Below are 70235 nucleotides of genomic sequence, written 5' to 3' on the forward strand. Positions count from 1 at the left end.
TTTCTGTTTCCATTGAACTTATAATAGTCCCAGAATTATATCCAATAAAGTTTTTTGCATACATATCAAGCGGAACGTTATAGCAAACGCAGTAATGCTCCATATGTGAAAGTAAATCTGTTGGACTCTCTTTGGCATTAAAACAGCAATTCTTAGTGCTAACTAGCCAGACAGGACACATAAAAAGGGGGAAAAAAGAAAAAGAGGCTATCTAGAAATGCATATCTGCATTTTTCACTTTGGAATTAGAAAAATAAATCTTCCAGTTTACAACTATGCACAAATCTGTGCATGAAATATGCACACACACACACACACACACACACACACACACACACACACACACACACACACACACAATGATGCTTACTTTTGCATGGTTGGTGGAAACCATAAAGCTTTTAATCAAGCTCTAATGAATGGTCCAACCTATGGAGAACAAACATAAAGTCCACTGTTTTTTGTTGTGGCACCATGCTGGGGTTTCAGTTTGTCCTGTGGATTACGGGCATGTGCCCATCCAAACGTTCATTAAATCATGTCCACACCATTGCATTCTTATCAAACCACACTATTTAGGTTGCTGCTGGGACCTGTTTTACTTAGTATTAGGAGCATCAGGGTACCTAATTGGGTTGTGACAGGCAGGGCTTGTAGTCTGTGTGAAACTTCAGACTACAGTGTAGGTCAGACTGTTAGAATTGTTTTAATGGAACTTTAAACATTTATTTTCTGAAGACCCATCAGAAAGTCGATGCAACATAACAGGAAATAGCTTTGTTCTGTCACCCCTCTGACCCCCTCACCACCACACCAACAAACCAAAATAGCTCCAACAGACACACAATGTGGGAATGTCATTCACCCATGCTAGACCTTTCAGGAGCTTCCAAAGCAACACCATGTGTCAGCGTTATTTGTGCCCTTTCCCCAGCAGCAAACCAGGGAGCCCTGGATCTGTTTACACCTCCGTCGGTACCAACGCTGAGCTGCTCCGAGGGGTTCTGCCGGTTCTGGGATTTGATTTCTGGAGATTTGTTGAGCCAAAGTGTAGAATCCCGGCTTTACGGAAGATCATTCTGTGAGGAATTTGTTTCTGGACAGGATTGTCAAGGTGATGATGATGATCTTCTGTTATAGAGTCCAGTTGTTTGTACATATTAATGAAAAGTTAGATTCTGTTTAATGTTGTGGTTTTGTCTTGAGTTTGATCATGCAGAAAAAGTTATTTTTTTCAGTTTCTCTTTAGTTTCTTATAATTCTTTTAACTAACATCTGGTTTCAGGTGAAGGTTAAAAAGGAACATTTCATCAGATACACAATGCTTTGCAAAACTATTCATATCCCTGGAACATTTTCCCCATTTTGTTGCATCACATCAACAAACCTCACCAACTGTCTTTTTGGAAGGACCTTGTGTGACAGGCCAACAAAGATTTGTGCAAAACTGTAAATTGGGTTGGAAGACTGCTGTTATCTTCAATCTAATGTACCTAAATAAAATTCAGTGCATGAAATTGCCTTCAGAAATCACCTAAGTTGATTTCTGAAATGTGGGTGTGCAGATCCACAGCTCAGGTGGAGGTCTGTGGACACAATGACACCAGAATTATTCGTTTTCCCATTTAAATGGGACATATTATGCTTTTCAGTTCTTCCTTTTCGCATTCAAATCATTCATTTGTGGTCTATATAAAGTGGAACCGCAATGCTGTGGTCTGAATTCCTCATTAATTTACCCCCAAGTTCCCCCTTTTTACTCTGAGGTGTGTCTGAGACCAACTTATTTTGGTGCCGTCTCTTTAAATGAGGCTAAAGGAGGCACTTTACCCCCCCCCCCCCTTCAGGTGGCAGAGGGAGTCCACCCAGTTTGCCTATTTTTGTAGTATCCTGGGGGACAGTGTAGTAGTGAACAACTGACGACTTATCCACTTGTAGCTTCGACATCCTTCAACTTGGACTACAAAATCGTTCTGAAAAGTAAAAATGGCGGACTCTTTGTTCAGCAGCTCCGCAGCAGATACTGTGACGTAATTGACCAAAAAAGAGTATAAATATATCTACGCAGTTCCTGGACAGACTACTTTAACATTTTCTGCCTCCTAGAGACTACAAGTCCACGACAAAATGTATTGAAGAGCTAAAAACATGGATTTTGCATGATACACATGGAAAAGGGTGTAACATTTTGGCCATCATGCACCAATCTTTTAGCCTTGTGAGACCATCTTGATCTTGCAAGCTTTCAAGGTTTCACTCGCAGATCAGTCTGGCTACTTTCCGTTAAAGAAAATTTGGAGCCGTTCACCAAACGAACGTCCAATCAGCGTTGGCTTTGAGGCGGGTTGAGGTGTGACACAACGAGAAGCGCGACAGTTCAGTCCAAAGAACATGGTGGCTTCAGCTGATGAAACTAGCGTTAGCGTGGCTATCGAGCAAGTTTTATCGGAATTACAGAGTATTTCTTCACTGAAAGAAGAGCAAAACACTGCTCTGGAGGCTTTTCTCAGAGGAAAAGATGTTTTTGCTCTTCTCCCGACTGGTTTCGGCAAGAGCTTGTGGTTGTGTTTTCGTCGTCGCTGTTAGTACGTCATATGCTTCGTTGATCTGATTGGTTCATTTGGCCCGTCTATCACCAACATAGACCAATCAGCTAACCAGTATTTTCGCCCCTTCCCAAAATGACTTCAACGGAAGGTTTCCAGATGGATATGCGAAGCAAATCCATCTGGCGGAGTCAGGTTACCAATCTTTCCAGCAGCCACAGCAGCAGCAGTATCACGATGTGGGGATAGATGGCGCTAAAGACGACAGTCCTGGAAGAAAACTTGTCAGAGGCAGCAGGAGCTTTGAGACTTGGGCAGAGATTCATCCTGCAGCATGATAATGACCAGAAGCATACGGACAGAGCTATAATGGAATGGCTTATTGAGGCTGCACACTATGTTGAATCCTAATTGTAACTTGTTGGCTGAAATATTTGGTCAATTATATCATTTCAGGTACCATGCATTAAAACTCTAACTGTCACTTTCACTGTTATTTGTGATCTGATTTAGACCATGGTGATCAGAAACCTCACTCTTTTCAGATTTTCAGAAACATCATTCTGAAATCCATATATCTTCTAGCGTTGACTTCACAATTATGCATTAGTTTGAATTGGCCCATCTTCTAAAATCCCAATAAATTACATTATTATTTGTGGGTGTAATGCAACAAAATATGAATAATTTAAAAAATGTATGGATATGCTTACAATCCATAGTATCTGAGAGTTGAAAGCTGTAAGAAGAACATTGATGATCTGAATTCCATTTATCTGCATGTAACTGGGTTTAAGCATGCAGCTGATTGCAGGGAAACTTGTTGCTCTTATGCCTCTGCCAGGTGAAAGATGTCGTTAAAGAGCCGGCTGGTTTCCATGTTCTTGTGCTGTGTTTACTGCGTGGCCTCGCTCTTCTGCCTCCATCCGAACCGCAGCAACGTCATCTCAGTGGGAGCGAGGTAAGTAAGTCAGCTTGTCAGATCATTTATAGAATCCTTCTGTTGAATTTAATTAAAAAAAAAAGAAAACAGAAAAAAGGCAAATGTTATTGCTGTTGCAACATCTGCGGTTGGTATTGTAAACCTCAGGTACGTCAAAAATGAAAATGGTGGCTAATTGTAAATGAAACGATCAGGTTTATAAGTCTGCATTTTTCTCTAATGGATTTGTTTTTTTGTTTTTTGTTTTTCATAAAAAAAGGACTATGGGGAACATCAATGCCCAGACGGGTTGCAAATAAGATGCATTAACACTTTACAATAAGTTAAGCATGGATTGGAGATAATATGATACTTTGTTCATTTAGTTCCCTAACCATTTAAAGCCTGACACAAAAGATAATATTCAGATATATATTAATATTTTATTTTATTAAATGTTTTTTCTAAAACAATAAAAATAAACATTACCAGACTTTCTGGTTTTTAGAGGGGAATTTATTTTAGCCGTTCATGGTTAGGAACAACATTCAACACTTTTACCTCATTTGCAGCAATTTCACTATAAAATTGTTTCGCAGATCTTGCATTTTTACACAGAATGTGTAAAAATACACAGAATGTGTAAAAATATTAACTTTGCATCAAAGAACAAATTAAAATTATGTTATCCTTTCTCAAATCTGCATAGTTGTTTTGTTTTTGGTAGAGAAAGTTTTTTTATGTTGACTTTTCAAAAAAGCCCAAGAAGCAGATTTTGCCTTTGTTTCATCAGATGTTTACTTTGCATTTTTCATGCAGTCGACATGTGAGGCTCACTGGTTGGGTAGCACTTGCATCTGGTAGTGCTTCCCCATGTTGGCAAATTAAAATGCTGTATTTTCTCATCTTAAGAGGCACCTAAGCTAGAAGACTACCATGGCTGTGTACCAGAATTTGTGGTATTCTGGTCTCCCTTTGTGTTGGATCCATGCATCTATCGCTGCCACAACAATGATGTTCCATGTCTGCAATTTAAAGCTGTCAACATGTTAACACCTCTCATTAATTTGTTGTAAGACTCAATAATGACACCATTTGGCATTTGTGTGCATTTTTTTTATTTTCATTTACTTTCTTATTGTTTTATTTTTTGGGCTTTTGTTTCATTCTTCCTTTTTTTTTGTCCTATAAAAGCTGAAAACTGTGCTTCTTGGAAGGTGGCCACAGCCTTCTTGGACTCTTGAATATAATTAGCAGTTGTGGTACTTAGATCAACCACCAGAGGAAATAAAACAATATTAGGATTTGACACAGCTGCATTTTTAATAAGATAATGGGCTGTATGAGGAAGAGGGCTCTGAAAAATGTCCTACTAACCCCCTGTATAGTGAATGATTACCTAACAAAAGTTAATAGTTAGTTAGTTTTGAGAATATCCACTGTGTGGTCTGGCCTCCCCTCTAAAGAGTAAAAAAACAGCAGATGTTCTTGTAACTTTTATTACTATGACAGTCTGACACCAGAGAAACTTAAAGTCCCTTAAATGATAATTTTATTAAAGGAACCTTAGAAAAACCTGACCTTACAGGTCAACTTGTGAATCTTTCAGTTAGTTCAAATTTTAACCTTCATCTATGATTATGAGTAGTAGGTTGTGAGCATACACCAAACAATAACGCATTCATGGAGCGAAAATTCCCTGTTTGTGTGAACACATTTAAAAAAAAAAAGAAGCTGATTCTGATAAATTCAAGAATTCAAGTTTTCTGCAAAGGTTGGTGGGTTGATCCTGAACGGGTAGGATGAGGAATTAAAACTGAGCTGTTTATAAAAGACTCAAACTTAAATTATTGCTCTGAAGCCAGCCAAAGTGTGCTCTTCCAGGAAGGCTTGTTTTTCCTGACATGTTCCAATGGAAGGACGACTCAGGATCTTGCTGATATACACCTTGCTTTGGGTATATTTTGTAGTGTTAGAGAAAGGTGAAGCTCTGCTGGCACCATGACACAGTCTGGGTAAGACGTGGAGAGAGAATGGATGGATGGATGGATGGATGGATGGATGGATGGATGGATGGATGGATGGATGGATGGATGGATGGATGGATGGATGGATGGATGGATGGATGGATGGATGGATGGATGGATTTGTGTCCAGACAGTGCTATCAAATGCTAACCTTTATTTGAATCAAAGTGTCAGTGTGTGTGATTTTTTTATATATATATAATATATTCCCACGCATTTAAAATTCAAATGAGTGACATACAGAAAAATTAGGCTTGTAAGGATGTATCTTTATTGAGTCATTATACTAGTTGCAAGGTCAAGTAAAATTCTTTACCCTCTTTAAACTACAGGTCTACAAAACCAACCTGCAGGTATTTCTCTGATTTCTATTAAAGCCACGTCTGAGAGCTGTTTCTCCTTCTCTCTAAGGAGTCTGGCGTCCGTCGTCCAGCAGCTTTACCAGCGTGTCGTTCGGATGCTGAGAACCACGCTGTGACTTCACACCACTTCCTGTGTTTGAAAGAGCCTCCTCTGTCACTGTGACCGTGACCGAGCATGCCTCCCAACAGAGCGAGAGCAAACGAATAAAAGAAGAGGAAAGAACGGAGGAATAATGTGTGGGCCTGCAGAGTTTGCATCAACACATATGAATACAGACTTATTTTTCTTCAAATGAAGGCGGACAACGTTGACATTTGCTGTATGAGATATTAGTCGGATGTGTCTCTGGTTGGGTAGACTAAGTAAAAAATTATGGAATGGTAATTTGGTTTAAATACAAAAAGAAAAACGAACCTAGTGTTTTATGTATTTGGCAAAATCAGTTGTAGTGAGTGAGTGTGGTTTAGCAGAGAAACGTTAACTTATCAGTTGTCTTGACAATTTTAAAGATTACCAAAAGTAATTCTAAGTCAAAACATGCAGATTTAATGGATGAAAAGGGGAAAAAAAATAATGAAAGGCAATTTCACTTAAAAACACGTTAAAATATCCTGCAAAAGTATCCATACCTCATCAGCTTTTGCTAAAAAAAAAGCAACCAACAGTATTTCATTGATGTGTAAAGAACTTTTGTCTCCTTCTCTCACAAATTTGGAGTCTGTCGTCCAACTTTTTCCCAGCAGAAGCGTTATTATGACCTGAATGAATCTTTGAAAACTCAACAACTGGCTGCTCTAAGAGCTAAAATAGAGTGTGTTGCTTGGAGTTTGCATCACATTCGTAGTTTCCTGATTGGTTCTAAGTTATTTCCCCTCACCCTGTTAGTCCCACCTTTGAAATTGGGCTCTACCGGCTGCTTTTCAGACTGATGTGCCGTGTTTACGGCGTAAGCCAGTGTGGCTGGCCAGGTCAGTGCTATACAACATTTCACAAATGACTGTTCAGTCCATCATCTGAAAATGGAAAGAGCATGGAACAACTGCAAACCTGCCAAGATATGGCTGATCAAATAAACCGACAGCATTAATCAGAGAAGCAGCCAGGCAGCTCATGGGAACTCTGGAGGAGCTGCAGAGATTCACAGCCCAGGAGGGAGACTTTTTTTTTTTACATGATAGCTAACTGCACACTCTACAAATGTGGTCTAATTGAAGAAAAAAAAGAGTCATTGCTAAAAGAAAGCTATAGGAAATCCAGGACCAAAGCTTAACCTTTTTTTTTTTTTTTTTTGCATGGCAAAACACTGAGTCTGCATATTCTGTGGTGAAACACAGTGGTGGCAACATTATGCTGTGGGGCTTATTTTCTTAGCCAGGGACAGGGAAGCTGATCAGACTTGATGAGAAGATAGATAGAAATAACAATAGGGAAATATTGGACCTATTATAGGCTCACAAAGGATTTGAGAAAAGGCCATAGCAGCTGGAGCCCATTTCAGCCACAGGGTGTCACAGTAAAACACACAATTCCCTTTTTTTTTTTTTTCTATAAAATGTGGGAGAAAATTAGAATTAATAAACAGTTCGGCCTCCACCCCCAAGGAAAGCCCTGCTAATAAGGTCTTAAATGTGTATTTGAACATTCAGTATAAATTGCTAATATCAGCTCAGTAAATATTGTGCTTTTAACCACAAATTCATCCCTGGTGCCGACCGTGACGTCTCATCTCTTGTGGACAGTGGCATAATTGTTTGATGCGTTAAATCGCGGGTTTGAACCTTTTAATAGATCTATTTAAACACTGTACAGCTTCATTTGGTAGGAAAATAACCTCCGGGGTGGTGTTTATAACAATGCAAAAGAGTTTTCCTGCAACAGAAAACAGCGGGGCACATGCGTGTTTGTTTGTTTCTTCGTGCATTAAGCGGCTCTGAAAAGTCTCATTTTGCCTCATTTACTTTGAGCACGAGAGGTGCAACTCAAACTGTCTAAATTGCCTGGCGCCAATGAGTGTTCAGATTTTTTGGGGGGGGCTGAGCTGTTTTAGTCTTATTCTTTGAGTTTTGTTGGCACATTTTTAGCTTGTCTGTTGTCTCATCATAAAGAGGATGCTGCAGCGGGCTCTGCATCTTCCAGCTGGACAACGACCACTTGCAGCCAAAGCCAGAATGGTTCAGTCAAAGACCAGACATATCCAACTGAGAATATGTGGCATGATTTAAAAATAGTTGTAAACAACTACTGTCAGTCCATTCTAAGTGAGATTAAACTTCTTTTTTTTAAAAGAAAGACACAAAATCAATGTCCAGAAGTACAAAGCTGGTAGAGACACAACCCAACAGACTTGCAGCTGTAATTGCAGCTCAAGAAGGTGGAATATTAATGTGTGCCACTCTTATAACGTTTTCAGTTGTAACAAAACATGTTTTTTCCCCCCTTTAACTTCACAATTATGCAACATTTTGTGTTGGTGTATGAAAGGAAATTCCAGTGAAACACATTAAAGCTCGTGGGTTTAACATTAGAAAATGTAACAAAATACTCTGGGAGGTATGGTTACTTTTGCAAAACAAGAGAAAAGAAACACAAAGATCTGATGTGTGCAAGCATAAAATATAATTTAAGACTTCAGTAGGACACATGTTTCTTACATCAGGCACACTTTGTTTGCAAAGGGGATGTGTTTTTCTTGTCAATAATCCAGAAATGATGAGCTACAGTGTCATTGCATTCAGTTTTTTGGGTTTTTTTTTGCATTGTATAGTGTTCTTCCGACTCTAAATATGTATTTTTATTTTTTATTTTTATTATGAAACATATATCATATTTTTTATTTACAATATTTATCAATTTGTTTTTGTTTTTTGATTGTCAAATTGTAAACGGAATAGTTACAACAAATGAAAAAAAAATGTGGTGAAGTTACTTTGAAAATTAGATGTCTGGAGGAGAATCTAACTGCATGTGCGACCGGCCTTTTCACTTAAATCTAAATCAAGTATTGTTATTTAACAATAAACCATAAAAAACAGGGGACATTGTGTCTGCAGGTTTGAGCTAATAAACATGATTTTTGATGTGAAAATGGTTTTGATTGTCAGAAAGATGAGATGTAAGATAGTGAGGATGATAATATTTAGGAGAGAGTTGTGAGAAGGATAATCTGTAGGTCAGAAAGAAAGGATAACGACAAAGTCAGAAGAGAAGAATGTGAAAACAGAGAAAAAGGCTAAATGGTGTAGAAGTGGATGGTTCACAAAGATGAAACCTGACCTCCATAACTCTTGTTCTTATATGAGAGATAATCTGAAGGATGCCCGTCTGTGGGCTTATGTCTTACTGGACTTCACAAATGAGCAACAGATCCCCGCAACCTGTTTTCATTTTGTGCAAGAAACTCTAAAGACATCAATGCTTTATTAGTGTGTGAATCTGAGCAAAATCAGCATCAGTGTGCAGCCTTTCCAGTTGATGTATATTTGTTAGCAACCCAGACTAGATGGTAGTTTTCCTTTCTAATGTACTGATTACTTACATTTAATATGAAAAACATTTAATCATAGGGAGTTTTTTTATGTTGTGATAAGAGAAAAGCTGATTTGATTTTCTACCTAGACTTCTTTGTCATTTTGCAAAGATATTTGAAAATAAAAGATGGTGGATAATTTCCAGCGATTTAACTGAATGTTATTTTGGGTGGAAACATCTAGAAAAAACTTTCTTGTTCTAATGACGGACATTTTTAAACACATTTGTATGAAATGAGTGCATAGAAATAAAATGACTCTCCATGGATAACATTGTTGACCGTTTCCAAGTTTTGCTGTTGTAAATTAGTTTTAATAAATGGTCAAATCTGATTTTTTTTTTTTTAATACCAGTCAACTATACTGGACAGTGATGTTTAAGACCAGCTTGAAACAACCACGGATGTTTTCATTAAAAAGCTGAATAACACTTGTGTGTCATTTGATCATCAAAAAGGTATTTCATTATTTTTTAAGGTATTTCAGTTAAGTTCCAGAGTACGACTTGACTTGAATGCACCATGGACTTAAAACTGGGACGTAAAAAGCCGTGTTAACGACATCAAAGTTAAAATTAGAAGTAAAACGCATGCGTACAACAAAAAGGGAACAAAAACAAAGCGTGGGTGAATCTCGGCCCGAAACATCAGGCTGGTCTACGATCATTTCCTGTTTTTCCCGCCAAAGGTTTTTACTTTGAAAGTTTGAACGGAAGTTGAGCCTCGATCTTTTCTACCGCCATTGACACTTGCTGAAATGGGAAGCTAACCGTGGACGAGAAGTTTCCTGCTTACAGTTTTTAAAGTCACTGCATGGAAATGTGTTGAGCAACAAGAAACACAGAGAAATAGAACCGTGGGTGGGGGATTGTTTTCGACGCAACAGGTAGGCGACATTTTGCCTCAAAGTGCTGCCTAACTGCCAGCCGGTAACCTCGAAGTGTTAGCTGAATGGCCGTTAGCCTATTAACACCAACGGCCATCCGCCGAGCGCCCCAGACAACCTTCGTCGTAAAAAATATTTGTTTAGAAAAGTTAAATCTTATAAAAGTTGCGTTCGAAACCTTAAAAGTGTATGTAAAAGTTGGGTTGTGTTTATCGCCGTTATTATTGAATAACTTCGCTCGTGACACTGTTGCTGTCCAGCCTCCTCACACACGTGCGCGCAACCGACCAATAGAATCGCTTAAACGCTTGACTGACTTATATCTCAGCCAATAGAAACGCGACCCACAGACGAGGGCCTCCCCCGACTGCGTCCGCCGTCTCTTTCCGGCGCAGTACGCTGGGATGCTGATGCTGAGGAGCCCTGTCCATCTGTAGCATCATCGGAGCTCAATGTCCGTCGACATGCTGTGCTGCCAGAGGCTTCGGCATTGCGTTGACCTCTGCCTGGGCTTTTTCTTGTTTCTAGCGGGGCTGCAGCAGGTGGAGGCGGCCGCCGCCGACACGGAGATGGCCAACTTGAACTGGAAGCCGTTCATCTACGGAGGGATGGCCTCGATTGTCGCAGAATTCGGTACGTGATGCACCCCTAAAAAAAAAACGCACTGATCCTCGCTTCTGTTTGTTGTAATATACATTTATTGCACGGCAATTACTCATTTGTGCGGGGGTTTGTGCGCACCGTGGTTTCCCCAGCGTTGTGGAAAAATGGCAGAGGAATTCTGCAGCAGCACCTGCAGAGTGATGATGACTCTGGTCTCATAGAGGAGCTGATGCATGCCGCTGAGTAGATTTAAAGGCCACCCAGAAGAATGCTTGTGAATAAGTCGACAAATGCAAGCGCACAGTTCACAAAGTCAACAGAGACAGCGGAGAGGCAGTTGGCCTCCATTTGCATCTCTCCTTTTGATAGCAGCAGGTTTTAGTCAGAGCATGACTAAATATTCATGGAAACAATTCTAGTATGACTATACGTGTTAAACATGGAATATCTTGGTATTTGCAAATGAATAGAAATCATTAACCTTGTAGTTCTAGTTGTAAAAATGTTAGGGAATCAATTGGAGAAGATTAATGATCAACAGAATATATAGTGCCTTGCCTAAGTCACCATTATCCTTGAATTTTTCTACATCACAAGTTTAGTTTATTGGAATTTTAAGTGATGGATCAACAGAAAGCAGTGTATGATTGGGAATAGGGAAGTAAAAGATAGGTCGTTTTTATTTTTTATGGTAAAAGTATGAGAGTGGGGCATACATTTGTATTCAGCTCTCACTACTCTGATATCAATAAATAAAATCCAGTACAACCAATTACCTTCAGAAGTCCCCTAATTCACTGAGTCTAAGGTTAATAGGTTAATCTCAATGTGAATGCAAAAGTTCTACGGTGGAGAACGGCAGTGAATACAAAGAATCATAAAGAACAGCAAACGTAGAAGACAGGTCAAGGGTAAAATTATGGAGAGTTTTAAATCTCAGGCTTTGAACGTCTCACAGAGCACTGATGCATGACTTAAAAATTAAAAGAACTTGGCAAGAAGAAAGCAATGGCTGAGAGCAAGACTCAAGTCCAATTTAAAGCTTTTCAGAAGCCAAGGGGCACGGAAAACCATGTGGAAGTACAGGAGGTGTTCAACTTTTTCAGTCTAGATGTGCAAAGCCGACTGACTCAACGAGCGGCAGCTGTAGCTGCAGCAAAAGCAGTTCTGCAAAGGTTTTATTTAGGGACTCTTATAATAAATGCACGCTACAAATTTCTGATTTTCACCTGTAAAAGGTTCAAAGCATGTCTGCTTCTGCTTAAACATTACGCACCACTTTGTCCTGGACCAGCACATAAAATCACTAAAGAAATCCGTTAAGGTTTGTGTATTAAAGCTTCAAAATGTGAACAAAGATTCAGATTCAGGTGACTTTTATTGTTCTGCCTGTGGGAGATTAGTTTTAGTGATTTAAAAAAAAATAAGAAAATAGAGGGGCTTTGCTATTCAATGTAACTTTTTTTGTGCTTCATTAGTGTACATTTTCTCCTCAAAATTCAGTTTCCTTTGAATCCGTGTTGCTGTTTTTGCTCTTCAGGGACATTTCCCATCGACCTGACTAAGACCCGGTTACAGGTCCAGGGCCAGTCCCAGTACACAGAGGTGCGCTACAGGGGCATGTTCCACGCTCTCTTCAGGATCGGGAAGGAGGAGGGTGTCCGGGCGCTCTACTCTGGGTACGCCGTGGGTATCTCTGCTCACATTCTCTTGGGTTAAAAACTATTTTCTTCAAATGAGCAGGTTGTGCACACGTTTTCGAGGAATATGGCAGATTCATCTACAGATGTCTTCTGCTGCTCTCTTTTATTGTTGCCTATTTTAAATGTTATGTCAATGTGAGCGTGTTTCCTTGCTTGTCCCTGAAGCGGTTGAAGGGTTGACTTTACTTCATCTGCCTAATTTTCCCTCTGCGCAGGATTTCCCCGGCCCTTCTGAGACAAGCCTCATACGGCACGATCAAAATAGGGACATACAACTCTCTGAAGAGGCTGTTCGTCACTCGCCCAGAAGGTAAATGTCCCTATTTCTGCCTTTTGATGTCCTGCCTTCTGCTTTTTTTTTTTTTTTTTGATGAATAAGCTTTCTTAGAAGTGCTTCCTACCAACCTTTAGTCAAATACGTTATTATTCTGAAAGCATTACAAATGTATTTAGATGTCCTCTAAACCTGGATTGCAAAGTTAAGAACAGTTTGCACAATTAAACCAACACAGAACTAGACTTAAAAATAGCATTAGTAGTCTTTTTTTTTAGCATTTTTCTCTCATTTGTAATTGTCCACCTGGCAGGTAATTTATTTGAGACAAATTTTTGTCAAAAAATTCTCATTTTAACTTTGTTTTGTTTAGACTGGATGCATTGCTCAATCAGCCAGAGATCTGAATCTGTCAATTTTGTCTTGAAAAGATCTGATCTGGACTAAGCAGGTCAAATATATATATATATATATATATATATATATATATATATATATATATATATATATATATAGGAATAGGAACTTTATAGTTATGATAAATGCATTAGATTTAGAAACGTTCATCACATTCAATCTATAAATATAATAGTATTTTTGTTTTTTATGTTCTATAAAAATCTTGTTGTGAGCTGAATGTGGGATTATATCCATGCTTAATACATCCATTCTCACAGTATCGATGCAGTAAACATCAGTAGTTAAAGGAAGAACGGAGGTGGCTTTTAAGACTATTTTCTTTTATTGAGAGCAGAGTCAGCCTATTTACATGCCCCCAGTAATTTGCGAGCTAAATAAGGTTGAAGCAAGTTTTCAGGAAACATGTTTCTAGGAACTGCATCAAAAGAAAGAAAGAGTAGCAACAATCATGACCTTGCGATGCGCTTTTTTCAAGATAAGATTTTTTTTGTGTGATAAATGTACTTATTTCCCTGACAGGCTGCCACAGCCAGGCATTATGATTGGAAACTTTAGAATAAAAACGTGTTATGACTGATATATTCAAGTATTTTAAAGCTTTGATAAAGACATTAAGGTACTTGAGTGATTGTGTAATCTCCAGTTTACACATAAAGTGACTTTAGTTGACATTCAAATTACTTTTAGCTTCACTTATCGGTAAATCAGCGGCGCCACAATGTTTTTCAGACTCATAGGACGTTTATGGCCACTCTTCGTTGTTTTTCTTTTTTTCTCCCCTCTCTACATGCTTCATTATAGGACTTTTTCCTACTGGCCGGTTCTTCTTTATCTGCTTCCTCTACCTGCTGTTGCCAACAACATTCCCCCCTTGCCAGTGTCTCTTTATCATCATAGACTCCAGTGCAGTTTCTGACTAAAGGTTCCGGAGTTCCTGGAAACACTGCAGCTCTGCAACAACATCAACACACAAATGTCTTCAACTATTTCAGCTCCAAGCCATTACTTTCAATTCAATCTGTATTTATTATGATTTTTATCTCTGCTTTGATTACATAGTTTTCCTGAATCTAAAGTGAAAGTGAAGTTTGAATGAAATGTTCAGCCTTGTTGGGCTGCACTCATTTGATTTTACACAAACTCCCTCTGACTCTTAATGAGTTTGGACATTTCTGCCACCGCTGAGGATCTGGTGAGGGGACGCAGCTAATTAATTGGACCAATGAAGTTCTGTTTCTGTTTTTGTTTTTGTGTCTCTTGATTGTTTTCAAATAAGTTATTCACTGGACGATATAGGAAAAAAAAGCATATCGATAAAATAGAAATATTGTTCGATATCGATAATTATCAACAAATTGAAAACATATATTTTAAGTGCAGCCCTGGTCATTTTACGCTGTTTCTTAATGACCTATTTTTATATCCAGAACACATTAACACTGAACTGAAACTCAACCCTTTATTCAACCAACTTTTTACCAAAACTGAAAGTTTTTAAAAAATAAAAAAAGAACGTGTGCTCTCTGAACTTTTGAAGTGGGCGGAGCTTCCTGGGTCTGCATTTGGTTTGATGCGTTCACTGACCACAGAAAGATCAGATTTATGGATTTCTGATTGTTGACCCGATCAGGCAAACAAACATAAATAAAAAAATTCAGCCAGCATCCGATTTCGTAGTTAAACACTCCTGATTCTGTGCTTCTTGAAACCAAACATACTTCTATGAAAAAAAACATTTGCTGATTTCAGATGATAGGCTGAAGGTAATAAAGGTAAAGAAAACAAGTCTTTACACTTGGATCTGGTTACATTGTGTAGATAAAAAACTTTTTTCCCCGAAGAGAATCAAACAGAATCGGCAGGTCAGATCTAAATAAAAAAAAAAAAAAAAAAAACAGGAATATTTCCATTGAAACTTGTTTAAGTATCTGAACAGCAGCAGCGACACAACTTGTGTGTGTTGGTTCACAGATGAGACGATGATCATCAACGTCTTCTGCGGTGTCGTGTCCGGAGTGATGTCCTCCATGCTGGCCAACCCCACCGACGTCCTCAAGGTGATTGCTGGTGCTAACATCTATGACGGCTAACACCTTTCCAGCGGCTTCATCGGTGGCCGTTGTGCTGTTAACCAGGGTTTCAAACGTATATCTATGAGGATTATTAAAGACAATCCTAACATTTTGCTGTTGTTGTCATTCCAGATCAGAATGCAAGCGCAGGGAAGCCTGTTACAAGGCAGCATGATGTCCAACTTCATCAACATCTACCAGAACGAGGGCACCAGAGGGCTGTGGAGAGTGAGTTCTGGATTGTTGTGACATGTGTGGCAAGGGTGGCAGGATTTGTTTTTTTTATTTTTTTATTTAGGCTACGTTACTCTGACATCCCTAAATAAAATGGAGTTGCTTGAATGAGAACTAACCTTATAAATAAGCCTAGTCTGTGTGATCCAGTTGTTCTGTGAAGGCCCCAGATGTTCGTTAGAGAACGTTGGTAAACAGAGACAGATTTCTGTTTAATCTGTCATCTGAAAATGGAAAGTGTAGATAATCCAGCACAACTAGCCTTGCTCTCCACAAAGCTAGTTTTTGTCTCTATTGTAGTATTCTAATAGTTTGGTCCAACTATAAACCTACTAAGACATGACCAGCCACCTCAGCTGTCTGTCGTAACAAGAGCGGCATTAATTAGAGCCAAACAATGGGTCCGTCATGGTTTGGGAGGAGTAGGAGAATCTGTTGTCAGTGCCACTATATTCCTTATAGTTTATAAATCTGTCCTTATGGAGCAGTAGCTATGTTTACGTGCACAACATTTCATAGTCGGATTAAAATGTATTCGGATTGTACCGTTAATATGGGCACACAATCAATTAATCCGATCATAATGTGCATATATATCCACCTGGCTTTATTCAGAATAGAACCACTCTGACATGCACAGTTAGCAAATTTCCCTAAAAAAACACAGAAGAAGAACTTCCGTCTTTGCTGAACAACAAAAAAAATTATAAACAAAACATTATTATACGAGTTTGTTTGTCTTTCGAGCGCCCGGACTAGACTTACACGATGTTCTAATTACAGTTGACACGTTACTGAGTAAAGCAACAATTTTCAGCTCTTTTATTTTTTTCGAATAGAAGGTGGGGCTGGACTATAATTCAATAACGATATGTATCGATCGATAGACGTGTATCGATGATAGAAAAAAAAAGGTCAATAAAAAGTTCAGAGCTGATGGGATGATGGATGCAGCTAAACGGATCAATCCTCTTAGAAGCTGGAGGAGATTTGAGGTTTTACCTTCCAGCAGGACATCCACCTTAAACACGTGGTCTGAGCTACAGTAGAATAGTTTCCATAGAAGAAAATTCCCACGTTGGCATGATCTAGTGAAAGTAAAGCATTTTGAGTTGGACGTACCCCAAAAGAGTTGCTGCTGCTGCTGTGGTTCAACAAATTATCGAATCTGAAGAGCAAAATTCGGATGCATATAAAGTTGAAGTTTGTGCTTTTAATAGGAAGAAAAAAAACTAAAGAAGTTGAAGAGGAATGCGTGACATTGTATATATGAAAGGACCTCAAGAAAAATACAATTTTGCTACAACTATATCAGAAAAGATTGGAAATGTTGGCCTTTAGTTGCCTGATTTAAGATTTTCACATGTTGGAACTAGGGCTGGGCAACGATTAAAATATTTAATCGCGATTAATCGCCCTGATTAATCGCGATTAATCGCGATTAATCGCATTGTATTTACAAACTCCAAGAATGAATTCAAAAGTAGTGTAAAGAGCACTTTTATTTTAATGTTCTGCTGCCATATGAACAAAAGTGTTGTAACATTTGTAGCACTTATTTTATACTGGATATTTTCAACCCATCTATTGAATTTAGTGCACTAGTTGATCTTTTCTTCATAAGAGAACAGCAAGCACTGCAGCCAAAATATGGCCTTTTTTGACCTGCTGTATATTAGCCACTCCCTAAGCTTGATGTATCATGAAACTGTTGACCTTTTGGGTTTTGTGGTTTTTATTTTATTATTACAATTAAATAATAATAATAATAATGTTATGTTCAGTGTTTTTTCGCTAATCCACCTCTTATATATTTCAATCCTTATGTAATTTTGTCTGTGTTGTGTGCACCTGCCTGTTGCTTTAATCCTATAAATTTCCCCGTCGTGGGATAAAAAAAGGATTAACTAATGTTATCTTATCTTAAATAACACTTTTTAATATATGTACTGGGTTCTTTCAAGGTCTTAATTACATGTTATGTGTGGGCTCCAGTAACATCCATCCATCCATCCATCCATCCATCCATCCACTGATCTACCTGGATGTTCCCTGGAGGACTGAAACGCCTCAGTCAGAGACGTCTGTGGGTCTGTCGGGGCAGTGAGAGAAGTTTCGTCTCCTCTCTCTGTTTCTGGGGCTCGACGTTTTCATGTTTTTTCACGTGCTTAGATAAATTTGTTGTGTTTCCACTGAAATGAACCGGCTTTTTACAAAACATACAGCTTGATTTCATTTACGGTATTAAAATAAAGCCAAACGGTGCTACTTCCCCTGTTCATGTTTTTTTGCTGCTGCGGTCTCTCTCAGCTGTTTTTTTGTTAAGTTTGTGTGAGAGCTGAGTGGGCGGGCCAGGCTGAGCCTGCGTGCTGATTGGCTGGCGCCGCTGAGCCATGTACGAGAGGGGAGGGGGAGCGGGAGAGTGCTTCCGTGACTGCTGACTGACACTGACTGAAAGCATGTGAGCAACATGCGTTAATGCGCGATAAAATAAATATCGCCGTTAATAGTCTAATGAATTAACGCGAAATTAACGCGTTAACTTGCCCAGCCCTAGTTGGAACATTTCTGAAAATGTTGACATTTTAATAAAGGTTTAGCAAAGTGTTATCCTGTGGACTGAGAACTGATAAAGGCGCTGTCTCACTTGTCGTTCTTCTTCCTCAGGGTGTCATCCCCACTGCACAGCGGGCAGCCATTGTGGTCGGAGTAGAACTTCCTGTCTATGATATCACAAAGAAGCATCTCCTTCGCTCTGGCATCATGGGAGACACCATTTTGACACATTTCATGTCAGTCTCCTCTTGATAGCAATTTAGTGTTTGTTTTTGGTGTGTTTGAACTGCCTTCAACATGTCTTACACAGTTCCAGCTTTACCTGCGGGCTGGCCGGGGCTCTTGCGTCCAACCCCGTAGATGTGGTCCGGACTCGTATGATGAACCAGCGGGTTTTGTCTGGAAGCCCCATGTACAAAGGAACACTGGATGGATTGATGCAGACGTGGAAGAAAGAGGGCTTCTTTGCTCTATATAAGGGATTTTGGCCAAACTGGCTCCGACTGGGGCCGTGGAATATCATCGTATCCTTTAAAAACACACGGAAACACTTGAGTGGAGTATATTTGCAGTAGTCTGTATGTAGGCCATGTTTTAAACTAGACTTTTGTCTTTTTTTGTTATCTTAGTCGACTAAAGACTTAAGCTGTTTAACTTAAAACAAACGCTAGAAGTTAACAGATTTTAAAGGGATCCACGATTAGTTGTAAAAACAGACTTTATTTGAGAAATATCAATTTTAGATGTAAAACAATAGAGTAAAAATACTGTAAAATGTTTCGTTTTTAGACATTGTTAAACATTGTCACACGGACAAGGCCATGTTATTTCCGCTGCAATGCATTCTGGGTAAATTATGTAAACTAGGTCCTTTGGCGCTAGCTCCGTCCAGCCAAAGTGGCAACGAGTCCTTTTAAGTTTGAACCGAAGCGCGTTTAAATTGATGATAATGTAATAATAATAATAATAGTAATAATAATAAAAACAATAAATGACACGTACCGCTCGTAGGATCTGATCGGTCCAGTTTTCAGCTCGTTAACACCTCTTTATCAACCCAGCATGCATTGCGCAGGTGAAAAAAATGGCGACCTCCATGAGTGAAATATATAACAAAGGATATATGATTTTTGAAGTAAATACAAGTTTTTACGCATCACAAACAGCTATTTTTTAGTTAATAGGAAGGTTTCAGCATGTTTAGGCCAACATGTTCTAATCGTGGATCCTTTTAACCCAAAAATTTACACCTGACTAAAAAATCTGCCCAGTGTGGCGAGATCTCAGCTACCTGCTAACACCTCATGCAGTTAAATCCAGCTAAATAATTTAGATATATTTACCATTTAAAAACATTTATTCAGTGTCGAATCTAATTAACTTTTAACAGATAAATATACTTTTGCAAAAGCACTTGTGGCACAATTATTGATGTCTCCAGGGAGGGATCAACCATTCCTCTCTATTCAATCTCTGGAGACTTTTTTTTAGGAAATCTTAGGATAATAATTAATTTTTCACTTGAACCCACTTAACAAAAGTTGGAAAACTGACATAATTCTTATAATAAAAAGCACAAACATGCTTAATTAACTTCTTTGTAATTGAAAAAGTAAACGGCTGCAAAAATAAGCATCTAAATGTGAAATTAAAGCTGCAGTAGGAGTTTTGACAAAACCAGGGATTTTACCTGAATTTTTGTAAAACTACATAAAAAACATTTCTTGTGAACTATTTGATCTTGTCAGCTGTGACTCTATGAGGAAAAAAAACTAAAAGTTAGAAAACTTATCTTTGATTTGACAAGTTTGTGCCATGTCGAACAGCAACTGGGAGTTTACCACAGTATATGTAATTATCCAGCGGTGCTAAAGGTCCTTTTTTTTGTTCTGGAGCTTTAAAAATGTCTCTTGATGCGATCATGACCAAATCACAATGAACCGCAGCGAGTTAAATGTTCTGGTATTTCAAAGACTTTCTAATGCCGCGCACTCAGAGAGGGATCAATGCATCACAGATCCTCCTCCATACGTCCCTCTCAGTCCAGGTTATTCTCGTGTTTTAACCGTCAACCATCTATTTGCAGGTAAAATGTGTTTCCACTGTCTTAATTCCCAGCAAGCTTCTCCCCTAGGCAAACTCCTTTTGAGCTTTTCCTGAACAACAATCCAGTTCTTCATCACCTTTGAGCAGCTGAAGAAGCTCCCGTTTTAACACGGGCCGGACCGTGGGACTGCGCTGGTCTGCTGGACTGAATCGGAGATAAGTGGAGTTTGAACGCGGCAGCAGCCAGAGTTTATGTGCACCAGCAACCTCCCGCCCTCTGTAAAATAGGAAGGAAGCTCACAGTCTGCCTGCACTCACATAAACCTTTGTTTTTACCCTCACCGTTTCAGTTTTCACACCATTTTAATGCCACTCCGTCACCTTGGACACTCCTTTAGGCAGCTAAGGGTTTGGAGAGCTGATGAAGAATAATGACACAATCAGATAGGTTACTGGAGTCTTGTGTAGCTAAAAGATATTAATACGCAAACAGATTATGATCCACATCATGTGCTCAGGATTCCTGCAGGTTTATGGGTATTTATCTATTGAACTGAATGTTTCTTTATTTATCATACCAGGATGTATGATCTGACACGCACAAGGTTGACCAGGCATAAAGGAAAAGAACATTTCGAGCCAAGGTTCTTTATTTAATACAGGAAAAAAAATCTGATTTATGAATCAAATGATAGGCTGACTGTTACAGGAATGCAGGAAAATCATATTTCCTGACTGAAAGGAAGTAATGACAAACATGAAAAGAGCTCAGATTTTATGTCAAAACTGCTACAGGTCAGGTAGCTGAGTGAAGATAATAAATAAATAAAGGATCCATATATAAGAAGATATTTATTCCTGAAGCCATTTAAGGGATCTTTTGGAAAATAAACTATTCTGCTGTTAAAATCCCAATACTCTGAACCAAAAACGCTGAAGAGAAAAAAGAGAAAAGACAGTCTGCTATTTTGTTTTATTTATTTGTTCTTTATTCAAAGAGCTGTTACGTTTTTTATTTCTTTTTCTTTTTCTCTTATTTTGCCTTAGAATCTCATCTTTGGTTACCTTTTATTCACCTCCGCTCCAAGGCAGCAACAGGAAGCTGCTAGCATGTCTGTCCTGCTACAGTAAATAATGTAAATGCCTGTACAGCCCCGTTCCAGATGGACGTTCTTCCTGTAAATCAGCTGCACAGTCCAAGCGTTGCTTCCTGTCACGTTCAGCTTGGGGACAAGCTGCGATTCTCCGAGAGGTTACACGAGGTCCGAGTAACGTCCGGGAAACTTTGCATGTGCCAAGCAGACCGAATTTCATTTAGAACTAACCTCTTTGAAACTGAATGTAAAGGTCCAAAGACTTTACAGCTAAATATGCGTAGTCGGCATTGCCAAACCTGTTTTAAACATCACATGTTATTTGATGTTTGTTTTAAAAGCTTAAAATTTGTATTTTCCTTTTAATATAAGATTTATTTATTCTGGATGTTTGCTAGGTTTTATTTTTAGAAATCAACTTGAGTCTGTGGAACTTCCTTTACACTGTTTCCACTATTTGAAGTACTTTTAATGTACTTTTGAGTTTTTTTCACAAGTACGCAGAGTATGCACATACCCAGTGTTCCTCTTCTGTCAGCCGCTGCTGTGCACTGCCAGTCAGCTTGCTGAAAGAAGGCGACCGCACGTGTCCCTTGTTTACAGCAAACCTCAAAGTTGGCTGTTTAGAGCAGTTTTCGGTTGTGAAATATAAGGACTTTCCTGGTGTGAAACCTGAAAGGAGCTCCAAACATCCCTCCTATGATATAAAAGCTGTTTTAAAACTTCAGCTTCACACGTATAATCTAACCCGCTGACTACAGACTTCGCCTGTGCAGATAGCCCAGCTAAGAGCTCGTCATCCTTGTGTTACTGTTATAGAGGGCATGATGTGTTATTTTAGCATAAGTATGAAGCAATGTTTCTGTTATTCTGTTTTAAATTAGATCAGATAATTTAAAATGTTTATTCTACATTTTAGCGTAATTACTAACTAATCCACACGGCAAGGAAACAAATTGATTTGTTGTTTGTATAAATTAAACTGGGGGAAAAAATCGCCTAAATTCGCAATATTAAGAAAAAAAAATCGTAATTAGATTATTTTCCAAAGTCGTTCAGCCCTAGTATCCGGATACAGCGTTTGGGTCTCGATACTTTTTAGGGTATCGCTAATTGTGACAACCCTGCATCCAAATTATGACTTCACCATCAGAAGCTGCAGCAGCTTCCTTGGGGATCAGCAGGCACTCCAGATTCATTCACTAAATTAGAGCGCAGGGATTTGTGTAAAAATTAAAAATTACTTTCTGGTTCCAGGGTAGTTTTCCTCAACTTTATCCAAAAAAAAATTTACATTTAATTTTTTACATTTTATAAACTTAAACCCATCTAGCGAAGGGACACTCATGGTTAATTCATTCAATCAGGGATCGACTTTCCTGAACTGGGATCAAAGCAAAACTATATGAAATTACGATGTAACTCCAAATATTCTGAGTTTTATTGATGATTAAATTAAGCTAAAGGTTAGGTTTGAGACGTTCTTCATAATTAAAAGTACTGTGCTGCAAAAAATATTGTTTTAAATACACTGGTTTGAAATGGAAGTAGAAATGGACAAAATGTCAGCGTGTAAGACCAAATTCATGAAAAAGTGACTGAATATCCTCCAAGAATAGTGATTTCGAGGCTTTTTTTGACAGGAGCTGTAGACTTCTTGGTTTCACAGTAAAACCAACGTTGTCCTCCAGTTTAAATATTTTGAACAAATTAAGAAAGCCTCCAATTCAGCCTAATAGTTGTAATTCTAATAAAGACTTGGGTTCATTTGGAGCATCTGGTGGAGTTTGTTGAGTCACATTTTAGAAAATCAGTTTTTCGTCTTTGCATTACAACATGTTTGAGTTACGGGTCACATTTGGAGAAATTCTGCTGTGAGGTTAAAACTAAAGTTTTAAATGCGCTTTTTTCAGGTTCTTTTAAAAGTTCTCCTTTTTCTGTCGACACATTTTAGCCCATTTTAAAACAGCTACTGCGGTTTTAAGTCCTGGCGGAGCCTTTCAGACTATCTGTACGCCGTCTACACTGGAACACTGAACTGTGACGACATGTTTTCATTTTATAAATTGTGCTGGGGAGTTCTGGGGCGTTTCTATTCTAATATGTGCTGCTGTGACAACGCAGGGATGGAGCAGGAGCATTGTGATTGGCTGTTTGGGTTCAAAGAAGGCTCAAAATGAGGAAAAGTTAAAAGAAGTCCCTGCTTTATCTGTTGGTGCACAGAATAATCACTGCTTCAGGAGTATTTAATGTATGTTTTTAATCACTGAGATGATATGGGACATTTTTTTTTAAATCTCCAAAACAGTTACAGCATCTCCAACATTTCGTGTGATTTACACAAAGATGCACTTTATGGTCTCTTTGGTTCCCATGACCAACGCAGGTCAGATGTTAGAAAGGTTACCATCATAAAGTATCAGAAGCGACAGACTGTAGAAAAATAAGCTCCACCTCTTCCCCCTCCTTGCTGGTTTTCTTAGTTTCTGATTGGTGCTCAGGCCAAAGATTTATGTCCACATTTCACGTGTCAGCCACTTGTGCAAATCTGTATATCTGTTTTAAAAAAGCATTAACAGTATCAGTCATTATGTGTTTGTTGCATGAAATAGGTAAACGATTTATCGTGATTTAAAGAAAACGTTCACAGTTTCTCAGTCTCCCATGAAACAGTCTGTTCCACAGCATGCAGCGACTCGCTTCTTTGCACAATGTTGTGACTGCAAAGGAAAAATGTTTCCATGCCTGACTGGAAAGGAGTTGCATCTCTGTCGTAATAATCTTTATGAAAAAGTTGTAAAGAAAAATCATCTCTGATATTTTAGTTTGTGTCACATTTAATGTTATTTGAAGAGACTATTCCTTAAAAATGCAGCAGGGGGGATTCACTCCCAGTTCACTGTTGAATAAACCAAGTGGTCAAAATGTTCCTGTTTTTTTTTTTTTTTTTTTTTTTGTTTTTTTCTTCTAAAATCACGAACGGGGGAATAATTTGAGTATATTTTTATCTGAAAGCATCCAGTTTGGTTATTTTTTTTATTTATTCATTTTTTACTGGACTGAATACAGCCACATTTCAATAAAAATGTCTCCTACTGTCACTAAGACGAGGGTGTACCGTGGTCTTCCTCGTGATTGTGTTGGTCAGGTCATTATTTCTTAGTCTCATGTAATCACATTTTCCAAGTACTGAATTTGAACTATATTCATCAAACAAATGCCCAAAAAGATACCACTGATTGTGTAGTGATTTGTTTAGATAGTGAGTGTCACTGTTTGAGTTAAGTTTCAGGAATAAATCAACTGTTTGATTACTTTGTGATTTAATGAGCTCCACTTGTTTATGCCATATAGCAAGTGTTTAGAGGTCTAGTCTGTGGCATGTTTTGTTTTTTTTTTTTTTTTTTTTTTGCTCAAGAGTTCAGCAAACGGTCCAAATTTGCCTGGTATCATCAAAAGTTGGACATTATGGCGTCTGAACTTGCGGCATAAAAACAGCTCGCATACAGATGGTGTGTTCAATGTGCGTCGTACGTCTTTGGTTGCCTGCTGCACTCACAGGGAGGTGACAACTTTTGTTAGGTGGTAGGTTTAAGTCCTAGTGGATGGGCCTCATCACGCATCCCGGCGCTCTTTTATCCCAACATGTCTTCATTGTTAACCTGGACAGTTTCTCTCTAAATATCTGGCAACCCTGATGATGTGTCAAAGGTGGCTGCATTTAAAAACTGGACCACTTCAGGCTCCCAAGTTTTCTATTTCTGAACTTCTACTTGATGAAAGATTTAGCTGTTGCAATGTCATGGGAAAAATTAAGAAGTATGTTATTTGGGGGCAAATTTAAGCGTTTGGTAATTTGAAATCCTCTTTGAATGTTTGTTTTTAATATGCACTGGGATATTTTCTCTCTGTAAATACCTGAGATCTGCTTTCTGAAGCCTTACAAAAGGCTATTGTGTGGGCACAGGTACGCCATAAAACAAACATGCTTTGTTCTTATTAATAATAAACTGGTTATGTATCTGTGAAATTCCTTTTTTGAATGAAAATGTGTGAAAATATATGTTTTATTTTTTTAATGTTTGCAACTGTTGTGGCCTGTTTTTTTTTTTTTTTTAAGTTTTATTTAATTTTAAACTGTAAACACCCAGTTTCCCTTCAGACATGTTTGATTTTTCTTTTATGAGCCAGCTTATTCGGATTGAAATTTGAATGCTGTTGCACTCGTATTTGCACTAGCTTATTATTTATTTTGCATTTAAGAGCCTTTAATTTTACTCAAAAATCTGCGAATCAATGCGTTGAAGAATGCGTAGCGCACATTCTGAAAGGCGGTTTGTGTACCTTCTGCAAACTGCAAATCCTTTGGTTAAATATTTCCCTCAAATGTTTTAATTATTTATCAGAAAAGGTAATAAATTATTAGATCAGTCTGACTGGATTAAAAAAAACTACATAAAATGGGAATTATTTGCTCTTGTATCATCTTCACTTTTCACATGACGAATGTTGATGTTGAAGCTTTTATTCAAACCCTTTTTTTGGCACAATGGTTTAATTTTTATATATATATTTGCTTTTCACTTAAATAAATGACATGCTCTGAACGTCTGTGCATGCTTTATTCCAAAAACAAACTCTTGTATGTTTTTTTTATTATTATTATAAGGGAAAAGCAGCAGCACTAAAACAATTTTCAGAAGTTCCCACATGACCGAAAAAGCGTTTGTTCTTAAAACTGGACGTTCACATTTAGGTTCTATTGTACTGTAAGAAAGCAAAAGCTCCCCTCATAGATTTATCCATTCCAGATATTTCGGATCATCAAATCAATTGTAATAGCAGAAATATAGAGTTTGAGAAAATGAATGTTCTCAAAATTATGATTGTATTTATTGAGGAAGAAAGAGCCTCTCCAAACCAACCAGGCCCTATGTCAAATTGCATTTGTCTCCCTTGTGAAATCGTTAATTAATTGTGATTAACCATAAAGGTGTGGTAAAGTTAATTTGTAATGTCCAGGCCCTTTTACTGTCGGACCTGTGGAATCAAGAATTCACTTAAATAGAACCTGTCTGACAACAGGAAGTAGGCTAAAAGATCCCGAGAAACAACACAACATTACTACATTTAAGAGGAACACGTGAAAACCTTTCTATGGCTTTGTATCACCGGTGAACCACAGTGAGAGCGACTATTGTCCACTGATGGAGAAGACATGGATCGATGGTGAACCATTACCCCAAGAGCTGAAGAACCCAGAAAAACACCTAAAGCACTGCAGGCCTCATTTACCTCAGTTAAGGTCAGAGCTTTAATGTTTCACAATAAGAGTCAAAAAATGGGATCCATGACACGAGTTTGAAGGCCACTGCTGACCAAAAAGATGGGTAGTCTCACATTTGCTAAAAAAAATATACCTCTAGACTAACATTTCAGAAAAAGAACATCATGCTGACAGTTGTATTATTCTATTTTCACTGGGTTGCAACACATTATTACACCTCTGATGGCAGTTAAAAAGGTCCGCAGCTGTTTGGATCCTCTAAATCCCACCAAATTGAACAACAGCACCCTCTACTGGTTGGTCTGTAACTGCAGTCCGGAAGATGAGTAGGAAGAGATTCTCTGTAGTCCTGAACCACCATCACTGTAGTGACGTTAGCTGTGGTTGTCTGTAGATTTAGAATATCAATAAACTCCTAAAAAGTATAAAACTTAATGTAAATGTAGTTTGTCTTTAATATTGATTGCTTGATATTGTTTTTGCCATATTTTCAGCTCGTCTATTTTGGGTCTCTGAATCCTATTGATGAGGTTCATGGGTAGTTAAAAGTAACGTAGAGCGAGAATATGCTGTTTAGTTTAATCTTTTGTTTCGACTCTGTGAACATGTCAGGCTAAAACCTTTTTTATTGTTAATATTATGTAGCTAATATCGTGTGGCGATGTTGAAAAATTCTAATTCTTAAAAACCATTGTTATATAATATTTTAACTGTTTTAACGCTTAAAAGGGATTGTGGGTAATATGCAGACTGACTGCTTAAATGGATTGAGACAGAAAAGTACAAAAGTTGAACTTTTGACCCGTTTTGTTGGGATGAGGGGGCCTGAAGTGTTTTCATTCATTAAATAGGGAGCAACAGAAAACATTTGACAATCTCTTTCGAGCTCGGCTCGTACATGCGCAATTTGCTTATAGGTGGTTAAAGGAATTACGTGGTTAACCAGAGCTCCTGATCTCAAGCACACTTGGCAGCAAGACAAAAGTTAAGGCAAGTTTATTTATATAGCACTTTTTCTGTAACAAGACGATTGAAAGAGCTGACTATAATCCTAAACACACAAGAAAGTCTACCTTTAAATCCCCAAAAATAGGTATTTGTTCTTGGTCTAGTCAAAGTCCAGACATATCCTCCACAGTGATGTAAAAGAATCGTTCACCGTTAATGCTTCTCGGCAGCTGTTTAGGTTGCATAACTAATTATTAGGGTTAGCATATGGACAAGAAACATCTGCGTACCAGCAGCAAAGTGAAACCCAGATGGAGGCATGCAGATACACATAAGAGTATAAATAACTAAGTATAAGACACTGTACCGTAAGGAAAAACAACGTACAGTTATTTGTTATTAGAAACATCACAGTCAAAAAATACGTGTGCAACTAGTGGGTAAATTTCTTTTCCACATTCGGCCCTTTGGTTTGGGTAGATACATCCCTAATAAATGTAATAATTTGAATACCTTTTCGTATATTCAGGTTATTTCTGTCAGATATGAAAATGTGGATGGTTATCTGTAACATTTAACATTCATGAAAGTCATGAGAAAAATGGCCTTGTGTATAAAACATGCCTTAATCAGGAAATTTATAGGTGGGAAAATGCTTTCCCCCACCACAAAACAACAATTCATGCTTATCCACTCCCAAAGGACTTTTGGACACGATCATACTTAGAAACTATTCAGCAGTTCTAGCAATGTCTTGCTTTATTTGTTTTGTTTTTTTTAAACATAGTAACTATGCCAGACAACAGGAACAAAAGAGGAGGCAAGGAGGATGCACCTAAAGCTTTGGTCCTTTCTGACATGTTTGCTCTGCTTTGCAAAACTGTAAAAATGTTGTTTTTCTAAACGTCCATCTGCTATTAAATATATAATCTCACTCTAATGGTGCTTGCATGTTGGATGATTCCTTCAGGGAACTTCAGTTCCACCAAGTAGAGAGAAATCCAGGATACACCTCTGGGATTAAATCAAACCGAACAATTTGAATAATATTTAGACTGGTAAAGCAGCTGTCAGGAGAAACTCAAATAGGTCACTTTGATCTACTGGTGTTAGAAAACTGTATTGTGTCTTTTTTCCTTTATTTTACCCATTTGCATCAGCCAGGTTGGCATTGCTGCTCTTTAAATGGTTGAAATCCTTAGGTGTTATTTTTAGGGGTTTGATTCGAACCGAAATAAGATCTTTTAACATAATCAGGATACATTTGCACTTATTCCCCAAGTGTTATGACAGGATAAAAATGGCAGTAACATTTAAGCGCTAAAGTGATGCATTTGAAGGCATCATTTCGAATGCATTGATTGTTGAGGTCATCAACCCAACCAGATCCAGGTGTGACAAGCTGCCACACAGGTGAGCTGTGTTTACAAGAAACGGTGGGAAACAGGTCAGGGAGAAGCTCTTTTTTTTTTAAGATCCCTGCTGCATTTTCCTTTGCCTAAACAACTGTGCAGAGATTTTTTTGTTTGTTTTTTAGATTTAGTAATCCAACCACAGAGCTTAATGAAATTGCAATAGCAAATGTGTTTGCTTGAGTTGTCTTTGTGTTTTATTTTCCCATTTCTTTAAGAGTAGGCTCATCCTACATTTTTTTTTTTTTTAAATAATCTGAGGTTGCTTTTTTTTTTTAATCATTATTTAGCTGATTTAGGATTTAGTTTTCTGCATTTGAGCTGAAGAGTAAAGCGTGCATAAGCCATGAAAGAGGAAATTGCTGCGGCTGTGTTCTTTACTACTCGGCTGGTGAAAAAATACGGCTGTCTGCACAATGACAGCCGGGAGCGCTTTGCTGCTGCCCTCACCTCGGTTTTGTTTGAGAACTACAAGAACCATTGGCATCCAAATGCACCCACCAAAGGACAGGCCTACAGGTCAGTAATCTGTGACGATACTGTTGGTCCTGGTGAAACACAACTGAAGTTGCGTTCAACCTCAGGGTTAATGTTTACGTCATAACTAATTTCATGGATGAACTGCCATTAACTTAAATCTTGAACAAAAATGTCAGAAATATTACGTTTGCCTGGACAAATGGTTACATTTGAACAAGCTTATAATTGTTGTCATGTCACAGTTAATATTAAGTCATCTGCAGCAACAGGGCTGCAGTTCTGCTGTTAAGGTCCAAGCAATGTTGGAAAAACCAAATTTATTTATGTATTTTTTTTCTGAAGATAAAACTTTATCCACATAATGCACCTTTTTTTATTTTTAGGGGTTTGGCTAAATGTTTGGTGTGGGTTTTTAATTTATTTAATCTTGAATAGTCTGTTAAATACGTTTGAAAATGTTTGGAGATTTAACTTTTAGATGTTCATATAATGCCGCTGAAACCTTCAGGAAAGTTAGGGCTGCTTGTTTTGGATCAATATCTCAAAAGCTCTTTGGACTTGGTTAGTGGAGCTGAAAGAAAATGATCGGCGATTCTCAAAACTTCAAATTCCTTGGAAATCAAATGGATTTATGTTTGTTTTTTTTTTTTTAGCAAACCCATTAGCAAGCCCATTAGCAAAGATGCTAATCCGGCTAATAGTCAAAACCGTGTTAGTCTTAAAAAATAATAGTTGTTGACTCAAAGAGCTGATTTCTTGCTCCGGTGTGTCAGCTAAGAGGTTTCTAATGTCATGAGTGTGGGTTATGTTTTTAAAGGGTTAAAATGGATATCAGTCAAGTGTCTGTCCAACTGTAATTTAGTTCTATTATGAAGTGACCCTTTTTCAGAGTATTAAATGTACAGTCCATCAAATATTTTTATCAGACCCTGTAAAATGGCACAATAAGCTCTTTAGACAGTATGTTATCTTAACACATGAAGGGGAGGTTCAGCACCAACCAAAGAGGCCCTTTAAATAGACCAAATGTTGCTGTAAAGAGATTAGGACATAAAGGTAACTTGCTTCAAATGAAATGCAATCTTTATTTCTAATTGCAGTTCAAAGTTTATAATTAAATTTTTTTTATGAAAATTTAAAAGCCACTTGTGCAGAAACTTGTCATCCTTGCAGCATCTTTCAAAGGGTGACGTTATTGACCTACCTTCTTGACCTGCCTAGTCAAGAAGGCATTCAACTTTATTGTAATGACAATAAAGTTTAATTCTAATCTACTGTATGACAAATCAGAGCCATTTTGTCTTGCCCGTCTGGCTCCAGGTGCCTTCGTATGAACCGTGTTCAGCTGCAGGACCCGGTGTTGCAGCAGGCCTGTGAGCGGAGCGCGGTACGGTACGAGGATCTGGGCCTGCCCGCTGAGATCACGGTGTGGGTCGACCCTGGAGAGGTTTCCTGCAGGTCTGTTCACCCGAGAGCCGCATGTGATGCTGGTTGGTGAAGGGTGTTTTTTTTTTTTTTTTTTTTTTTTGTCACAAGGGAAATGAATGCATCTGCATTAGGGCTGAACAATTAATCGCATTTTCAATATAATCGCAATTTAAAAAAACGCAATTTCCAAATCGCAGAGGTCTGCAATTTTTGACTATTTAACAATTAGTGAATCAGACACGTCCATTAGGTGTTGGTAAAATGTTTAAAGTGGGTTTGCCTCCACATGGAAGGGAAGACAGTTGCAGCAGTGATATAATCTAACTTTATTACTTGTGTTAGAGTTTATATAATTATACATGGCATTAAGTTCTGGTCAGTTTAATACATTGACTGATTACACTTTATGTCCAACAAGAATTGATGTCCAAATCAATTAAAAGCTGTTCTCTTGAATAATTTTCTGATTAATAGAAACATTAAAAGTTCTTGTTTTAAATAGTCCTTGTTTACAAACATCTTTTTTTAGAGAACATTTTTGTTGCTTGTGGTTAATGCAGAGAAATGTCAAAATTGCAATTTTGGTTGAAATATATTGTAGGCAGAACGCAATCATTTCTGCTCCGAGTTTAGATGCCGTGGGTCTTTTGGCAACTAATCCACCATGCGAGGAAACAAATTGATTTGTCTGTATATATTTTAAAACGCATGATAAATTAAACTGGAAAAAAATCGCATTAAATTGCAATATTAAGAAAAAAAATCGCAATTAGATTATTTTGCAAAATCGTTCAGCCCTAATCTGCATATTTAACTTAAAATGGCTTCAGTGTTTGTCAATATAGACGCCCAACTCTGATTCTTAAAAAGAGTAAGCTTTGAGGCAATGCAATCATTAGACTCTGTGTTGTTGAAGCAGAGACTCATCGAAGATGCGAAGAACTGTTGGCCCTGATGATCAGGTTTAAGAAACATGGCTTAGAGCAAGACGGCTAGCAAAGCTATTTGAATAGCAGCTGCGTCAGCTAACCTGTAGTAAGGGACTTCAATTTCAAAAAGCCTAAACATCAGTTTTAGTAGTTTGAATGCATGTTGGTGAGATTATGAAACATTTTCTCCAGTGTTAACATTACATAGCTGCCATGTGACCTACTTAGTGTGCTTTATACAATGGTTTGTATTTATGAAGAAACAAGATGATGGGGAAAAATGCCATTTTGTTTATTTTAAGCTTGCGGATACCCTCAGTAATGCTTTACGCCAACCCAGTTTTTTGGGTTGGCAGGACATTTCAAACCAGCCCTGCAGGTTTTAAATGTGTTTGCTCTCATAACACAGATCTAATGGCTGAATTGCCTCAACATGTTGGTTCTGCCGGGGCCTGTCTATGATCCATTCAGATGAGTCGGATCAGGCACCAACCCAGCCCTCAATTTAATCATTGACTTCCACATTTTTTAAAAGATGTAATTAAATTGCCTGATATGTACGTTTGAGCTTTTGCACGACATTTAATCAGTCACAAACACATCTGTACAGTAGAAGTGCAGCTGGAGAAATGTTCATAGTCTTGATTTACTGGTGGTTGGCCTTTTCACTGCACACAATGATCAAGAAAACTAGCTGGTTTTCTGGCTTGCTACTTGGACGTGTTGGGTTTTGTAATGAATTATAAAAGGTATCATTTCTGAGGCTCCTGTTCAGAGTTGAGGTGTCGACTGAGGTTAGCTTTTAGCAGTAACGGACAGGGTCGGTGGACAGGTAACGTTTGGAGGGAGCTTCAGTCTGGCATGACCATGTTCAGGTATAAAACTTGTAATTGGGCCGTGACAACAGCAGGAGTCATTGTGGCTTAGTTTGTTTTTAATCTTTTTTTATATATACGTTTTCCTTCCAAAGGTACGGTGAGCATAGCACTCCATTCTGCGTTTCCCTGTTGGACAGTCGGCGAGACGGGGAATTTTCCCGTCGCATCAATGACGCCGTGGAGCGAGCCAGCCTTGACGTCCAGTCGGGAAGCTCGTCTGATGAAGAAGATGGGGTCCTGGAAAAGAGCGTGAGCTGCAACAGTCGCAGTGCATCAGGTCCCTGCGCCAACACGGGCCTCGAGCCCAAAACCATCCCAACCGTCAGCAATCCCAACAGCGTTTACAGGGTGTGTTGGTTACACGAAGCTACAGTATTTTGGGAAAAACTCTAATTTCTTCAAATGTAGCCTCAATATTACCCGCTTGTCTTATTTTAAACGAGTTTTGATGAAGATTGAGTCTTTGGTGACTGTTGTACCCTTTGTCCACAGTTCAGCGAGTTCTCTCCAGGAGCGCCGCAGACCTGGGTGAGGGACAACAAGAGGAAGGGTTTTCCCGGAGACTCTTTCTCTTCCTCTTCTGGAGGTCCACCACCTCAGTTCTCCAACCAGAAAGGGTTTAAATCCTATCGGGCCACATTTACCTTCACCGGGCCCCGTGTCGACAAATACCACTGGGTTTGCAAATCTCGATCTTGAAGTTGGCTGGGCCTTTCCCCTTTGGCACTCAACGTTGAGTCCTTTTTTAAGATGAACTGAAGGCTGGACTTTGTTTCAGGGCACTTATTAAAACTTTAAATGGGTTTATTCGAATTGGTTTAAAGTGATGGTTTAAAATATTGCTGTTTGAGCAGGTTTTAATGAAACTTACTGTACAATTTTAATCCAATTCTTTTTTGTGTTTTTTTTTTTTTTTTAAACAGATTAAATCAAGTGTGAATAAAGTGAGAATGAAATGTCGTTGAAAAGAAATAAATTTATTCGTACCTCTTTAGTTGTTTTTGGTTTCATTTAAGCCTAATCAACTCAGTAACTCTGGAAGCTTGATTATGAGGTGTGGCTGGATGTGATGTCTTGAAAGAACAACCAGCTAACAGTGGCTATGCAAGGGCCCATGTTGACTTTAACTATTGAAATCATCAACTGCATCAATATCCTGTGACGCAATAACAGATTCTGACAAAATTCATAATGCTTAATTGGTAACAATGCTTAATTGGTAACATAAGTAGTCAGGTTATCAGGCTTGTGCAAGTTGATGCTCTTGGTTGCTCCGATTTTGTCTCAAAGCTTCAGTTGGGAAGCAGCGAAAGGCAGAAGGAACACAGTGACAGTTTATATATTAAGGAACAGGAGAGAATGCATGCTTAACATTTCTGGCTTTACTGCAAAACTGTTCTTTGCCCTGTTTTGTGCATTCTTCAAAGCAGTTACATGGATGTGATAAATGCAAACTGTCAAATTCAGATGAGATCAAAACGTATTGGAGATTTTAAGTTGAACCAAGTACCATGCCAGAAAACAATTTGTGAGTTTGAGTTCAGTCTTAAATTGAAGTTACCAAGACGGGGATTTCAAAATCAATGTGGCTGACATGAATTTTAAACTGTGATGTGGCAAACTATTTGCACTTAAGGTTTGGAAATGCAGAGAAGTGCTATAAAATCTTACAGTCGAGTAATTGGCAAATTTGAGTTTTCTGATTTGCAACCAGAACATATTTCAGTTGTCATTACCGTGTCAAGGGTTCTACCTTTTTAAAAGTGTAAAAAAACAAAAACAAAAAAAAAAACATTTTGTTAATGTTGCCCTGAACTGTCCCTAGTGATGACCGTGTGAATTTTTTATTTTTTCTGTGATGGACTGTTTTATACCGCCTCGCCTAATCTCTGCAGGTTGGCATCAGTGTCCAACCCCTGCATACTTGCAAGGACATAGTATAGATGATGGAGGCATGGGATTTTTTATTTTTTTTTCTCCCCCCTCACTTCAGTCCGGGAGTTCTGTCCATTGTGCTTCTCTTTTAATTTGTGAATTTAAAACGTGTGCTTGGACAGTTCTTCAAATTAGCTAATTGTTCTTATTGGATATACATCAGTTAGTTTACCTTGACATTTGGTTCCTGCAGTTATTTTAGTATCACTGCAGAACAGCCCCCTCTGGCTAAAACCAGAATAAGGATCCCAAAATTACTGAAAACTTTGCAGTTATTCAAACTACATGGTTGACTTGAACACAATACGATCCTGTTGAATTTTACAATTCAACAGGATCTGTTTGAAGTCTTTACTGAGCACATAACTCAGAGCATGTCTTTTTTGCATATATTTGTCTCTTGTTCTGCCTGTTTTGCTTGTTCTGTAGAGTCTGGTGGTTAATTCCTGTTTGATTAAAAACAAAATTGTCATCTATTACCGTTGTACTTAATACTAAAGGGTGACTTTTTCCTATTATTTTGTAGGAAAATAATTCCCCCCTGGAAACGGAACATAAGTTCACCATGAGACAAGCATGGCTTTGTAAGATTTCTGTCTGAGGAATAAGAGTAATCAAAAGTGCTGTACAAGGGCCAAAAAGGTGTAAACATGATGGTGTGGTACATCAGACAGCACATGGTTCTGGCATGCTATATATAATTAAGTAAACATATGGGTTTCCAAGCAAGACAGACAGCCATTTGAAATCTTAATTGGTTTCACAGAAAGAAAGCAAACGTAGTTAAAAAAAAATCCCAGTCAATCCCCTGCTTAGTGCATCAAAAGTGCAGAACTTGTAAGATCTGACTACGGTTTCTGTTGAAAATGGGTCAAAATCCCACCTGATTGTTGCTGACATCTGGTGTAAATCTTATGTCACTGGCCCCTGCAGCAAGTTTATCTAAAGTGAGAAAAACTATTGTGCATTCCTTACTTATTTTACCTGCTGTATGTATTCTGGAGTTTGTATGTTCTTCCCTGGGTTCTCTCCATCCAGAAACCCGAGTGTTAGGTTAATTGATCTCTCTCCTTCTGCTCTTGTATGTGTGTTTTACTTACAGCTGAGCAAGGACATGTTTTACTAATTTTACTGGTAAATTCAGGACTTTGATGTAGAGTGGAGACCTTTTGTTGGTCCTCGCTTTTTCTGGGTAAGGAGTTAGGTTTACCACTATGTTGTCAATTAGGTTTAGGTTAGGGTTAGTTATAAACTGGTATGGACAAGTAGGCATAGAAATGGATGGATGAATAGATGTATTTTATTCTGGTATATTTGATAAATAGCTCTATATTTAAAATAAAAAAATTCTAAAATTGTCCACTTGATAGTTATTTGTTATACGATCATACGTATAGATAATGCAGTTTAAGTAACATAACAAAAAGGGGTTTTACTTATTTTTTCTGACGTAAATAAAGGTAGATTCAACTGATCTAACGATCACCATAATTAGTACTAAAACAAAAAATAGGTTATTAGACATCAAAGCTTTTCAACTAATAAAGTTTAAACGTGAAAATGAGTGTTTCTTTTGTTCAGAAAACCCCGTTTTCATGACCTTGCCACTCACAATATGGCGGAGGTGCTCTTGTACGGTGGGCAAACAAGCCGATGCGGCAGATGCTTTTTTTTTTTTTTTTTTTTTTTTTTAATCTGTAGGTAGTATATATAATTTCTAGAACAGCAGCGTGAAAAGCACAGGAAGAACATTTGGTTGATGCCTTTTGTTACCGACTTCGCCGTCTCAGCCAATGACGCGAGACCTTTGATTTCGAAACACTGCCGTTCGTCCAATCACAGGCGCCGTCTTTGCTAGCTTCCCCTCCGCTCGCTCACATCCGGTCGTATATATTTTGCCACGAGTTAGCGGCGAATTTGGAGTGTCCATTTTGAGCGGCGAGTCGGCGACCCCCGGTTTATTCACCTAAAGTAAGTTGCCGATTATCCTGCTGTTAGCTCACTTCTACCTTTGCGAGGGGGTTCAGTTTCACGCAGGGGAGATTTTGTGCGCATTTGTTCTCGGAGGGGCGTTTTTCTCCGCGGCGTGCATTGATGTTAGCTTTTAGTTAGCCGAGGAAGCTAACGGTAATGGACGCGGTTATTTAAAGCGATGAATGAAAGGCCTTCTTGCGTATCCCGACGCTTCTAAACAATACCTGCGTGTGCTTTAGCGCTCGCTTTTCGATATACAAACCCCGGCTGTTAGTTGTAATCAACGTAACGGTATTTTTTAATCGATATCAGCCATTGAGGCCTACTCTCTGTCCCGAGCGGGTACGAGGCAAAGCGCGGTCCACTTAAACGCTGAACAACATGGAGACTCGCGGCTCGCTTTACCGTCGTTTTTTTTTTTTTTTTGGGTCAATTAATTATTCCGCAGATGTGCATTCATCAATCTTTCTGCATCCCGATCTGCTGCTCGATCACATGTCGTGCAATATTTAGTTTCGATAAGCTAAACCTCGTTGTTTAAAAAAAAAAAATCCTAGGAAGCGCGCAATGTTCCTGCGACGCTACGGGAAAGAAAAGGCCGTTCCTGGCCAGGGATCCCCTGGCGTCGTGTTATTTATTTTATTTTTTTGCTGTTTGAATGCTGGATTTTAACGCAAAATGTTACCCGCCGTTTTAAAAACCGTACCATCTGATATGCGGTTTGCAGTTCAGTTTGTGAAAACGTGTGTTGGGGGGGAGGGAGGGCCTCTCTCTCATGTTGGTGCGTAGACGGCAAGAATCACGTTTATTCCTTTGTGGAAGTGGGTGCATTGAGGAACCTCCAGGCCCAGTCCTGCTAATTCAGCAGCTTTGGTCGTAAATCCGTCAAATGAAACATTTATCCAAATCTGTACCCGGATTGGATGTTTATTTGGCTTTTAAAGGCCAGAAAGTCCATGCTTTATGCTCCAAATGTGGCACAACAGACATTTTTTTAGCACAATATATATAATCTGTTGCCCTTTTCAAAACACGTTGACCACCTTCGATATGTAGGACATTTTTTTTTTATTGAAATGTAAAATATTTACACAATAATTAATAACATTGGTAGTAAAACACTATAAATACTATCATTACATATTATTTGCATACTTAGAAGAGTGCAGAGTGAATGCAGCTTTATGCCCATGAACTGATGAAGATAATAAAATGCAACTGCAAAAAAAAAACGATATCCAGTATCTATCGCTGATGCGTTGTTTTTGGAAATTGTTTTATTAGAATAAAATGGCCAAAACAAAGTTCAGTGTTGCAGTTGTGTTTTTGGAGGGAATCTGAAGAGGTAGTTTTACAACCAATCGTACCCCGGCTCGTTTTGTGTTGTGCAATCCCTAAATGTAGTCTTATTTGGGCCATGTTTTCATATTTTCAGTATTGGTGTAATTTCTTTGGCTTTTTTTTTTCTTTTTTAAAGCTTGAACTTGAACTCTGTGCTTGTGCCTTCTCAGTCTCTTTAACAGAAACCAATTTTCAAGATGTCAGACGCTGAGAATCTGCTCATGGAGACCTCCGAACAGAACGGAGACGAGGAGCAGAACGGAGCCGAGCAGGAGCTGATGGCTGGCGACGAAAGCCAGGACAGCGCCACAGACGGCGGCAAGATCGACGCCAGCAAGGGAGAGGAGGATGCCGGGTAAGCGTTAAATGTAGTCATGCTGTTACGGGTTTTATTGAAGCTTTTGACTGAAGATAAATTAGGGGGCGCTGTCTCAGGTGAGACCTTTCTTCCTCGTTTGGAGGAGGGATTAAGTGCTTTGTGTTTTGTGTTTGCAGGAAAATGTTTGTCGGTGGCCTCAGCTGGGACACGAGTAAAAAAGACCTGAAGGATTACTTCAGCAAGTTTGGGGAGGTCTCGGACTGCACCATCAAAATGGACTCTAACACTGGCCGATCCCGGGGCTTTGGCTTCGTGCTCTTCAAAGAATCCGCCAGCGTGGACAAAGTGAGCCCCGCTTGATTGTTTTTCGTCCACCCTAAGACGCGGCGTGTGGCTTTGTTCGGGTTTTCATAAACCGTGTGTTCCTGTAGGTGCTGGAACAGAAAGAACACAGACTGGACGGACGTCAGATCGACCCCAAGAGGGCGATGGCCATGAAGAAAGAGCCTGCTAAGAAGATCTTCGTTGGCGGGTTGAATCCTGAGGCAACCGAGGAAGCTATTAGGGAATACTTTGGCGCCTTTGGAGAGGTGGGTGTCCAATCGACTGTGGGGGCGGGGCATAAAAATACAGAGTGAAGTTTGCGCCTGTTTTGTTTACATCGACACATTCTCCTTGCAGATCGAGAGCATCGAGTTGCCCATTGACCCGAAATCCAAGAAAAGGAGGGGCTTCATTTTCATCACGTACAAAGACGAAGCCAGCGTCAAGAAGTGTCTGGAGAAGAAATACCACACCATCGAGGGTGGCAGGGTGCGTATACACTTCACCTCTCTGCAGCCATCCGCTCGGTTTGTTGTTGGCCAGCGTCAAGGCAACGGTTCTGTTTGGTCCGCAGTGTGAGCTGAAGATCGCCCAGCCCAAGGAGGTGTACCAGCAGCAGCAGTACGGCACGGGCCGCGGAGGAGGAGGATACGGAGGCCGGGGAGGAAGGGGCCGTGGGGGTGAGCCGTGTTTTATACGTAGCGTGTGCATCGTAAACGCTTAGCGCGTTTATTAGGAGTGCAGGACTGCTGTTGGAGCTCTCACAGAGAAAGTTCAGGAAAGTTTTTGATGGTTACTTTCAGGTTGTAGTTTCTAGTTTATCACTCGGGTTTCTTTGACGGTTGTCCAAAGTGAAGCACGTCTGTGTATCCCAGTCTTGTTCTGCATTGGGTCTGAACCGGATCCACTGTTCTGTTTCAGGTCAGAGCCAGAGTTGGAACCAGGGCTACGGAAACTACTGGAACCAGGGATATGGCAGCCAGGGCTACGGCGGCTATGGCGGGTACAGTGGCTACGGCAATTACGACTACTCTCCTGGTTATTATGGATACGGCACTGGCTACGACTACAGTAAGTGGTGGTGAACTGTTGGTTTAATTGAAATATCTTGTGAAAATGTCTGTGGATGCTGGTGGTATTGTAGCTGTAATAACTTGATGGTATTTAAAGTGTCCAAGTCTCTAAATGTATTGAAACATTTGGTATCAGCCACTCATCTCTAGGTTTATTTTTTTATTTTTATTTTTTTTAATTGCATTTCCTGCCCCATTCCTTTTGTACCTCTTGGTTTGGGTTTCAGGGTTGATGCTAGGTGCCAAGAAATGGTGATTTTATTTATAGATGGGGGTTTTGTTTTGGAGCGGCACCCTTAGATGTATAATTTAGGAAACTGTGAGGAAACTTTGTGCCTCTCCGTCTCTGACTTGCATGTTTTGTCTCCATCGCAGACCAGGGGGACGCCAGCTACGGTAAAACCCCGAGACGGGGGGCACACCAGACCAGCTACAAGCCGTACTGATGATCACTTGGTGGCAGAAGGTATGGTCTGACCACAGGTCTCCTGTGCTTTTATTTTTTTTATTTTTTAACTGTACTGACTGCTTTAGGCGTTTTCCTGCCTTTTAGAAAAATCTTATTTTAATTGGAAGGGTTGTTGATGGAGTTCTTTAGAACCAGACATGGAGTTTATGCCTTTAGACCTGGACAGTGGGCTCAGATTAACAGATTTGCTCCTGCTGATTCCATGTAGGTCTGTAATCTACTGTTCTAGGTTTTTCAGGCTATGAGGAATACTTTAGTACTTTTTGTCACGTTAAACTTGGACGTTTTGTCTTCCTCAGGACTCCAGTGATCCAGTAACACCGACGGCAGGACGGACACACTGGGCTCACTAGACCTCTTTTATGACAGAAGACCATTTGTACAGAAAACATCTGAAATGTAACTTTTCCGTGTTTATTTTTTTTTTCTTTTTTTTTTTTCTTTTTTTAGTCATTTCTTTTAAGTTTTGCTTTTCCCTTTGGTGTTTTTTTTTTTTTTTTTTCCTTTTTTTTTTGTTTTATTTTCCCCCTCCACATTTCCAGCGGAAGTGTAATTTTTACTGTACTTTTTGGTACCTGTTTTGATTCTAATGTATTGTAAGGGTTGTATTTTACATGTGTGCTGGCTTTACAGGTTGAAAATCGTTGCGCTGTAAAGGAGCTTTTTTTGACAAATAAAACCAGTTTTCAGTAATTTTTTTTTTTTCTTTTCTGATGCTTGCAGGTTTGTTGAATCAAAATGGGGTTTAAGTTTGAATTGGCTTTATTTTATTTTTTTCCCTCTTCCTTCTTTCTTTTACCTGGAGGGCCTGTGACGTTTGTCCGAATACGTGGAAACCGCTTTGAGTGAGGCTGACGTGGGAAGGCCTACAGCCGTGTAGGATGTAATGTGGGCGTTTCTGTTTAGAGTATTTAAGTACCGCTGATTTTAGATTGTCCCCCCCCCTGTTTTTGTATTTTCTTTCTTTTTTGGTCAGATTTAATCTTGCCAGTGTAGTCCTCTCAGCCAGTGTCTCTGGCCTTTATTAGTAATAAACATTCACATTTGGTAAAATCTCTGTTCCATTTTTGTTACTTAATGTTACTGTTAAAGAATATAACTGGCTTGATTTTGAATTTTCATTAATGTGCTCAATGCAGCTCAGTTCACAAGCGTCATCAGAGGGACATTTTGTTTAATTTGTTTTTAGTTTTCTATACGCCTGTCATTCTGGTCGTGGTTTACAGCCAACGGAAACCCTAAATTCAGTTTTCCTCAAAATTTAGATATAGATTAGTGATTTTAAGTGTAGAAATGTTACAGCCTGCTTGATCACAAGGAATTGAACCCATTTCACCAGAAGGTAAGCCCCAAAAGGTCATCACTAAGCAGCTGATTCACAGCTGCTTAGTGAAGCTGTAGCCACAGGTTGAGGGGAAAATTAAGTGGAAGGAAAAAGTGAACTGGTGACAGGAATAATTGCTGCCTTGAAGATTGTGAAGCAAAGTCCAGTCAAGAGTTGGTGTCGGATTTCAGCCTGGAGTCAAGAACTTTGAGTCTAGGCTTTATCAGGAGATTTCTAGTCACTCCTGAACCAGACAACTAAGCTTAAGGAGGAAAATGTCAGGTATTTTTTAAGTGGTCTAGTCTTTCAAATGTAAGAAAATGTTGAATTTCATTCTGTGAAGCGTTGAAAGGGAAAGACCTGGGTGTTCAAAGCACTAAACTAATTGGTTCAGGTCGGCTGTATATGGGCAAATTAAGTGGCTTTAGGTTCAGACAAAACAAGAAAATGGTGTCAAACACTAAAATGAAAGTAGAGACAACACTTAAATGTATTTTGTTTTAAATCTACCATTTAAACCAGCTTATAAAATCAGGTTTGATCATAATTTTAGATCTGTGCTGGAATTGATGCAGGGATTAAAGCCAAACCTGCTTTATTTTTGCGCTTCCTTCATGGTGAAGATCCCTCGTTTCCCTGAACTTGCAGGTTATTGCGGCAACAGAAATAAATACACATTACACTTTTCAGTTTTATTTGTTTTATGACGCAATTGTTAAAAACACACTTCATTTTTACTTACAGGTGTGTGCTAGTATTCAAATAAAATTCACTAGAGGTTATAAGGCGAAACATCTTGTGACCATAAACCAGCCAAACTTCCACAGGATTCAAGGCTGTTATTTCTAGTTATGGCCACTAGATGTCCTAATCTTAGCTTGTTTGAATTCCTTAACGTTGGAATCACAGGTACTTGGCCACATATTTGCTGATTTAAAAAAAAAAGATATAAAATGCCTTTATACAACAAGCATCCACCCTGATAGTGTTGTGATGGTCATTTTTGAGCCTAAATGAATCCCAGCAACTTGTGTAATGTACAGAGCAAAACAGACATGGCTCCATCTACAGGCAGTACCATAGAACTACCAGAAAACCAGATGGTGACTACAAAATCACTAAGGCTGGACCAAAACTGACCCTTCTGCAATGCCTCGTGTTAAAGGGGCAGCTTGATGTTTATCTAATTTTTTCAATTAATAAAAACAAACACCTACAGCAACTCTAAGAGCCTCATTACTCAAGGTAAGAACCAATCAATGGATCTATTTACAATGTAATTTGTACTTCAGACTGTAGAGGCTAAGCAGAGCATTGCTATTATCACAGTATTAAGGACGTTTGCTCACGTCAATCAACTTTCGCTTCAGTGAACACCCACGTCCATCCTGTGTGCCCAGCGCTTTTTTTTTATTATTATTATTTTTTTTTTTACATCAGATCTTGGACCTTTCTTCATTGTTTCCACACTTCCCTGTGAGATGCTAATAGCCGTTAGATGCTTCCTTGTCTATCCCGTGCTGCACGTGCGCCGTGTCGTATCTTCGTTGTCACAAATAAACACATAAGGCTTTATTTACGAACAAAGTGGGCAAAAACAAAGCATTAAACACAAATATAACTGACATGCCATAAGGACGTGATAATCTATCAGAAAATCTTTGTATGCAACCAGAGTGAGCTACTGACGTATATAAAAAAAAGTCAAATAACGTGTCTATGCACTTTTAATACAAAAAACGCTTATAGAGGGATTCCTGAAACTTTTAGTAATTGTCTTTGCCATCAGTCTGTTTTATCTGGGACACAACCAGGTAAATATGTTACTGATATCAAGTAATGCTGTACTTTAACAATAGGCTGGTCTCCTGTGTTCTTCTAAGTTCTTTTAAGTGCCTCATATCTTAAACTCTTTGTCTTTACCAGTTTCTTTTGGTCTAACCATGCATTGACTTAAACAGGCGTGATGGTGTGAGCGCTGATATCAGGTAGACAGAACCAAACATCGGCCTTCGGTTAGCTTTGATCTGGAAGCCTGATTATCTAAATCTCAGCTATTACGGGCAGTACGGCAACTCTAAACCTTACAGGTTGTCTGCATGTGAGGCGAGGTGCACTGTGACAAAGCACATCTTTCTGTCTCTCTGCTCGTCCTTTGCTTGACGAGCACCTTGATCGGTCTTCTTCCCTTCCCCGTTGTCCGTCTTTCTGTCTGTATCCGTCTTCCTGCTGAAGACGACCGTGCGGCGTCTGACCGCGAGATCCTTTAAGAAAACCTCGGCATGATTTCCTTGTGAGCTGGATGGAGAGGATCTAAGTGTTGAAAGCTGCCGTCCCGTCCTCTCGCCGTCCAGCAGTCCTTCACGGGCCAGCCGGGCCGCGGTCAGGAAAGAGTCCGTCTGGCTTTGCTCTGAGGGCGAAGGCCTCGGTTTGCCTGTCACACTGTGGCGTGAACGAAAGCCGCTGCCCTCCATCTGTCCCGCTGTCCAGGGTCAAGTCCTCTGCCGCTGAGATCCAACCGATCTGAATACTGACGTCCTGCGGATGATATGATAAAAAATAAATTTACATCCCCTAAGTGGATGAAGTAAAGGTAGAAAATGTATATCCAGTCTGTGAAGATCAGCTTCCTCTCTGTTGTAGCTGGACCTCAAATCCACCGTGCAGGAGTAATTTAGCAACTGGTTTATTTTTAAGTTAGGCCAGTCTTGTCTTCTGATGGAAACCTTGGTCATAATCATTGCTGATAAGAGATTGGGAATACATAAACCTTTTATCTCTTGCAGGTGTTTCTACTATCACCTGTAAGCGCCGGCGTCCCATTAGCATCTTTTTATGGTAACGTGACAAAGATTCTTATTATAAGGGTATGAAGGTAAATAATATCTGCTTATCTAAAAACTCACTTTGATTTCCTGTTTTAGGTTATCTTATGCAAATTGTTATTATGCTTAACTGGCATGTTGATTCTTTGCTACTGTAAAATTACATTTATACGGTTCCATAAAGGGCTTTGTCTTGTCAGCTTAGACAGTGTTGGTAATAGTGAAATCCTTTCACGCCAATATGTGCAATACAGTGGATTCTCTTACATGATATCCTGCTTTTCCCGGTGGTAATGTCATGTTTGATCCATTGTTTCTTTTAACTGTGCATTTATCAGAACACTTTACCATCAAAGTTCTGCCAGGTTGACCTCATTTTAGCTTTAAATGTGATTGATGTTTCTTCAAAACAAAAGTCTTTACCCAAAGAAACTCCTCGGCGTTCTAAATGTTCTGGCTCTTTTACCACTTCAATCCATGGCAACATTTAAGTTCATGCATGAACTCTAAAATACAAATTTTTGCCTGTTTTGGATGCGTGTTCAGTATGATCTTAAGCAGAAACAATGGCATCAATCTGCAGTAGTAGGTAATAAATTCGTTTTTTGCAGCCCAAACTTTACTCCTGCAAAGGGAACATTTCTAACAATCCATTTTTCATGTTACTGTAACATGCTGTCACTTTCTCCATTACTCCTACCTATATTCTTATGTTACAATTTGCAATATATATACTTTTTATCTCTGCCTTTGTTAAGGACAACACCCTCCATTTTATTTTGTAGCAATCTGGTTAAAAACTGTTTTTCAATTTATTTATGCCCCCAATGCAACAAAGTTTGTATGTTCCCTTTTTCTCCAGTAGAGGGAGACAAATCCCCTAATACGCCTCCTTGTTAAACCAAGTTTAAATCTTGCAATCAGTTTTAGCGACTTAATTTATTGACAACCTTCCACTTTTAAGACAAATACTAAAATCATTGAGCCACAGGCACCCCTGACTTCATTTATTAGTTTATCTATTTATACCCTCAATGCAAAGGAAATTGTGTGTTTAGTTTTTTTTCCCAGTAGGGGGAGCCTAATGCACTACCTTGGTAAACTGAGTTTAAATCTTACCCTCTCTGTGGCTGTAGACTATTTCTTACTGGAAGATAGAAACACTCAGCTGTAAACTCCAGATGACCTGGAAAAAAAAAAGTAAAGACAGAGACGGATGAAGAGGCTGATAAATAAATGAAAGGCTTCTCCTCAAAAAGATTGTTCGTGCTGAATTCTTATGCTTTTATGACACATCTACGAGATTCTGTTATAAAAATAATAGTAATTATTATTATTATTATTATGATGATAATTATAAAACACAAAATATGAAAAAAGGAGTCTTTACAGTAATTTTAATTATGACAATATTTATTAGTGCAGATGAAAATTGTCAAAATAACACAATTTAAATCTGTCACTGATAACATTTGAATATCTTTGCCTTTAATATTAAAATCTTTAATTATAAATTTCTCTTGTATCCACTCTTGACAGAAACACACAAACAGTGGTGTAGGTCTCAAAGTAAAACCAAAGTCAAAAATAATTAAGTTAAACATTAACTGAAACGATTCATGGATTATGTTGTACATTCATGTTTAAGATCCCTGACATAAACAGCATCCCTATAGACATCAAACATCGATCAGATACGCTTAAACCGCATATAAAACTTTATTAAAAATGGATATTGGGGTGGGTTAAACTCCCTTCATATACATTTTTTTTTACAGGTGACAGGATTTTATTTTGACTGGTAGAATAATGAAAAACCAGTGCTCACACATGCACACAAAACGGTCACTAGGCTTTTGTCTTTGAATTGTAATGTTGCAACTCTCTTTTCTGCGTAAAGAAGTAAAAGGTTTGTCCTAATTGTTTCCCCATTAATGGCTGTTAACCAAATCCAGGGACAGTGCAGTTCCTGTTTATGGAAAAACATTATTATTATTATTCTTAAGTAAAAAAATACAAGATGCTTAACACAAATCATTAATGGGCTCATTGAAACACAGTCATGCCAACGCTGATTATTGTAATTTTACATTCCATATTTTAAGATCCTCTCCTGTAAACTTTGTCTGACAGCAGCAATTCCCCATGGTGGCTCTAGCACAAACATTTGTGAACCTCAACCTGGCTCAGCCCTTTCACACCAAAGCGTTTGGCACCAGGCATTTGGCTTCATGCATCACCAAAATGTTTCCTCTTTTGCCTAAATCATAAATTCAGTTTCCGTCAACAAATTGTGAATTTAAAGCATTTGATTTTCATGGTGTGTACCTTTACTGGAGGTGACCATGGACTGATCTCAGAGAGTCATGAAGATATTAGTGGGTCACACCACTCTAAGATAACCAGCATGATGAGGGTTCAGTGAAGATATGCCGGGCATAGCCAGTCATGATGTAGATCTTCGATGACAAAGCCACACTAATGATCGAAGGCTCCAAACAATGTTTACACCCCGACATTGTGCATCATTTCACCATTAGCTCACCACAGAGGTTTTGTGCATGTTCAGAACTCCAGTGCAACTCGTTCTGCTCTCAGATGCTTTGGTTGTCTGTCTGCTTTTTGTTCTGAATACCTCAGAAATCCTGCAGACAATTGAAATCTAAGTGGATTATTAAGGTTGTGTGTGATTCTTCCTCCAGAGCCACCCTAATTGAATATGGCTTTTGTTTGTACACCAAAGGTCAGCATGCTTCTTTATAAATTATAGATGCTTTCATGTACAGTGCATCGCTAGATTGGATTATAGATTTTATGATTGAAGACCAAACGCTGGACCAGATCTTTACTCTTCAAGGAGTTGCTAATGGGGTCATTGGAGTTTGGGACTCTGGTCTACACATGTTTTGTGCATCAGTAGCAGGCCTAAAACTGTCTGCTTTGAAGGACTCTGTGGAAAAATGCTGTGTCTGAGATGCTTTGAAGGACAATCCGGACCAAAACAAGAGTTCCGTCCTTATTGTCAGCACCAGGTGGAGCTTGGTGGGGAAGCGTCATACTCCAGAGGTAGCCTGGAGTTTAGCTGCTGCTCCTCACTGAACAGGCTCTATATCCCTTCTGATCTAGACATGTATTGAATTTTTAACAGGCTGAGTTGTGGAGCTCATTGTTTTGTCCTTCTGTCCTTTCACTACCTCTCAAACACACACAAGGCTGCTTGTCAAGACTTGATGCAATCAACTGGGTTCCCTTAGATAGGATTTTTTTTTTTTACCAATCTGTATAATCTGACCCGATCTGTATAATCTGACGCAATCTGTATCATCTGATTAAATTTGACTTTGGAAAGTGCCTTGAGATGACATGTTTCATGAATTGGCGCTACATAAATAAAATTGAATTGAATTGAATTGATTGGAAGGCAGGGGTTGGAAGAGTATTTGAAGCTATAGTTGGTAATCTTGCTCAGAAACATTTGTTATACTGCATAAAATTGTCCTTCCATCCTGACAATAATCAATGCATTATGTAATCAGAAAAAGGAGGTTAAAACTTAGATCTCTGTGAAAGCTATAGGCCTTTAAAAACTGACCAATCCCTGGCGTTCGGTCCGAATGGCGAGTTTTGGTCCTGTCCTCATCCCTCTCTGTCCCTCGAGTTCCGATTGGTTAAATTGGTCAATTGGTTGTCCCACATGCCAATCATTCTGACGCGTTCATACAATGCCAGTGTGCGTGCTCGTTCCTTGTTAGTTTCTGCTTGCTGGCTGCACATGTTCAGTTATAGTATTTATGTATTTGGTTAGGTTAGTGGCTGGGTTAGCGGTTAGCTTTGGTGTTAGACGTTCATTGTAGCTCCGCTGCTCTCACCGTAGACTTTCAACATGGCTGAGAGTCACAAAAAGCAAACCGTGTACAAGTTTAAGAGGAGAAGAGGAAGGCCTCGGTAGAAAGAAATTAGACCGAAGTGAATTTGGGAGATTTTCTCACGCGATCACCCTGAGGAGCAGAAGAGCAGCTAAGATGGTCTTGTGCAAGCGCAGTTATTTGGGAAAACTCGCCGACTGTACCATTAAGTGCAGAGACTAATGATGAAGCAGCTGGAGGAAAGGATCAGCTACCATCCTACTGAAGCTGGGGCTCTGATAGAAGATTCCAAAAATTATGATTATTAAAACTGCATGAAGAGTCTACATGGAAGGCGCACTTAAAAAAAAAAATCCCACAGAAAGCCAACATTAACTGAATGTAGCTTAAACAAGAGTAAATCAAAGTAAAAAGATTACGAACCAAACATATAAATAAAGCTTTATAAGATCAGTAAAGTAAAGGAACCAGGAACATACTTAAAAATAGAAAATACCCGAAAACAAACCAGTAATGTGACAGCAAAGAGGGTTTTATCTCTGTCTCGCTCGAACACAAAACGAATGTTCTAAACAGCTCGTTGGTATGACTACATATTTTCAGCCAACTGTAAAGACATCTGCAGCTTCAAGAAAGACCAGATTTTTTGCTGTGGTTCTTTTCTCAGCTACAGTTAATCTGCTCGGATTGCCACGTACTGGTTTTCCTTTTTTCAAACATCTGTCGTCTCATTGTTACAACTCCCAAAAGAAATCTCCATTCTGCTTGGGGACAATGTGGCCTGAAGTTGAAGTTGCACCTAAAAACACACTTATTGGAGTAAATCGGTGTTACTAAACTCAGTGTATCAGTTTCAGACTCTAGTATTATCTTGTATTTAACAGCTGACTGATGCTCTATTGCACATCACACACATACACACACATCTGCAAAGAAAATTGAATGTTCAATATTAAAACTATGTATTAATGCAGGTTGAAGCTCGTATAATGTCTGCAACTTCTTTTTCTGAATTGACTCTTCATTTTAATTTACCAGAGCGGAAACAAAGGTAACAAATGAAAAGTTTAGCTGCTGGATGCATTATTGAATTAAAACCTACCTGACTTCAGCTGTTTTCCGATCGGTTTCCTGCAGCTCTCGTTGCACGGACTGTGACTTCTGCTCGGCTTCGCTCCTTCTCGCTCTTTGCTCCCACCACACGTTAGCTGGCTGGTCTTTCCCTGCAGAGTTCATCAGGTTCATCCATGGTGGATGCAACACTGTGTGCGTTTAACCACTACGTTTCCCAAAATCACTACTTGGAAAAAAAGGGGACAGGGTTTGGACATCATGCGATACACGTAGTGTCTTTCAGACCCCCTGCCCTTGACCCAGTTTCCCTCGTCCTGCATATGTTCAGTACAGCACAGACATCTTGATACAATTTGCTGGTGTACATGTTCTTTTACTGCCTCCCCTTGCTGTGCTGCCAGCTGTTTTCATTTTAAAGTCCCATCGGCCGCTTGGAGGGGCCTATAGCTGCTGAGATGAACTATGGTTAAAGAATTTTAGCTTGTCAGCAACTGAGAGCTGGACATTCTTGACCTAATTTTAAGCCTCTTGCAAGAAAGTTGTGTGGAAAGGTTCAAAATGTTCATAGAGACAGTAATCATTAATTATATCATTAATGACAGTTTGTATTGATTCTTCTTTCTGGAAATTACCCTCTTTTTAATCTCAAAAGCTTCCCAAATGTTCTTAATGCTTTTTTTTCTTGCAAAACCCCCCAAATATTGTCAAAATGAATTTCACACACCATCCCAGCCTTTGCTGTAGGGTAAAAGAAAAGAAAACCAACAGCTACTGCAGCCCTTCATTCTCCAAATGTGCTACCTATATGTAAGTTAGCACTTTTTAGTCTTTAGGTAGAAAATTTGGGTTAAAGAAACGGGTAAATCTGTTTTATAACAATGCAAGGCATTTTGAACATTATGCCGTGATTTATACACAGGACATTTTATGGGACTTTTAGAAAAGTATTTGCGTTATATTGCAGATTTTCTTTTTCTGTTGGTGTTTTTTTTGTCACATTTAAATGGTTCAGATCATCAAACAGATTTAAGTATTAGAGATAAACTAAGAAAACATAATATTTAGTTTAGAAACGAGGTCCATGCAGCCATCCAAACTAACCTGACACTTTGTGAAAAAGTACTTGCCCCCTAAACCTAATAATCGGTTGTTTGGTAACGACTACACATAAGTGTTTGTAAAAGTTGTCTTTTATAATTCTGTGGAGGAATTTTGGCCTGTAGCATTTAAGTCCCGACTTTGACTAGGCCACTTGAAGCGGGTTTCTTAAGAGCCCTTCAGGGTGAACTTGCTGGTGTTCTTTGGATTATTGTGCTGTTGCATGAACTTGGTCCGCTTAAGTTCCAGGTCACGAACTGATGGCCAGATTCCCTCCTTTAGGATTTTTTTCTCCATCGGTAATCGCAAGTCATTCGGGTGCTTCAGAAGCCCCAGTTCATCACACTATCACCAACGTGTTTTAGTGTCAGTGTGAGGTTTCTTTTCTAAAATGTTACAATTTAACGGCTGTAAGTTGTCATGAGACCTTACAAAAAGTTCCACTTTTGTCTCGTTGGTTTAGAGAATAATTTCCCCCAAACTTTAGGATTATTGAGATGTTTGTTGGCAAATATGACAAAGGCTTTATGCTCTTTTTGTTCTGCTGTGGGTTGTGGCCTTAAGGACTACTTGATGAAATCAACATCATCATTTAAATCTACATTTTCTATTTGTATTTGTGCATTTTTATTGTACCCCTACTTGTTTTTGCTAGCCTCAGCTGGCTAGGCTAGCGCTAAGCTCCATGTTACACAGCACAACAAGCTTTAATTCAAACTTTCCAGTCTGATAATGCCTTGAACACACACACATGTATCAGGATATAGAAGGAATATATGAAAATGAGGTTTGGTCATCTCACCGCTGCTATCCAGAGTCCATTCGGCCTCTATTTGTTAATTCAGAGATCTGAGCTCCTTGGCTTTGATTCTGTGCTGGTAAACTTATAAATCTCAATCCATCGTCTTTTTTTCCCGAAGCGATCACCTGAATGAGTATGACAGTTAATGACACAGCATGTTTTCAGCATGTTTCCCGATGCCCCGGTATCCCACAATGCAGTGCGGTTGTTACGTCACCCTTTCAAGCCCCATAAGAATGACTTCAACACTTTTTGAACTAAGCTTGAACTACCCTGGCTCATTAGCTCACTGGCATTATGAACACACTCAGTGACTGTAAGGGACTGTGGTTATGTGACAAAAATATGACATTGTATGTTATCAGCATATCATAATACTCTGTCATCTGAGGTAATGAGTGTGCAGGTAAAATAAATTAAGCCGAGAAAAGGAGCCCTGAGGAACAACACACATGCTCATGCTTCACCATGCTTTACCAGCATATTGCACGCCAATTTGGGAAAGACACCCTGGGAGTAGTGCGTGAGTATGAGAAATTTTTGGAATGACCATGACCTGGATTACTGAGAATCTTCACCAGCAACACACATGCTCTTTGTTCTCCAGATATTTAAATTTCCCAAATGACACAAAAGTCTACCAAATTACATTTAAAGCAATTAAGTACAGTACCAGAAAATTCTACAAAGTATCCCAGTCTGTCAATCACTATGTTGTAATTAGCTATTTCAAACACAGCTCTGATATTAATACTAAAAGAGAAACTTTTATAATATCATCGCTATATATGTCTCGGCTACCTTCTGCAAATGTCGTTTTAATGGTGATATATGGTCAAACGCAGTTTGCATGTGGCAGAATTTTTTAATTTAACTAATTATACATGTTGGTGTCAACTGGTCCGAGGTCTGCTGCTTTTCCTAACCATGACTTATTTGTCTTTCAGCATACCAGAAGCAGGTCCAGGTTGTAGTCCATCACGTGGAGTGCTCTGCACTGTTTGCAGGTGTTGCACATGTAACTGTGCAATATTTAAAGAATACAGCAAAACCTTTCATCATCTGTTATCTCTGGAGTAAAGTTCATAGAGTGGAAGTTGGAACAGGATGAGACTCTGGGTCAGACCTGTTGAATCCTATCATGGCGATCAGGGAAGGTCTCATGGAGTGGGAAAGCTTCAAAAAGCATCCGTCATCAGCAGAGGCCACAGATAGATGGAGTACAGTACCCACAACTCTGCTGCAGAGATTAACAGAAGAAAAAATAAACTCCACTTTACTTAATTATGTAGATTACTTTGTGAGTACAACCATGGGAGTTTTGAGGGTCTTGAAACACTGCAGGCTTTAGTTACATTTTCACAAGTCTGAGGACCAGCTTATTAGTAATTTTAAATAACATGTAGCAATTCAATTGAATTTCATTTATAGTGGATGATCTGCCTCCCTGGATGATGTCACAGCTAACAGAACGCCAGACCAGGTGTACCTTCAATGAAGAGAAAAATGACAAAAAGAACAAAACAAAAAGTTAAAAGTTGGAATAAAAGAATACAAATTGGAGAACAGTAGGAGAACTCAGCAGTGTGAAAGAAATAGACAAGAATGTTCTCCAGCAGCCTAAGCCTATAGCAGCATAACTATAGAGGTAGCTCATGGTAACCTAAGCCACTCTAACTATAAGCTTTGTCAAAAAGGACAGTTTTAAGATTAGTCTTAAAAGTAGACGGGGTGTCTGCCTCACGGACTAAAACTGGGAGTTGGTTCCACAGGAGAGGAGCCTGATAGCTAAGAAATCTGCCTCCCATTCTACTTTTAGAGACTCTAGGAACCACCAGCAGACCTGCAGTCTGAGAGCGAAGTGCTCTGTTCGGAACATACGGGGTAATCAGAGCTCTGATATATGATGGAGCTTGATTATTAAGGGCTTTATACGTTAGAAGAAGAATTTTAAATTCTGTTCTTGATTTAACAGGAAGCCAATGAAGGGAAGCTAAAATTAGAGAAATATGATCCCTCTTGTTGATTTTCATCAGAACTCTTGCTGCAGCATTTTGGGTCAGCTAAAGGCTTTGAACTACATTTTGTGGACTTCCTGATAGTAAAGAATTACAATAGTCCAGTCTTGAGGTAAGAAATCCATGGGCTAGTTTTTCACCATTACTTTTGGACAGAGTATTTCTAGTTTTAACGATATTCCGGAGTTGAAAAAAAGGAAACTCTGGAGACATGTTTAATATGGGATTTAAATAACATGTCTTGGTAAAAAAAAAAAAATAAACCAGTTCTCTGTCTTAACTGAGTTTAATTGAATATAAATCAATGTGAATTAAATGAAAAAAGGTTTACAATAAGTTTACTTTGGTTTACTTTTTTTATTAGTTGAAATGAAGGACGAAGACTGGTGGAAAAAAACATTTTGCTGAAGCTGATAATGACCCAATTTAGTGATAATTACAGTAAAACATGATCTGATCTTTCCACAGCCTTCCACTCCTGAGGCTACAAGCTCACAATTTCTTACATTTCACAAAAGGAAACTGGTATAAAGTTGATTTAAAAAAAATCATAGCCAAATGGTAAGATCCTGACGACACATTTATTTGTTTAAATCTTGCTGAGAGCGTTTCAAACATTTCATTGAATTTGTTTGTTTACGTGTGTTCATTCTTTCATGAACCTGTTCTGTTTTAAGCCATCATTCAAACTCTTTGTTCAACTTATGAAAAATCTTTTTTCATTTGGCCAGCCAAAAATAACAAAGAAAGCATGCGACACAGTCTGTTGTTCACCACTGAGCATGTGAGTCATTAGAGCCGATCATATGGAATACAATAGAAACAAATTTGACAAACATGTACTTCCAAATGTCTTTTTTTTTTTTTTTTTTTTTTTTTTTTAGATTCAGGGCTATTCAAAAAACATCCAGGGCTAAAGTCCAGGAAGCCCAGGTCTAATGACGCGCCTGAATACAAGTATTTTCTTTTTAGCTCTGAAGTCAGAATCAGACTTCATTTGTAAAGTTTGTCCAAAAATCCTGATGAATCCAATCAATTACTTCGACTACAGACATGTCTTAATGACATCAAAACCTGGATGACTTTAAATGTTCTGCTTTTAAGTTGTCATCTTTGGACCAGAGTTCTTAAAAAATAATCTTCTCAATCTGGATGGCATTAAATTGGCCTCTGGTATTAAAGTTAAAAACCCTGGAGTCATTTTGGACCAAGACATATGATTTAAATCTCACATTAAACAGGTTTCCAGGGTTTTCCTTTTTCACCCCCGGAATATTGCCAGAATTAGAAATATTTTGTCCAGGGGTGATGCTGAAAAACTAGTCTATGCATTTGTTACTTCAAGGCTGGACACCTGGTCTGGACTTCTATTCGCTGTGACATCATCCAGGGGAGGCATATCATTACCATATAACATAGAAAGGATTCTTGGATCAAGATCCTTAGCCCCAGCTTGCTCCCCGGGTGCCGTACATTGGCAGCCTACTGCTCCCTGGAGGGTGCATTAAATGCAGAGGACAAATATATTTGTAATGTATATTGAAATGACAAAGTTGATGATGATTATTATTAAAAGATATCTCTCTCCTTGCAACGCGCCACAACTAGGTCATGGAGATCACAAGAGATACCCACACTAACAGGAATCTGCAGTCCCTCCAGGAAGTTCTGTGTTTAAACTTAGACTTAGACAACTTTATTTGTCATTTTGTATGCACAGAGTGCGTACAAAACGATATTTTGTTGCATACAGCTTGTAAAATTGCAGAAGAATTTAATTTACAGTATGAGTTGCAGCAGTGATTTAAAAGTAAACAATTTAAATGTAGACAATGCAAGAGAAGTCACAGTGTACAGGTGAGTATTTTTATAACCATTTCTATGTGCAGAAATTGATTGTGCAAGGGCATTAGTGCAAGAATACAGCTTGTAATTTACCGTAGATTTAAAATACAGTATAAAGTGCAGCACTGATTTAAAAGCAAAACAGTTGAAATGTAAACAATACAAGAGAAAGTCACAGTGTACAGGTGAATATTTTTAAAAAACCATTTGTATGAACAGAATTTAAAAACTAAAAGTTCGGCAGTAAGTTCTTTGTAAGAACATGCTCTAAAAAATCCGAGCAAAGTCACCTGAAAGCATGAAGACTGGATGTCTGCCTTACTTCAGCTGACTCCAACTTAACCTGGATGACACAGCTCCTTACCTTATCTCTAATGCCTTCCCGCTCATAAAGGTCATTTTATCTTCCCGTATCTGCCATTGAGTTGTTTTTGGCCATGATCCTTGTCTCTTTGTACCAGTAAGTGTAAACGTGTTTCAAATTCCATATATTTAGACAGTCATAACATTTCAAGAATTAAGCTTTATTGTCATTAGGTGTTTCCATGAAGAATTATTTTTTGATGAGGCTCAGAGTGCACTTAAATTCCCATAACACCCAGGCACAAGACATTATCTTTCCATTTTAAAATGTTATATTTTTATTTCTTAAACATTTGATTGCATTGGCCAAAAACAACATGCTCTGAGGGGCTTAAGCTTATTTCCATTGCTTAAGCATGCAAATAGACTTTAGCAGCTAATGGATTCATTTTCAGGTCAAAAAGTCAGACAGCAGGCTGGGCAATAAATAATTGTGCAGTTTGCATTAGTGTCTAGACAGACAGAGAATGAAGTGTGTGAATACACATTTGCAAGTGAGAGACAGTATAAATGATTTTTATCAGATCAGAAATCTGTGTTGTAACATAGATTATGAAGTGGGCTGGTGTTTTTTTTTTAATTTTCAGCCAGGGGGGCGATAGCCCTCGCAGCTTTGAGAAATTGCATTTAAGTCTGTTAGTTTTTTAATTAATATTCCTGAATTGTTTCCCCGTCTGAAGTGGGACAAACATCTGGATATTTTGTTAATGACTATAAGTAGAATTACTCTAAAATTAGGTTGTTGAAATGTCTGCATATGATGCTTGTTTTCACTCCTAGTTGTCTTTATGTATAAATCTGAGAAATCGCCTCATGACCAGAGTAAAAATAGCATGCAAAGCACAAACGAGACAGCGGTGATAAGCTTGATGTAAGTTTGATTCAATATATTCACCTGAATGCCAGTCTGAAAGTATATAGTTTAAAGACTAGTCATGATGACATCAGTTGACGCTTACTTTAAATGGACATATCACTGCAGTTTTTTTTTTCAGATGTTCCAGGCAACATGCGATGTGATAAGATGTTGAAAAGCAGGATGCCTCTCAACCTGCCAAGTGTCAAACAGGAATGCATGCGGGCAGTTCCTGTTGCTACAGTACAATTAGTTTATTCACATGTCATCCTTTCAACATGTGATTTTTTTTTATTTCTCCTAGTTTAAACCAGGGAACACTGGGTGAGACTGTCCCTCGAACAAGGGGGTCCTTGCCAAGATGACAGACAGATGTTTCAAAGACAACTTTTTGTTCTGATAGGCAGTCCAAGCTTTCAGGAAAAAGTCAGTTAAGCAGCATTTGTAGTTCAGTCCACTGTAAAGTTTAGAAAAAAAAAATATTTGGCAAAATCTTTGGTGTACCAGAGAGGCAAAGTTACTACAGTGTTAGACCTTGACTCTTTATCATAAGTTAAAATATTTTTTTTCTTATGGTTCTTTTTTTTGGGGGAGGGGTGGGGGTGAGTAACCTGACTCTAGCCAGATAGATTTTGCTCCACTCATCCATCTGGGACAGATCCATAGGAATGGCGTTTCAAAAGGCTGGGCCTTATCAAAAATCCTTGCATATGATTGGATAAGCCACTTGTCTGTCATCTTTATCGACGTGCTATTTCAACCACTCACACCAAAGCCAAACCGTGACACTGATGAGAGCGAGCAAGGAAAAAAACAAAACTTTTTTTTTTTTTTTATGTGTTTGCGGCTCTAGTGGTACGCATTTTATTGACAGTGAGCTGACAGGAAGAGGGGGAAGTCAGGCGGCAAAGCGCCACACGGGTCGGAGTCGATCCAGGGCCGCCCACGTCGAGGACTAAAGGCTTCCTAACATGGTTCGCGCTAACCGCCCAGCCACAGGCGCCCTGGAAAACAAAACTTGCCAAATCCGGTTGGAAGAGGGGCGAAAACGTTGTTTCCACCAACAAAAGCCTTCAGAGCCGTTCTCTGATGTTCTTTTAATGAAACAATATTAGGTAGATTGGACAACACAGAAGAAATAGCAGCATCAATGTTAACGCTTGCTTCCTCGATGCGAGCCGCCATTGCTGTCTGAATCAAAACAGTCTCTCACGGTCGCTTCTCCACTATGTCACATCTATGAAACTCCAGCCCTGCGTCCTGATTGGCTGTACAATAAAATTGGTTGGAGAAATCACTCTCTATGGAAGATGTCCCAGATGGATGTGAGCGAAGCTAGGCGGAGCTAAGCGGAACAAAATTCATCTGGCTAGGGTCAGGTTAGGTGTTCAGTGCCCTGAAAGAACCAGTGTGTCCGGTTTGTTTCCTCTGGAGGCATCCTGGCACCTACTTCTAATTTGACTTGAGACAACATTTCAGAGCAGACATCAGCTGTGAGAGGACACTCAACCCAGAGCTCAGGTGAGCAAAAGGTGAGATGTATATAGATAGTTTGAAATTACTTTACAAAGACCGGATAAGGCAAATTTACTCTGGCTGGCAATTTTTTTTATTGTTTCTCTACATAACCTACCTAAAATGTAACGAGTTTACAAACTTCTGGTTCTCTTTTAGGATTTCAAAACAAAGAGACAAACAAATTAATACAAAAGCAAGATTTAGCGCTTGTGTAAAAGTGCGACAAGAAACCTTTGTTAAAAATAATGACGCTCTTTGTGCAATGATTCATATTGTGAAGAGGAACATTTAACTCATGCAAAGTAAAATGAAATTTATACTCAGCATGTGCTGCCATTCAGTCACTTATATACTATATATATATATATATATAGTATATATAAATATATACTGTTTTTTCTTCTTCCTGCAGGTAATGTAACATTCTGAAATATCACTGTGATATCACTCTCATTTTTTTTCATTTAATATTTACTTTCATTGCCAGGCTTAAACCCAAATCAGTTGAAGTCAGTGCCAGTCGCTTGAAAATCATAGTTAAAACCGTGTTGCCGCCTAAACGGTCTCTCGTGTTGAGCATCTCTTTACATATGTTTTTTTCTCCATTCTTTTAGAACTCATGGCAACTAAAACAGTGATTGAGCAACCTCAGTCGGTGATAGTCCAAAACTCCCAGGAGTGGGGAAGTGGGCTGTTTGACTGTTTCGATGATTTGGGAACTTGTAAGTAACTTTGAATGAAGATTAAGGCATTAAAGGCATATTGAAAGACTTCATTTATGTTTGTTTTTGTGTTCATATTTGTGTCAATCCTCTGTATTCTTTGCACCCCTGAAGGCTGTTTTGCATACTGGTGCTTCCCCTGCTTTGCCTGTATGACATCTAGAGACTTTGGGGAGCATCTCTGTCTCCCCATGCTGGATTGGTTTGGTGGTTGCGTCCCACCAATCACCTTGTCCCTGAGGGTCTTGATGCGACACAGATATGGCATCAAGGTATTTTTAAAAAAAGTGAACGGTTCATTTTGTTTTCTTTGTTACTGTATTTCACTAAATATTTTATGACATTATGCACTTTAACCACCAGGGCTCCATTCCTATGGACTGTGTGTTATCCAGCTTCTGTTTCATCTGTGCCTGGTGTCAGATGTCCAGGGAGATACAGATGAGAAAACTCCCGGTCGTCAAGGTCAAAACCCAAAGCGCATGAACCCGGGGTCACCGTCTGGGTCGATACACGCTCTGGTGATGGGAATGTTGTAGATGATTTTTAACTGAGGAACATTTGTGCTTTCCAATCAGCTTACAATTAACTGTTTTTTTAAATCACAGCTTTTGCAATGTAAAAAAAAAAAAAATTGTACCCATTTGTTTGTTACAGATGCATTTAAAATATTTTCCAAATTATGCTTCCCCTCAACCATTTTATGGCAATAAAAGTATGTTATGAGTTCATCTCTGTTGTACTGAAGTTCTGTTCCACTAAAAAGTCCTTTTCTGATGCTGAGTCCAACCCGACTTGTCATATTGATACCCGTGCGTGTTTCGTAACAGGACCAGTGTGAGTCAGTCGTCCCATCCACCATAGCAAAGACAAATGCTTCAACTTCCCTTCTAAGTGATGTAATTGTTTAGCAAACTTAATGTAAAAGGAAACTCATTTTAAATTTCACAAGGTATCTGCTGGGAGATAGAAGCAGATAGGAATTTTACCCAGATTGAGACAAAAATCCAGCAACAAGTGATCGGTGACTGATTTTTCATGTAGTAACCCTGACATCCAGTGCCCAATCAAGTTTTTTTTTTTTTTTTTTTTTTTTTTAAATTCTGCCACTGGACTTTGTTGTGGTCTTTATTGATCAAACTTTCAGTGTGATGTATCCCCTTACAAAAAGGGGATACTCTAAGAAATTTGGGAACAAAAAAAAAAAAAAAAAAAAAAAAAAAAAAAAAAACCCACGGGCAGATGCTACATGTGTTCAACTTTAGATAGACTAGACCTAAATAAATCAGTGGCAGCAGATGACTCCCTGCCATCTGGACCATAGAGTTGACTAAGGTGTTCAAATTCATGTCAATGGTACTACTGATTAAGCAAGCTGTCACTCCTGCAAAACCGGAACCAAGTGTTCAGCTGCTTTAATAGCAACAATCATGAGGTACCCTTCAGTTCATAGATGACATAACAAAAACATTCTCATCAATTACTTTATTTAAAACCAGTTCCTCAGACAGGACTTGAGACGTTGTGGGCGGCGTCACTTGAGACGTTGTGGGCGGCGTCACTTGAGACGTTGTGGGCGGCGTCACTTGAGACGTTGTGGGCGGCGTCACTTGAGACGTTGTGGGCGGCGTCACTTGAGACGTTGTGGGCGGCGTCACTTGAGACGTTGTGGGCGGCGTCACTTGAGACGTTGTGGGCGGCGTCACTTGAGACGTTGTGGGCGGCGTCACTTGAGACGTTGTGGGCGGCGTCACTTGAGACGTTGTGGGCGGCGTCACTTGAGACGTTGTGGCGGCGTCACTTGAGACGTTGTGGGCGGCGTCACTTGAGACGTTGTGGGCGGCGTCACTTGAGACGTTGTGGGCGGCGTCACTTGAGACGTTGTGGGCGGCGTCACTTGAGACGTTGTGGGCGGCGTCACTTGAGACGTTGTGGGCGGCGTCACTTGAGACGTTGTGGGCGGCGTCACTTGAGACGTTGTTGGGCGGCGTCACTTGAGACGTTGTGGGCGGCGTCACTTGAGACGTTGTGGGCGGCGTCACTTGAGACGTTGTGGGCGGCGTCACTTGAGACGTTGTGGGCGGCGTCACTTGAGACGTTGTGGGCGGCGTCACTTGAGACGTTGTGGGCGGCGTCACTTGAGACGTTGTGGGCGGCGTCACTTGAGACGTTGTGGGCGGCGTCACTTGAGACGTTGTGGGGCGGCGTACACTTGAGACGTTGTGGGCGGCGTCACTTGAGACGTTGTGGGCGGCGTCACTTGAGACGTTGTGGGCGGCGTCACTTGAGACGTTGTGGGCGGCGGTCACTTGAGACGTTGTGGGCGGCGTCACTTGAGACGTTGTGGGCGGCGTCACTTGAGGACGTTGTTGGGCGGCCGTCACTTGAGACGTTGTGGGCGGCGTCACTTGAGACGTTGTGGGCGGCGTCACTTGAGACGTTGTGGGCGGCGTCACTTGAGACGTGTGGGCGCGTCACTTGAGACAGTTGTGGGCGGCGTCACTTGAGACGTTGTGGGCGGCGTCACTTGAGACGTTGTGGGCGGCGTCACTTGAGACGTTGTGGGCGGCGTCACTTGAGACGTTGTGGGCGGCGTCACTTGAGACGTTGTGGGCGGCGTCACTTGAGACGTTGTGGGCGGCGTCACTTGAGACGTTGTGGGCGGCGTCACTTGAGACGTTGTGGGCGGCGTCACTTGAGACGTTGTGGGCGGCGTCACTTGAGACGTTGTGGGCGGCGTCACTTGAGACGTGTGGGCGGCGTCACTTGAGACGTTGTGGGCGGCGTCACTTGAGACGTTGTGGGCGGCGTCACTTGAGACGTTGTGGGCGGCGTCACTTGAGACGTTGTTGGGCGGCGTCACTTGAGACGTTGTGGCGGCGTCACTTGAGACGTTGTGGGCGGCGTCACTTGAGACGTGGTGGGCGGCGTCACTTGAGACGTTTGGGCGGCGTCACTTGAAGACGTTGTGGGCGGCGTCACTTGAAACGTTGTGGGCGGCGTCACTTGAGACGTTGTGGGCGGCGTCACTTGAGACGTTGTGGGCGGCGTCACTTGAGACGTTGTGGGCGGCGTCACTTGAGACGTTGTGGCGGCGTCACTTGAGACGTTGTGGGCGGCGTCACTTGAGACGTTGTGGGCGGCGTCACTTGAGACGTTGTGGGCGGCGTCACTTGAGACGTTGTGGGCGCGTCACTGAGACGTTGTGGGCGGCGTCACTTGAGACGTTGTGGGCGGCGTCACTTGAGACGTTGTGGGCGGCGTCACTTGAGACGTTGTGGGCGGCGTCACTTGAGACGTTGTGGGCGGCGTCCACTTGAGACGTTGTGGGCGGCGTCACTTGAGACGTTGTGGGCGGCGTCACTTGAGACGTTGTGGGCGGCGTCACTTGAAGACGTTGTGGGCGGCGTCACTTGAGACGTTGTGGGCGGCGTCACTTGAGACGTTGTGGGCGGCGTCACTTGAGACGTTGTGGGCGGCGTCACTTGAGACGTTGTGGGCGGCGTCACTTGAGACGTTGTGGGCGGCGTCACTTGAGACGTTGTGGGCGGCGTCACTTGAGACGTTGTGGGCGGCGTCACTTGAGACGTTGTGGGCGGCGTTCACTTGAGACGTTGTGGGCGGCGTCACTTGAGACGTTGTTGGCGGCGCACTTGAGACGTTGTGGGCGGCGTCACTTGAGACGTTGTGGGCGGCGTCACTTGAGACGTTGTGGGCGGGCGTCACTTGAGACGTTGGGGGCGGCGTCACTTGAGACGTTGTGGGCGGCGTCACTCTTCAAGGAGACGTGTGGGCGGCGTCACTTGAGACGTTGTGGGCGGACCGTCCACTTTGAGACGTTGTGGCGGCGTCACTTGAGGACGTTGTGGGCGGCCCGTCACTTGAGACGTTGTGGGCGGCGTCACTTGAGACGTTGTGGCGGCGTCACGTAGACGTTTTGGGCGCGTCCACTTGAGACGTTGTGGGCGGCGTCACTTGAGACGTGTGGGCGGCGTCCACTGAGACGTTGTGGGCGGCGTCACTTGAGACGTTGTGGGCGGCGTCACTTGAGACGTTGTGGGCGGCGTCACTTGAGACGTTGTGGGCGGCGTCACTTGAGACGTTGTGGGCGGCGTCACTTGAGACGTTGTGGGCGGCGTCACTTGAGACGTTGTGGGCGGCGTCACTTGAGACGTTGTGGGCGGCGTCACTTGAGACGTTGTGGGCGGCGTCACTTGAGACGTTGTGGCGGCGTCACTTGAGACGTTTGTGGGCGGCGTTCACTTGAGACGTTGTGGGCGGCGTCACTTGAGACGTTGTGGGCGGCGTCACTTGAGACGTTGTGGGCGGCGTCACTTGAGACGTTGTGGGCGGCGTCACTTGAGACGTTGTGGGCGGCGTCACTTGAGACGTTTGTGGCGGCGTCACTTGAGACGTTGTGGGCGGCGTCACTTGAGACGTTGTGGGCGGCGTCACTTGAGACGTTGTGGGCGGCGTCACTTGAGACGTTGTGGGCGGCGTCACTTGAGACGTTGTGGGCGGCGTCACTTGAGACGTTGTGGGCGGCGTCACTTGAGACGTTGTGGGCGGCGTCACTTGAGAGTTTGTGGGCGGCGTCACTTGAGACGTTGTTGGGCGGCGTCACTTGAGACGTTGTGGGCGGCGTCACTTGAGACGTTGTGGGCGGCGTCACTTGAGACGTTGTGGGCGGCGTCACTTGAGACGTTGTGGGCGGCGTCACTTGAGACGTTGTGGGCGGCGTCACTTGAGACGTTGTGGGCGGCGTCACTTGAGACGTTGTGGGCGGCGTCACTTGAGACGTTGTGGGCGGCGTCACTTGAGACGTTGTGGGCGGCGTCACTTGAGACGTTGTGGGCGGCGTCACTTGAGACGTTGTGGGCGGCGTCACTTGAGACGTTGTGGGCGGCGTCACTTGAGACGTTGTGGGCGGCGTCACTTGAGACGTTGTGGGCGGCGTCACTTGAGACGTTGTGGGCGGCGGTCACTTGAGACGTTGTGGGCGGCGTCACTTGAGACGTTGTGGGCGGCGTCACTTGAGACGTTGTGGGGCGGCGTCACTTGAGACGTTGTGGGCGGCGTCACTTGAGACGTTGTGGGCGGCGTCAACGTTTTGAGGCGTCACTTGAGACGTTGTGGGCGGCGTCACTTGAGACGTTGTGGGCGGCGTCACTTGAGACGTTGTGGGCGGCGTCTCACTTGAGACGTTGTGGGCGGGCGTCACTTGAGACGTTGTGGGCGGCGTCACTTGAGACGTTTGTGGCGGCGTCACTTGAGACGTTGTGGGCGGCGTCACTTGAGACGTTGTGGGCGGCGTCACTTGAGACGTTGTGGGCGGCGTCACTTGAGACGTTGTGGGCGGCGTCACTTGAGACGTTGTGGGCGGCGTCACTTGAGACGTTGTGGGCGGCGTCACTTGAGACGTTGTGGGCGGCGTCACTTGAGACGTTGTGGGCGGCGTCACTTGAGACGTTGTGGGCGGCGTCACTTGAGACGTTGTGGGCGGCGTCACTTGAGACGTTGTGGGCGGCGTCACTTGAGACGTTGTGGGCGGCGTCACTTGAGACGTTGTGGGCGGCGTCACTTGAGACGTTGTGGGCGGCGTCACTTGAGACGTTGTGGGCGGCGTCACTTGAGACGTTGTGGGCGGCGTCACTTGAGACGTTGTGGGCGGCGTCACTTGAGACGTTGTGGGCGGCGTCACTTGAGACGTTGTGGGCGGCGTCACTTGAGACGTTGTGGGCGGCGTCACTTGAGACGTTGTGGGCGGCGTCACTTGAGACGTTGTGGGCGGCGTCACTTGAGACGTTGTGGGCGGCGTCACTTGAGACGTTGTGGGCGGCGTCACTTGAGACGTTGTGGGCGGCGTCACTTGAGACGTTGTGGGCGGCGTCACTTGAGACGTTGTGGGCGGCGTCACTTGAGACGTTGTGGGCGGCGTCACTTGAGACGTTGTGGGCGGCGTCACTTGAGACGTTGTGGGCGGCGTCACTTGAGACGTTGTGGGCGGCGTCACTTGAGACGTTGTGGGCGGCGTCACTTGAGACGTTGTGGGCGGCGTCACTTGAGACGTTGTGGGCGGCGTCACTTGAGACGTTGTGGGCGGCGTCACTTGAGACGTTTGTGGGCGGCGTCACTTGAGACGTTGTGGGCGGCGTCACTTGAGACGTTGTGGGCGGCGTCACTTGAGACGTTGTGGGCGGCGTCACTTGAGACGTTGTGGGCGGCGTCACTTGAGACGTTGTGGGCGGCGTCACTTGAGACGTTGTGGGCGGCGTCACTTGAGACGTTGTGGGCGGCGTCACTTGAGACGTTGTGGGCGGCGTCACTTGAGACGTTGTGGGCGGCGTCACTTGAGACGTTGTGGGCGGCGTCACTTGAGACGTTGTGGGCGGCGTCACTTGAGACGTTGTGGGCGGCGTCACTTGAGACGTTGTGGGCGGCGTCACTTGAGACGTTGTGGGCGGCGTCACTTGAGACGTTGTGGGCGGCGTCACTTGAGACGTTGTGGGCGGCGTCACTTGAGACGTTGTGGGCGGCGTCACTTGAGACGTTGTGGGCGGCGTCACTTGAGACGTTGTGGGCGGCGTCACTTGAGACGTTGTGGGCGGCGTCACTTGAGACGTTGTGGCGGCGTCACTTGAGACGTTGTGGGCGGCGTCACTTGAGGACGAGTGTGGGGCGGCGTCACTTGAGACGTTGTGGGCGGCGTCACTTGAGACAGTTGTGGGCGGCGTCCACTTGAGACGTTGTGGGCGGCGTCACTTGAGACGCTTGTGGGCGGCGTCACTTGAGAAGTTGTGGGCTGGCGTCACTTGAGACGTTGTGGGCGGCGTCACTTGAGACGTTGTGGGCGGCGTCACTTGAGACGTTGTGGGCGGCGTCACTTGAGACGTTGTGGGCGGGTCACTTGAGACGTTGTGGCGGCGTCACTTGAGACGTTGTGGGCGGCGTCACTTGAGACGTTGTGGGCGGCGTCACTTTGAGACGTTTGTGGGCGGTCGTCACTTGAGACGTTGTGGGCGGCGTCACTGAGACGTTGTGGGCGGACGTCACTTGAGACGTTGTGGGCGGCGTCAACTTGAGACGTTGTGGGCGGCGTCACTTGAGACGTTGTGGCGGCGTCACTTGAGACGTTGTGGGCGGCCCTGGGCGTCACTTGAGACGTTGTGGGCGGCGTCACTTGAGACGTTGTGGGCGGCGTCACTTGAGACGTTGTGGGCGGCGTCACTTGAGACGTTGTGGGCGGCGTCACTTGAGAGTTGTGGGCGGCGTCATTGAGACGTGTGGGCGGCGTCACTTGAGACGTTGTGGGCGGCGTCACTTGAGACGTTGGGGCGGCGTCACTTGAGACGTTGTGGGCGGCGTCACTTGAGACGTTTTGGGTGGGGTGGCGGCGTCACTTGAGACGTTGTGGGCGGCGTCACTTGAGACTTGTGGGCGCGGCGTCACTTGAGACGTTGTGGGCGGCGTCACTGAGACGTTGTGGGCGGCGTCACTTGAGACGTTGTGGGCGGCGTCACTTGAGACGTTGTGGGCGGCGTCACTTGAGACGTTGTGGGCGGCGTCACTTGAGACGTTGGTGGGCGGCGTCACTTGAGACGTTGTGGGCGGCGTCACTGAGGACGTTGTGGGCGGCGTCACTTGAGACGTTTGTGGGCGGCGTCACTGAGACGTTGGGGCGGCGTCACTTGAGACGTTGTGGGCGCGTGCACTGAGACGTTGTGGGCCGCGTCACTTGAGACGTTGTGGGCGGCGTCACTTGAGACTGTTGTGGGCGGCGTCACTTGAGACGTTGTGGGCGGCGTCACTTGAGACGTTGTGGGCGGCGTCACTTGAGACGTTGTGGGCGGCGTCACTTGAGACGTTGTGGCGGCGTCACTTGAGACGTGTGGGCGGCGTCACTTGAGACGTTGTGGGCGGCGTCACTTGAGACGTTTGGGCGGCGTCCACTTGAGACGTTGTGGGCGGCGTCACTTGAGACGTTGTGGGCGGCGTCACTTGAGACGTTGTGTGCGGCGTCACTTGAGACGTTGTGGGCGGCGTCACTTGAGACGTTGTGGGCGGCGTCACTTGCGACGTTGTGGGCGGCGTCAATTGAGACGTTGTGGGCGGCGTCACTTGAGACGTTGTGGGCGGCGTCCACTTGAGACGTTGTGGGCGGCGTCACTTGAGACGTTGTGGGCGGCGTCACTTGAGACGTTGTGGGCGGCGTCACTTGAGACGTTGTGGGCGGCGTCACTTGAGACGTTGTGGGCGGCGTCACTTGAGACGTTGTGGGCGGCGTCACTTGAGACGTCGTGGCGGCGTCACTTGAGACGTTGTGGGCGGCGTCACTTGAGACGTTGTGGGCGGCGTCACTTGAGACGTTGTGGGCGGCGTCACTTGAGACGTTGTGGGCGGCGTCACTTGAGAACGTTGTGGGCGGCGTCACTTGAGACGTTGTGTGCGCGTCACTTGAGACGTTGTGGGCGGCGTCACTTGAGACGTTTTGTGGGCGGCGTCACTTGAGACGTTGTGGGCGGGTCACTTGCGACGTCTGTGGGCGGCGTCACTTGAGACGTTGTGGGCGGCGTCACTTGAGACGTTGTGGGCGGCGTCACTTGAGACGTTGTGGGCGGCGTCACTTGAGGACGTTGTGGGCGGCGTCACTTGAGACGTTGTGGGCGGCGTCACTTGGAGACGTTGTGGGCGGCGTCACTTGGAGACGTTGTGGGCGGCGTCACTTGAGACGTTGTGGGCGGCGTCACTTGAGACGTTGTGGGCGGCGTCACTTGAGACGTTGTGGGCGGCGTCCACTTGAGACGTTGGGGCGGCGTCACTTTGAGACGTTGTGGGCGGCGTCACTTGAGACGTTGTGGGCGGCGTCACTTGAGACGTTGTGGGCGGCGTCACTTGAGACGTTGTGGGCGGCGTCACTTGAGACGTTGTGGGCGGCGTCACTTGAGACGTTGTGGGCGGCGTCACTTGAGACGTTGTGGGCGGCGTCACTTGAGACGTTGTGGGCGGCGTCACTTGAGACGTTGTGGGCGGCGTCACTTGAGACGTTGTGGGCGGCGTCACTTGAGACGTTGTGGGCGGCGTCACTTGAGACGTTGTGGGCGGCGTCACTTGAGACGTTGTGGGCGGCGTCACTTGAGACGTTGTGGGCGGCGTCACTTGAGACGTTGTGGGCGGCGTCACTTGAGACGTTGTGGGCGGCGTCACTTGAGACGTTGTGGGCGGCGTCACTTGAGACGTTGTGGGCGGCGTCACTTGAGACGTTGTGGGCGGCGTCACTTGAGACGTTGTGGGCGGCGTCACTTGAGACGTTGTGGGCGGCGTCACTTGAGACGTTGTGGGCGGCGTCACTTGAGACGTTGTGGGCGGCGTCACTTGAGACGTTGTGGGCGGCGTCACTTGAGACGTTGTGGGCGGCGTCACTTGAGACGTTGTGGGCGGCGTCACTTGAGACGTTGTGGGCGGCGTCACTTGAGACGTGTGGGCGGCGTCACTTGAGACGTTGTGGGCGGCGTCACTTGAGACGTTGTGGGCGGCGTCACTTGAGACGTTGTGGGCGGCGTCACTTGAGACGTTTGGGGCGGCGTCACTTGAGGACGTTCTCTTGTGTTGTTGGGCGGCGTCACTTGAGCGTTTGTGGGCCGGCGTCACTTGAGACGTGTGGGCGGCGTCACTTGAAGACGTTTGTGGGCCGGCGTCACCTTGAGACTTTAGTGGGCGGCGTCACTTTAGGACGTTGTGGGCGGCGCTCACTTGAAGACGTTGTGGTGCGGCTGTCACTGAGACGTGTGGGCGGCGTCACTTGAGACGTGTGGGCTGGCGTCATCTGTGAGACGTTGTGGGCGGCGTCACTTGAGACGTTGTTGGGCGGCCCCGTCACTTGAGACGTTGTGGGCGGCGGTCACTTGAGCCGTTGTGGGCGGCGTCACTTGAGACGTTGTGGGCGGCGTCACTTGAGGACGTTTGGGCGGCGTCACTTGAGACGTGTGGGCGGCGTCACTTGAGACGTTGTGGGCGGCGTCACTTGAGACGTTGTGGGCGGGTCACTTGAGACGTTGTGGGCGGCGTCACTTGAGACGTTTGTGGGCGGCGTCACTTGAGACGTGTGGGCGGCGTCACTTGAGACGTTGTGGGCGGCCGTCACTTGAGAAGTTGTGGGCGGCGTCACTTGAGACGTTGTGGGCGGCGTCACTTGAGACGTTGTGGGCGGCGTCACTTGAGACGTGTGGGCGGCGTCACTTGAGACGTTGGGGCTGGCGTCACTGAGACGTTGTGGTGCGGCGTCACTTGAGACGTTGTGGGCAGCGTCACTTGAGACGTGTGGGCGGAGTCACTTGAGACGTTGTGGGCGGCGTCACTTGAGACGTTGTTGGGCGGCGTCACTTGAGCGTTGTGGGCGGCGTCACTTGAGACGTTGTGGAGGCGGCGTCACTTGAGACGTTGTGGGCGGCGTCACTTGAGAAGTTGTGGGCGGAGTCACTTGAGACGTTGTGGGCGGCGTCACTTGAGACGTTGTGGGCGGCTGTCAATTGAGACGTTGTGGGCGGCGTCACTTGAGAAGTTGTGGGCGGCGTACTTGAGACGTTGTGGGCGGCGTCACTTGAGACGTTGTGGGCGCGTCACTTGAGACGTTGGTGGGCGGGTCACTGAAGTTGTGGGCGGCGTCACTTGAGACGTTGTGGGCGGCGTCACTTGAGACGTTGTGGGCGGCGTCACTTGAGACGTTGTGGGCGGCGTCACTTGAGACGTTGTGGGCGGCGTCACTTGAGACGTTGTGGGCGGCGTTGGAGACTTCCAATTCCACTTCATTGGTGTTCAGTGGGACTTAATGAGAAAGAATATGTTTATGTGCCACCATACCTTTAACCATTAGACAAAGAAGTTCAAAACAAGCCTCAGTGAATGTGGTTTCACAGATTAGTACCTTCTTTTGAAGTTTTTGTCAACCTGAAACCCATTGACTGGAATGAGGCAATATTTCTCAGAGAACTTTCCGTTTGGGAGAAGACTGCAAAAAAAAGGAGAGAAGTAAGCTTTGGACAAAACCTCACCCCCTCCCTTATACTATGGTCTTACAGTTACCAGTCTTCTGCTTCTCATTGTGTACTCCATTTTGATCAATTGGCAAGCAAGAGCCTGAAAAACAAAGAAACACTGTTAATAAACCTGTCTACGGTAAATTCTTAGTATAGCATCAACCTCCAAGACAGATGCTGAAATGCTGTCATAGTCCTTTAGAGACTTAATAAGGCAAATCTGAGGCAACAATTACGAAAGTCTCGTTGCTTTTAAAAAAAAAAAAAAAAAAGTCAAATTCTTTGATTGGGGCTTCATCGGGTATGTGATTTTGCAGTGTTGTCGCCATATTCCAGGGCAGCAGCTTTTGTTTGTATTGCCGTTTCAGATGCCATGCTGAGAGGTTAGGATTGTACCAAGACAAGCTAGACCCTTTACTGAAGGGTCGTCATCTCAAATATCAGGGGTATTACTCGATATGTGAATGATCAATGGATAAAGGATTTGCATAACCTGCTGCCCACTCTGAAGCTAAGCTTCCTTTCCATCTAGTCAAAACTAGCCAAGAATTAAGAAGTGTTCATAGCTTAGGGGAGGTCCCCGGAGTGCCAACTCTTTCATTTTAAAGGTATACTATGCAACCGGGGTTGATTTTCCAGCAAGGCTCCCCCCAGAGGGCGAAAGTAAAAGTGCACTGTCATAAAGATGCTCATACAATGTTGCATAGTATGCCTTTAAAGAGAAAACATTTGAGGTACGGAAACACAGCTACACTTCACTCTGCTCCTCTGGTGTACCAGAAAAATTTATTCAATTATAAGCCTGACATCCACTCTTTGTCA

At 41.9% G+C, this 70235-nt stretch overlaps 4 protein-coding genes and 2 long non-coding RNA genes across 7 annotated transcripts; 5 read left to right on the plus strand and 1 right to left on the minus strand.

Moving 5' to 3' along the window:
• The first annotated feature begins 883 nt into the window (after positions 1-883).
• On the plus strand, positions 884-9718 carry LOC110368904. The gene is made up of 3 exons (XR_002428517.2): positions 884-1114; positions 3391-3507; positions 5907-9718. It is a non-coding gene; the product is annotated as an uncharacterized LOC110368904 (long non-coding RNA).
• Positions 9719-9973: 255 nt separating this feature from the next.
• On the plus strand, positions 9974-25302 carry slc25a14 (solute carrier family 25 member 14). 2 transcript variants are annotated; one of them, XM_012868878.3, is made up of 9 exons: positions 9974-10270; positions 10799-10903; positions 12414-12552; positions 12792-12886; positions 15242-15327; positions 15475-15570; positions 18244-18368; positions 18443-18656; positions 20305-25302. In XM_012868878.3, exons 2-9 carry the CDS (start codon positions 10840-10842, stop codon positions 20344-20346), a joined length of 861 nt encoding a protein of 286 aa, XP_012724332.2. In that variant the 5' UTR covers positions 9974-10270; positions 10799-10839; the 3' UTR covers positions 20347-25302. The 2 variants fall into 2 exon arrangements, with proteins under 2 accessions (XP_012724332.2, XP_012724331.2); XM_012868877.3 differs by lacking the exon at positions 9974-10270 and having other exon boundaries at positions 10637-10903.
• A 3632-nt stretch (positions 25303-28934) lies between these two features.
• Positions 28935-33550, plus strand: btg4 (B-cell translocation gene 4). Its single transcript, XM_036142794.1, has 4 exons — positions 28935-29438; positions 30720-30857; positions 32727-32982; positions 33127-33550. Exons 1-4 carry the CDS (start codon positions 29266-29268, stop codon positions 33331-33333), a joined length of 774 nt encoding a protein of 257 aa, XP_035998687.1. The 5' UTR covers positions 28935-29265; the 3' UTR covers positions 33334-33550.
• Positions 33551-36431: 2881 nt separating this feature from the next.
• Positions 36432-41122, plus strand: LOC105930597 (heterogeneous nuclear ribonucleoprotein A/B). Its single transcript, XM_012868879.3, has 9 exons — positions 36432-36540; positions 38055-38239; positions 38380-38548; positions 38635-38793; positions 38885-39016; positions 39102-39207; positions 39449-39598; positions 39976-40066; positions 40369-41122. Exons 2-8 carry the CDS (start codon positions 38082-38084, stop codon positions 40044-40046), a joined length of 945 nt encoding a protein of 314 aa, XP_012724333.1. The 5' UTR covers positions 36432-36540; positions 38055-38081; the 3' UTR covers positions 40047-40066; positions 40369-41122.
• A 1707-nt stretch (positions 41123-42829) lies between these two features.
• Positions 42830-49491, minus strand: LOC118564503. The gene is made up of 3 exons (XR_004931892.1): positions 49187-49491; positions 45338-45404; positions 42830-43931 (listed from the first exon to the last, which is right to left on the minus strand). It is a non-coding gene; the product is annotated as an uncharacterized LOC118564503 (long non-coding RNA).
• Positions 49492-58049: 8558 nt separating this feature from the next.
• LOC105924300 (cornifelin homolog A) lies at positions 58050-59111 on the plus strand. Its single transcript, XM_036142611.1, has 3 exons — positions 58050-58380; positions 58495-58652; positions 58744-59111. The coding sequence occupies exons 1-3, from the start codon at positions 58278-58280 to the stop codon at positions 58864-58866; spliced, it is 384 nt and encodes a 127-aa protein (XP_035998504.1). The 5' UTR covers positions 58050-58277; the 3' UTR covers positions 58867-59111.
• The last annotated feature ends 11124 nt before the right edge of the window (positions 59112-70235 follow it).

This window comes from Fundulus heteroclitus, chromosome 11 (assembly GCF_011125445.2).
Source record: "Fundulus heteroclitus isolate FHET01 chromosome 11, MU-UCD_Fhet_4.1, whole genome shotgun sequence".
Taxonomy (NCBI): domain Eukaryota; kingdom Metazoa; phylum Chordata; class Actinopteri; order Cyprinodontiformes; family Fundulidae; genus Fundulus; species Fundulus heteroclitus.

Excerpts from the sequence above, each read along its gene's own strand:
- btg4 (XM_036142794.1), top strand. The coding sequence starts at position 29,266 with ATGAAAGAGGAAATTGCTGCGGCTGTGTTCTTTACTACTCGGCTGGTG. Across the intron at positions 30,858-32,726 it reads CCTGGAGAGGTTTCCTGCAG|GTACGGTGAGCATAGCACTC; the intron begins GTCTGTTCACCC and ends TTCCTTCCAAAG. Across the intron at positions 32,983-33,126 it reads ATCCCAACAGCGTTTACAGG|TTCAGCGAGTTCTCTCCAGG; the intron begins GTGTGTTGGTTA and ends CTTTGTCCACAG.
- slc25a14 (XM_012868877.3), top strand. The coding sequence starts at position 10,723 with ATGTCCGTCGACATGCTGTGCTGCCAGAGGCTTCGGCATTGCGTTGAC. Across the intron at positions 12,553-12,791 it reads GTCCGGGCGCTCTACTCTGG|GATTTCCCCGGCCCTTCTGA; the intron begins GTACGCCGTGGG and ends CCCTCTGCGCAG. Across the intron at positions 18,657-20,304 it reads TGGGGCCGTGGAATATCATC|TTCTTCATCACCTTTGAGCA; the intron begins GTATCCTTTAAA and ends ACAACAATCCAG.
- LOC105930597 (XM_012868879.3), top strand. The coding sequence starts at position 38,082 with ATGTCAGACGCTGAGAATCTGCTCATGGAGACCTCCGAACAGAACGGA. Across the intron at positions 38,549-38,634 it reads AATCCGCCAGCGTGGACAAA|GTGCTGGAACAGAAAGAACA; the intron begins GTGAGCCCCGCT and ends GTGTTCCTGTAG. Across the intron at positions 38,794-38,884 it reads ACTTTGGCGCCTTTGGAGAG|ATCGAGAGCATCGAGTTGCC; the intron begins GTGGGTGTCCAA and ends TTCTCCTTGCAG.
- LOC105924300 (XM_036142611.1), top strand. The coding sequence starts at position 58,278 with ATGGCAACTAAAACAGTGATTGAGCAACCTCAGTCGGTGATAGTCCAA. Across the intron at positions 58,381-58,494 it reads TTTCGATGATTTGGGAACTT|GCTGTTTTGCATACTGGTGC; the intron begins GTAAGTAACTTT and ends GCACCCCTGAAG. Across the intron at positions 58,653-58,743 it reads GACACAGATATGGCATCAAG|GGCTCCATTCCTATGGACTG; the intron begins GTATTTTTAAAA and ends TTTAACCACCAG.